Here is a 72,089-nt window from a genome sequence, read left to right as displayed (position 1 = left end):
CCGGATCTACTGTTTTATTTTAATAATAATAATATTTAACAAAACAAACAAAAAAACAAAAAATAAACAAACAAAAGAAACAGAAATAAAACAAAAGTCAAGGGGTTGGTACGGCGCCGAACTGGTCCGACCAACTACCCGATCAACCTCCCGACAAGCCACCAATCACGGACGGTAGGTATGATTTTTCAGTTGAAAAATGAGATTCGAATCCTAGAAAATCTGAGATTTGAATCCCAACAAGCTCTATAAATAGAGCTTGTAAACTAGACTAAAGGAAGAAACGAAAAAAAAAGAAAAGAAGAAGGCAGCTTCTGTAAAAAAAAATTCTGCAAAAACACACAAAAAAAAAAAAAACAACAGTCCCCTGGAACGGGGAACCCAGCGCCAGAAAGCCACCTGAAAAAAAAAAGAGAGAGATCAGCAGATTCAAAGAAAAAAAAAAAAAAAAAAGAAAAAAAGAGAGACCGAAACTTTGAGCCCCGATCTACGTCGATCAGGGCTGTTTCCGGTAAAAAGGACACCGAATCTGGAAAGATCGCGTCGAAGAGAACTTCCAGAAGAATTTTCACCTTTCTCGGTCATCGGAAACCACCGTCCAAGACTGCCGGCGGCGAGCCAGACGACGGCCGGCACGGTGCTCCGGCAACCGACCGACGACCTCTCCCCCAGAGCTCTCTCTCTCCCTCTCTCCCTTTTTTTTCTGAAACAGAAGCCAAATGAACCAAAAAAAAAATCTTCAGCTATATATAGTAAAGCAAAATCTCAAAACGACGTCGTTTAGACAAAGACCCAAAACGACGCCGTTTCAGCCAAGGAGGATCCGCGCGTCAACCCGCGACCCGACCCGGGGTCCGCGCACCCGACCCGCGACCCGCTGCCTTTATCATCTCTGACCGGTCTGACTGGACCGAACCGAACCGCCGGACCAAACCAACCAGATCGAACTGAACCGTCGGACCGAACCAACCAGACCGAACCGAACCGTCGAACCGAACCAGGAGTTGACCGGACCGTTGACCGGTCCGGTTCAGGTAAAAAAAAAAATTTTTTTTTTTTGAATTTTTCTTATTTTTTAAGTATTATTTTATTAATATTTATGCATATTAAAATATCTATATTTGTTAGACTAATTAATGAAATTGTGGTTAAATAATTTTTTATATAATTATGTTATTTTTTAGAATAAACTTTAAAAACAATAACATAAAAAATAAATTTAATAATAATACTAAAGTAGTAAAAAAATGAAAGAAAAAGGAAATTTTTATCCGACGATGAGATTCAAAGGTATTCCGAGTAGTGATGCCTACGAAATCTCTAGGTGAGAAGATTTTTTTAAAATACTACCAGCGTATTGGAGTATTTATAAAAAAATTTTCAATACAGTAAAGATTTTCTTTTTTAAAAAAATAATAAATAAAAATTGATTAATAAATTGAAATATAACTAATAAAAAATAAGAGAAGAGGAAATTTTTATCCGATGATGAGATTCAAAGGTATTCCGAGTAGTGATGCCTACGAAATCTCTAGGTGAGAAGATTTTTTTTAAGTACTACCAGCGTATTGGAGTATTTATAAAAAATTTTCAATACAGTAAAGATTTTTTTTTTTAAATAATAAATAAAAATTGATTAATAAATAAAAAATATAAGTAATAAAAATAAGAAGAAAATAAATTTAATCCAATGATGAGATTCTAAAAGTATTCCGAGTAGAGATGCTTTAAGAAATCTCTAGGTGAGAAGATTTTTTGTAAAATATTACCAGCGTATTGAAATATTTATAGAAAATCTTCAATATGATTAAATTCCTTTTTTCTTCAAAATTTTAATTAAAATTAATAAAATTAATAAAATAATAAAATTTTTGAATGAGAATAAAATGTGTGCATAAACACGAAAATATTTTGCATGGCATGCATAACATAATTTCTTACGAAAAGTAAATTTAGACCTCCAAAGATGAGATTCTAAAAGTATTCCGAGTAGAGATGCTTTAAGGAATCTCTAGGTGAGAAAGAGTTCTTTTAATGTTACCAACGTACTGGAACATTTTAAGAATTATTTCAATAAAAAGGTTTTGATTTATTTTCTCGAGAATAATTTTTAATAAATAAAAATCAAGAAAATTATTGAAAATAAGACTGTTTGTATTAAAATCAAAGGATAACACGTTGTTAATTGGTACCGTTTTTAACGGGCGTTGTGGGGGTGCTAATCCTTCCTCACGCGTAACCGACTCCCGAACCCAGACTGTTTCGCAGACCGTAAAATTATCTTTTTAATAAATTTTAATTAATTTTAAGATTTCATTAAAAGGATATGTTTTAATAGGTGGCCAATCGCACCTAGCCAAAAAAGATTGGTGGCAACTCCGTTATTTTTTATTTCGTTTCCAAATTCGTCGGGCGGACACAAAACCGTTACGACAGCTTGGCGACTCCACTGGGGACGCATTTTGTTTTTGAGAGTCAAGCCAAAATTAACTACTTGTTATCCTTAAATTTTGATTTAAATAGTCTTAATCAAATTCTTAATTTTTTATTCTTCATTTTTAGTAAAACAAAACAAAACCAAACAAATCAAAAATAAAAAGCAAAAAAATTCACACACATTTCTCTTATTATGCCTCTTATGTTTTATTTTTTGTATATATATTGCTTTCAATAAATTAGGATATATTTGCACACAATGGCACGATGCATCTCATACATGAGCTCTATACCCGGGCTTCGTCCTTTATAGAAGGAAGTAAAGTACCTATTGCTCTCGTGAGGTGATAACCTCCGCAATGGCAAGCGAAATACTTCCACTCGAATTGAACCCTTTTCGTTAGTAGCCTGTAATGGGTGAGGATCGGGATGCCTTACTAGTCCAATATGGACGACAGTGAGGAACAATTTGGGAACCTTTAGACCCTGTCAATCCAAACCCAGCATATAATAAGCCTAGGAAACCAGCCTTATGTAGAGCTCCATCCACTTTCTTGTAAAAAATATCCAAGAATAAAAGTTGTGTATAATACAAAACAAAACAAAACAAACAAAAAAATCTCTAAAACAAAAAAAAATAAATTTTTTTTAAAATCACATCCTCACACTAACTCAATTTTGTTACATTAATCATATCATACAGTTTTGCATCGAGATATTTGCTCAAGGACATTTCTCCCAAGAAGTTTTCATGGATCCCATAGAACTACAGATTTGCTCATCCTCAGTCAGTGTGCCATGTGAGTCGTATAATGAAGTACATGTTTGGTCGAAAGAGGCTCAACAAAAGAACGGAGATTGTTTGCATACCAGTTATATGTCTGAGTTACCCGAAAAAGTGCATTTAGATCTCACACAGAATGATTTAAAAGAGTTAGCTGCTATCTGGGGTCAGTTAAGTGAAGGAAGAAAAGAAAGCTTTTGCAAAAAGTATGGGCAGATTGCATCTCTCATTTCAGTAGTGGTTGATGAACAGCTGGTCAAAGCAGCTATACAGTTTTGGGATCCATCCTATAGATGCTTCACTTTTAATCAGGAAGATTTGGTGCCAACCATCGAGGAGTATTCGATTTTGCTCGGGATAGAATTACAATGTCCAGATAAAGTATTTACCCGAAAGCCAAAATCAGGTTATCGTAAAAAGTTAGCCAAGCTTATGGAGGTTAAAGTAGAAACCATTGATTCCTTTGTGAAGTCTAAAGGTAAACATCTCGGCATTCGTTGGGACTTTCTTCGAAATTTCATTCAGGAGCATTTGGATAATGATCAAGGTATGGATGTGTTTGCTCTAGCATTGTATGGCATGGTAATCTTTCCAAAGACTTTGGGTTACATTGAGATAACTGTGGTAGACTTTTTCGAGCAAATTAAAACCCAAACAATTAATCCCGCTCCAGCAGTCCTAGCCGAAACCATCAGGTCATTGAATTTTTGTCGACGAAATGGGAAAGGTCGATTCATAGGATGTGCATCTCTATTATACGTATGGGTCAGAAGTCATTTCAAATGTGGGAAAAGTGCATTTTCGAAACCATATCTTCGAAATAAAGCACCACTCGAAGAGTTTTGCAAAAGCTAATGGCCGACATTAAAGACTAAGGAAGAATGGGTCCTTTTCTTACGAAGGATTACTGGGGATGAAATCGAATGGATGGTGCCTTGAATGCCTCGTGTGCCCTTGTTGTATCGTGGAGGAAATGAGCCATGGATTCCGTTATTAGGGCTATGGGGTGTTGTAAGTTATGCTCCATTGATGGCACTTAGGCAATTTGGTGCAAAACAGTTTGTTCCTGCTACTCATGGCCTGGTCCAAGTAGAATTCATTTATGGGGAATCAAATCCATCAAGAACTTCGGAGCAGTTGATCCAAGCATGGAAGAGAACACAAAGAATGAGGTTAGGGCCTCTCATCGATAAAGTCACTTCTGATTATCAGATTTGGAAAGCAATGCGGCCTAGAGACATAGTACTCCCTCCTGATGATAGCTCATATCAATTGGTTAATCTTTCAGAAGAGGTGCAATTATCAGAAGTTGAGCTTGTTAAGAAAGAATTAGAAGCTGAAAAAGAAGAAATAAGAAGAGAAAATTTGAGACTTCGTGAAAAAGTAGGGCAATTAAGATATGAAGCGGAGATACAAGGGAGCATATTAGAAAAAGTCATAAAAGAGCGAGATTTGGCTAATAGTGACTTGAAAGATCTACATCAAGAAAATAAGAGGTTACTGGTTACCAAGTCTTACCTTGGCTGACAACGTGAAATGGATAAGCTCCGAGAGGGAATAAACCAATGGAAGGGCAAAGCTCAAGAAAAGCAAGAGGAGACCACCAGAATTTCTCAAGAATGTCAGAATTGGAAGGGATTATACTCTACAACCTCAGCAAGATTGGTGGAATGCCAAAATGAAAAGAAAAGATTAAAAGTCATGCTCGCAGAAGAAAGAAAAAAGCACTTCGAAGTATTGAATGAAAAAGAATCGCTTCACCAGGTGATCCAAGGGTTAGAGCTACAACTGCAAGACCACAAAAGTCATATTTCAGCAATGATAGATGAGTGGCATAGAAGGGAAAAAGATTGGATCTTCACATGTGATTCAGAAAGGGATGCTCATATGAGATGGAAGGCAGAAAGTTTAGGGAGGCAACAGTACATAAAGCACTTGACTAATCAAGTTTGCAAGGCAGTGAGGAAAGCATGGGAGATGGTTGAAAAGGTAGAAGCATTAAGAAGAGAAGTCAATCCCATAGGAGAATATGGACAGTGCCTAGTGAACTTTCTAGATGAGGTGAAGGACCATTATGAGCAAGTCAAATGCTTTTATGGATATAACTCTAGGATGATAAATCCTATGTAATAAAAGTTGTATGAGATCAATAAAAATTTCTAATGTTGAAATTCGTTCAAGAACAAATATCTCTCACTTGCATTCATGCATCATATACATCATTTTTCATAAAGTAAAATTTTTAACACATAGCATTCTAATTTTTTTTTTCTTTTCTTTTTCAAAATAAAAAAATTTTGTGGTAATAAAGGTTCAAGAATAGCTCGCCCATCAAAAATTTCGGCCTAACCTACTCGTCATTCATACAATACCAGGACACAGACAAGAATCATGGAGCAAGAACAGGCCAGTCGATTTGAGAGAATTGAAAAAGCTCAAGAAGAACTAAAAGGAGATCTTAGTATAATAATGGATATGCTCAAGAAACTTGACAAAGAAAAAACAGTGAAAGAAAATCCTAGCTTTCAAGAACAATCGCCAGATATGGTAGATCCTGTCTATCCTCCAGGGTTTGAGCCACGACTGAACCAACCTTCACAAGGAACTAGAGTACCAATTTTTACTCCTGGTGGATATCCTAATCCTTATCCAGGAATGACATCCACACCTGCTCCAGGACAATTTCAGAATTTTGTTAATCCCATTATGATGGAAAAACCACCTGAGCCAATCTTAGTTCCTGATTTAGATGATCCCAAGGAAAGAGAAAAGCTAGGGATGCAGACACCTGAAAAAGTAGAAGATACCAGTGCCCGGGAGAAGATGAAGATATTGGAGGAAAGGCTTAGGGCTGTAGAGGGAATGAATTTTTATGGCTCCACAGATGCAGCTGATCTTTGTTTAGTTCCAGATGTGGTAATTCCACCTAAATTCAAGGTCCCTGAATTTGAAAAATATGATGGTACAAAATGCCCAATGACCCATATCACCATGTATTGTCGAAAGATGGCAGCATATGCTCGAGATGATAAGTTGTTAATGCACATATTTCAAGATAGTCTTACGGGTTCTGCAGCTAGGTGGTATGTCCAGCTAGATAGGACTCATATTCGTTCTTGGTAAGAGCTTACAAAGGCATTCCTTACACAATATCGGCATGTCACGGATATGGTTCCAGATCGTCTGTCTCTTCAAAGCATGGAAAAGAAAGTAACTGAAAACTTCAAGGAGTATGCACAAAGGTGGAGAGATGTGGCTGCACAAGTCCAACCTCCTCTCACTGAAAAAGAAACAACTATTTTATTTGTGAACACCTTGAAAGCACCATATTATGAGAGATTGATAGGCAATGCAACCAAGAACTTTACAGATATGGTGATATCAAGAGAGATCATTGAAAGTGCCATAAAAAATGGTAAGCTTGATGTGGGAGAGACAAATGGAGCAAGAAAGAGTGGAGCTCCTAGAAAGAAAGAGAATGAGGCCCAAGCAGTAAATTTTGTGGGGCAACAATTCAGAGGTTTCACACCCTACTCTGTACCAGTCTACCAAACCCATTACCCTTCTGTAAACCATGTTACATCCACCCCCCATTCATATCAACCATACCAGTCATTACCACAACCAGCTTATTCACCCCGTTTTCAGCCATCCTTTCGAACACCCACCTATTCCTATAATCGTCCTGTTATACCTACAAGACCAGACTGGAGACCTAATAGTGGTCCAAGAGCCCCAAGAAATACCCAAGAAAAACTCACTTTCGATCCCATTCCCATGACATATACAGATTTGTATCCTCGACTTGTTGAGAAACATCTGCTTGCTCCTGTTATCTTTGAACCTATGAAACCTCCGTTTCCCAAATGGTATGACCCCAATGCACATTGTGATTATCATTATGGGAATCCAGGTCATTCCACTGAGAACTGTACTGCTTTGAAGCGTAAAGTGCAGGGGTTAATCAATGAAGGAGTATTAAATTTTGATACCAGCCAACAAGGGACTCCAAATGTCAATGGGAACCCTCTACCGAATCATACCAGACCATCAATAAATGCTTTGATTGATGGGCAAACAAGCTATGTGAAAAGAAGAATAGAAGAGGTGAAAACTCCTATGGCTAAGGTGTTCGAAGTATTGGTCAAAACTGACATGTTGAAGCCAATAGAACCTCAAAATTACTCTGAAATAATAAACTCAACTGAAAGCTGCAATTATCACAGAGGTGTTCTGGGGCATTCTATCCAGAATTGTCATCAATTTCGTCAGGAGGTGCAAAAATTGATAGATGAAGGTCGAATGGAGTTTTATCAAGAAAGAGGAGAGTTGGTGAAAACTGAAGTGTCTACCATTGATTCAAAGAATAAGTTTGTACGTAGACCGGTAACTATCTATTATGATGAAAAGCCAACATCAAAGCTAGAAAAACCCGTCTCTCGACCAGTGGTGACAATTAAAGTTCCTGGCCCTTTTCCATATCAGAATGATAAAACAGTACCTTGAAAGTATGATTATGATGTCGTAGTTAACCCAGATACTGCCAACATAACGGGTGTAGGAGGCATAACTCGAAGTGGGAGGTGTTATACCCCAGAAGCTCTAGAAAAAGCTAGAAAGGAGAAAGCCAAAGTAGGAGAAGAAAATGAAAATCAGAGTGGTCTTGACACAACCCTAGAAAAAGAATGGCAGAAGCCAGTATCTGAAAGTGAAGCAGGTGAATTTTTGAAGTTAATAAAACATAGCGAGTATAGCGTGGTAGAACAGCTGAACAAGATGCCAGCTAGAATTTCGCTATTGTCATTATTGCTCAGTTCAGAGTCACACCGTAATGCTTTGCTGAAAGTGCTAAATCAAGCATATGTGTCTCACAATGCTTCTGTTGAATATGTGGAACAGCTTGTTGGCAATCTGACGATTTCAAACTATATCTCTTTCAGTGATGAAGAGATTCCTCCTGAAGGTAGAGGAAGTACCAAGGCTCTTCACATTACTGTGAAATGTAAAAGTCATATAATGGCTAAGGTTTTGATTGATAATGGTTCATCCATCAATGTTATGCCTGTGACTACTTTAACAAAACTTCCTGTTGATGGATCTTATATGAAACCTAGTCATATGATAGTGAGAGCCTTTGATGGAACCAGAAGAGAGGTGCTAGGAGATATAGAAGTGCCATTGCAAATTGGCCCATGCATTTTCAATGTGAAATTTCAAGTTATGGATATCTCTCCTTCATACAGTTGCTTATTGGGTAGGCCGTGGATCCATATGGCAGGTGCTGTTCCATCCTCATTACATCAAAAAGTCAAATTCATTGTTGAAGGGAAGCTAACATGTGTGGCAGGGGAAGAAGATTTATTGGTAACTCAATCGATAAATACTCCTTATGTGGAATCAGCAGATGAAGCTTTAGAATGCTCTTATAGATCTTTCGAGATTGCCAATGCAACATATATAGCTGGAGGATCTAAATTGTATTCGCCATACTTATCTACGACTACTAAAATGGTAGTCAAACAGCTTACCAAGATGGGATGGCGACCTGAAGCCGGACTTGGGAAGAACCTGCAAGGAATCACGAAGCCATCGACTATAAATGAAAAGAGAGATAGATTTGGCTTGGGATATAAGCCAACAAGAGGGGACAGAACAAGAATGGTGAATGAGAAAAGAGATAAGAGGATAGCTAATCTTAAGGGATATGAGCTGGAGTCAGAGCCTATAGTCATTCCACACCTCTATGATTCTTTTCACTCAGGAGGATACATTTATTCAGATTTACCGAGAGCCTCAAGTGCAGGATTCATGGAAAAATTTTCAGAGCTGGCCATTCAAATGGTGGATGATGGGGAAAAGAAGAGTCGAAGTGAAGAGTTGTTCGTGTACCCTTGTCCTTCAGATTTTGAGCTGGATAATTGGAAAGTTATGGAGCTGCCTGTTGTTTTTAAAACTTTGGAAAAGTAATGTGAAACTTTAAATCCCTAATTACTTTTTATTAGGAGATCTTTTATGGTGTGTTTATGTTTGTCATTTTAATAAAAGACTTAGAAGATGCATCCATATTTTTTCTATTGTTTTTATCTTCATTTTACCTTTCATTCTTTTCTTTCCTACATTTTCTTGTCATTCCATCTTTGTGTGCCAATATTTTTTTCATCTTACCCTTTGCAGGGTCCCAAACAATGAACATGAAGATAATCATGGCAATAATCTCAGATTTGATTTTGAAAACTTAATTCATGTTGATGAACTTGATAATGAGGAAGATTCAGATAACTACACATTGCCTCTTGATTTGTTAAAATTAATAGAACATGAAGATAAGCCAATTGAACCCCACCAAGAAATTACTGAATCAGTAAATTTGGGAGGTGGTGAGAACAAAAGAGAGGTCAAAGTTGGTACATCTCTTTTACCAGCTGAAAGACAGAAGCTAGAAGAACTACTCCGAGAATATGTAGATGTGTTCGCATGGACTTATCAAGATATGCCAGGACTCAGCACTGATATTGTAGAGCACAAGTTACCTTTAAAATCAGGATGTAAGCCGATGCAGCAAAAGCTAAGGCGCATGAAACCAGAGATGCTGCTGAAAATTAAAGAAGAAGTGAAGAAACAATTCGATGCTGGATTTTTGGAAGTGGTAAAATATCCTGAATGGATAGCCAACATAGTGCCAGTTCCTAAGAAGGATGGAAAAGTGAGAATGTGTGTCGATTATCGAGATCTGAATAGAGCAAGCCCTAAGGATAACTTTCCTTTATCTCACATCGATACTCTAGTGGATAATACTGCTAGGCACTCCACGTTTTCTTTTATGGATGGTTTCTCAGGCTATAATCAGATCAAGATGGCTCGAGATGATATGGAGAAAACTACATTTGTGACCATGTGGGGAACATTCTGTTACAAAGTCATGCCTTTTGGGTTGAAAAATGCTGGTGCTACTTATCAAAGAGCAATGGTGACTCTTTTTCATGACATGATGCATAAAGAGATAGAAGTGTATGTGGATGATATGATTGCAAAATCTCGTGAAGGAGAGGATCATATCGTCAATCTCAAAAAGCTGTTCGACAGGTTGAGGAGATTTCAGTTGAAGTTGAATCCTGCCAAATGTACATTTGGAGCCAAATCAGGAAAACTATTGGGCTTTGTAGTCAGTGAAAAAGGAATCGAAGTGGACCCGGATAAGATACAAGCCATCCAAAACTTATCTCCTCCTCATACCTCAAAAGAAGTGCGAGGTTTCTTAGGGAGATTAAATTATATTGCTCGCTTCATCTCTCAACTCACTTATAAGTGTGATCCTATTTTCAAGCTTCTCAGAAAACATGATCCTGGAGAATGGAATGACGAATGCCAAGAAGCTTTTGATAAGATCAAAGAATACTTGTCAAATCCACCTGTGTTGGTGTCACCAATGCCAGGAAAACCTTTGATTTTGTACTTGACAGTGCATGAAAATTCAATGGGATGTGTGCTAGGGCAAAGAGATGAAACTGACAGAAAAGAACGAGCAATTTACTACTTGAGCAAGAAGTTCACTGATTATGAGTCAAAGTATTCACCATTAGAGAAGATGTGTTGTGCATTAACCTGGACAGCTCGAAGGCTGAGACAATACATGCTTTATCACACTATTTGGCTCATAGCAAAGCTGGATCCTATTAAGTATATCTTCGAAAAGCCCTCATTGACAGGAAGAATAGCACGGTGGCAAGTTATGCTTTCAGAATATGATATCATTTACGTGACTCAAAAAGCTATTAAAGGGAGTGCAATAGCTGAATTCCTTGCTGATCGTGCAGTCGAAGATTATGAGCCAATGAAATTAGATTTTCCTGATGAGGATGTGATGGCCATTGAAAAAAATGAACCTGTTGAAAAATCATGGAGGATGTATTTTGATGGAGCTGCTAATGCTTTGGGTCATGGTATTGGGGCAATTTTGATATCTCCTGATGGACATTATTACCCCATCACAGCCAGATTAAATTTTAATTGCACAAACAATGTGGCTGAATATGAGGCCTGTGTTATGGGTCTACAAGCAGCAATTGAAAAGAAGATCAAAGTGTTAGATGTGTTTGGAGATTCAGCTTTAGTCATCTATCAGTTACGAGGTGAATGGGAAACAAGAGACTCTAAGTTGATTCGATACCATAAATACATCTCTGAGTTGGTTAAGCAATTTAAAGAAGTTCAGTTTGAGCATCTACCCAGAGAGGAAAACCAAATTGCTGATGCACTGGCTACTTTAGCTGCAATGATCAAAATAGATGCAAATACTGAAATCCAACCCATCAAGCTGGATGTGAAAGATATACCAGCACATTGCTCAGGTGTTGAAAAAGAAATTGATGGAAGGCCATGGTATCATGACATCATGCAATACATTAAAAGCCAGCAATACCCAGAACATGCAACAGAAAATGATAAGAGAACTATCAGAAGATTAGCTATGAGCTTCTTCATTGATGGAGATATCCTTTACAAAAGAAGTCGAGATCAAGTGCTCTTAAGATGTGTAAATGCAGCTGAAGCAAAGAAGATTATTGAAGAAGTGCATGATGGAATTTGTGGGGCACATGCAAATGGTCATATGATGGCTAGACAAATAATGAGGGCTGGCTATTATTGGTTGACAATGGAGAGTGACTGTATTGATTATGCTAGGAGATGTCATAAATGTCAGATTTATGCTGACAAGATTCATGCTCCACCATCAACATTACACGTTCTAGCTCCTCCCTGGCCATTCTCAATGTGGGGTATGGATGTCATTGGTCCCATTACTCCAAAAGCTTCGAATGGGCATAGATTCATTTTTGTGATGATTGATTACTTCACCAAATGGGTAGAAGCTGCATCATATGCTAGTGTGACCCGATCTGTGGTATGTAAGTTCATAAAAAGAGAGATAATGTGTAGATATGGGCTTCCGGAGACAATTATTTCTGATAATGCCAAAAACTTGAACAACAAAATGATGAATGAAATATGCACTCAGTTCAAGATCCGCCATCGTAATTCGGCACCATATCGTCCAAAAATGAATAGGGCAGTGGAGGCTGCGAATAAGAATATCAAGAGAATCCTGGAGAAAATGACTGAAACTTACAAAGATTGGCATGAGAAGTTGCCTTTTGCCTTGCATGCTTATAGAACATCAGTCAGAACATCTACTGGGGCCACACCGTTCTCTTTAGTATATGGAATGGAAGCTGTGCTACCGATCGAAGTGGAAATTCCCTCACTGAGAGTCCTGATGGAGGTAGAGTTAGAGGAAGCAGAATGGGTTCGAAATCGCTACGAGCAGTTAAACCTCATTGAAGAGAAAAGACTGTCAGCACTTTGTCACGGTCAATTATATCAAAAGAGGATGATGAGAGCACATGACAAGAAAACTCGTCCCCGTTGCTTTAGGGAAGGAGACTTAGTGCTAAAAAGATTCTTTCCAAATCAACATGATAATCGAGGGAAATGGACACCAAATTGGGAAGGCCCGTATGTGGTGAAAAAGGCCTTTTCTGGTGGGGCATTGATTTTGGCAGAAATGGATGGAGGTGATCTGCCTACCCCAATAAATTCAGATGTTGTGAAGAAATATTTTGCTTAAAAAAAAAAGAAAAAAAAAAGAAAAAAATGATGACTTATCTAAGTTGAAAACCTGAAAAGGCGGCTTAGATGTGAAGCAAAAGCATCATCAAGAAAAGATCCCACAATGCAGGGGCAAGTGTAGTTTGACGAACTTTGAATAATCAAGAAAGTCATCTGATTTAGTTTTAGAGAAAGAATCTGAGAATATTTTGTTCATGATTATCTTGTGATCATTCTTTTGACACCTTTATTTCAACTCAAACACTTTGACATACACTTGGTATCAGCCATAGAAAATACATTATCCTTCATTTGAAAATAATGCCTATCCTTTCCTTTATCCTTATTCGATATTTTTTGTCCATCAGAGAAATGTGATTGCATTTTATTTGTCTTGAACTTAAAATGATGAAAAGAAAAACAAACATGAAAGATCTCAGCATTACTTTTAAAGTTGACAAAGGCAAATGAAAAAGGATGAGAAAAGCATGACAAGTCATTGATGTTGTAGACTTTTGAAAAAAAAATATTGTGGTCAGATGTTGAAGACAGATTGGTCATATAAGAATTCAGATAAAAGAAGCCGAAAGCGAGAGATTTCGAGAACCTTTTTACTACAATGAACGATTTTGATTGCATTACATGCATTGCATCATGAGCACTCAGTACATGCATCCATGAGAAGTTGTAACCCAGATAGAAATTTTCCATTTCTTAATGAAAAAACAAGATTTTGGTAAAGACAATGATCAAACAAAGGAATTCAAAAGAGGAAATTTACTTGTTCAAAAATGAGAACTCAAATTTGAAAACAGAAGATGAAATTTTAAAGTTGTTGAGCCTCTGCTGAGAGGAGCTTTTTCCAAGATGAGATTTTAAAGTTGTTGAGCCTCTGCTGAGAGGAGCTTTTCCAAGATAAAATTTTAAAGTTGTTGAGCCTCTGCTGAGAGGAGCTTTTTCCAAGATGAGATTTTAAAGTTGTTGAGCCTCTGCTGAGAGGAGCTTTTTCAAGATGAATTTTAAAGTTGTTGAGCCTCTGCTGAGAGGAGCTTTTTCAGATGAAATTTTAAAGTTGTGGAGCCTCTGCTGAGAGGAGCTTTTCCAAGATGAATTTTAAAGTTGTTGAGCCTCTGCTGAGAGGAGCTTTTCCAAGATGAATTTTAAAGTTGTTGAGCCTCTGCTGAGAGGAGCTTTTTCAGATGAGATTTTAAAGTTGTTGAGCCTCTGCTGAGAGGAGCTTTTTCAGATGAAATTTTAAAGTTGTGGAGCCTCTGCTGAGAGGAGCTTTTCCAAGATAGATTTTAAAGTTGTTGAGCCTCTGCTGAGAGGAGCTTTTCCAAGATGAATTTTAAAGTTGTTGAGCCTCTGCTGAGAGGAGCTTTTTCAGATGAAATTTTAAAGTTGTGGAGCCTCTGCTGAGAGGAGCTTTTCCAAGATGAATTTTAAAGTTGTTGAGCCTCTGCTGAGAGGAGCTTTTCCAAGATGAAATTTAAAGTTGTTGAGCCTCTGCTGAGAGGAGCTTTTCCAAGAGATTTTTAAAGTTGTTGAGCCTCTGCTGAGAGGAGCTTTTCCAAGATGAATTTTAAAGTTGTTGAGCCTCTGCTGAGAGGAGCTTTTTCAAGAAAGATTTTTAAAAGTTGTTGAGCCTCTGCTGAGAGGAGCTTTTCCAAGATGAATTTTAAAGTTGTTGAGCCTCTGCTGGGAGGAGCTTTTTCCAAGAGAGATTTTTAAAATTGTTGAGCCTCTGCTGAGAGGAGCTTTTCCAAGATAAATTTTAAAGTTGTTGAGCCTCTGCTGAGAGGAGCTTTTCCAAGATGAATTTTAAAGTTGTTGAGCCTCTGCTGAGAGGAGCTTTTTTCAAGAGAGATTTTTAAAAGTTGTTGAGCCTCTGCTGAGAGGAGCTTTTTCAGATAAGATTTTTTTAAAGTTGTTGAGCCTCTGCTGAGAGGAGCTTTTTCAAGATGAAAATTTTAAAGTTGTGGAGCCTTTGTTGAGAGGAGTTTTTTCAAATAAGATTTTCAGATGAGATTTTAAAGTTGTTGAGCCTCTGCTGAGAACAGAGGAGCTTTTACAAGATGAAAATTTTAAAGTTGTGGAGCCTCTGTTGAGAGGAGCTTTTTCAAATAAGATTTTCAGATGAGATTTTAAAGTTGTTGAACCTCTGCTGAGAGGAGCCCTTTCAAAAATAAAAAAAAAAAAAAAAAATCAAATCATGATTTATCTTCGGACAAAATCGTTGTCTTTGTCTTTGCCCTATTCCTGATTCTCAGTAATGTGCAAAGAGGGGCAGCTGTAGACACCGGTTTTGTCCGGATCTACTGTTTTATTTTAATAATAATAATATTTAACAAAACAAACAAAAAAACAAAAAATAAACAAACAAAAGAAACAGAAATAAAACAAAAGTCAAGGGGTTGGTACGGCGCCGAACTGGTCCGACCAACTACCCGATCAACCTCCCGACAAGCCACCAATCACGGACGGTAGGTATGATTTTTCAGTTGAAAAATGAGATTCGAATCCTAGAAAATCTGAGATTTGAATCCCAACAAGCTCTATAAATAGAGCTTGTAAACTAGACTAAAGGAAGAAACGAAAAAAAAAGAAAAGAAGAAGGCAGCTTCTGTAAAAAAAAATTCTGCAAAAACACACAAAAAAAAAAAAACAACAGTCCCCTGGAACGGGGAACCCAGCGCCAGAAAGCCACCTGAAAAAAAAAAGAGAGAGATCAGCAGATTCAAAGAAAAAAAAGAAAAAAGAAAAAAAGAGAGACCGAAACTTTGAGCCCCGATCTACGTCGATCAGGGCTGTTTCCGGTAAAAAGGACACCGAATCTGGAAAGATCGCGTCGAAGAGAACTTCCAGAAGAATTTTCACCTTTCTCGGTCATCGGAAACCACCGTCCAAGACTGCCGGCGGCGAGCCAGACGACGGCCGGCACGGTGCTCCGGCAACCGACCGACGACCTCTCCCCCAGAGCTCTCTCTCTCCCTCTCTCCCTTTTTTTTCTGAAACAGAAGCCAAATGAACCAAAAAAAAAATCTTCAGCTATATATAGTAAAGCAAAATCTCAAAACGACGTCGTTTAGATAAAGACCCAAAACGACGCCGTTTCAGCCAAGGAGGATCCGCGCGTCAACCCGCGACCCGACCCGGGGTCCGCGCACCCGACCCGCGACCCGCTGCCTTTATCATCTCTGACCGGTCTGACTGGACCGAACCGAACCGCCGGACCAAACCAACCAGATCGAACTGAACCGCCGGACCGAACCAACCAGACCGAACCGAACCGTCGAACCGAACCAGGAGTTGACCGGACCGTTGACCGGTCCGGTTCAGGTAAAAAAAAAATTTTTTTTTTTTGAATTTTTCTTATTTTTTAAGTATTATTTTATTAATATTTATGCATATTAAAATATCTATATTTGTTAGACTAATTAATGAAATTGTGGTTAAATAATTTTTTATATAATTATGTTATTTTTTAGAATAAACTTTAAAAACAATAACATAAAAAATAAATTTAATAATAATACTAAAGTAGTAAAAAAATGAAAGAAAAAGGAAATTTTTATCCGACGATGAGATTCAAAGGTATTCCGAGTAGTGATGCCTACGAAATCTCTAGGTGAGAAGATTTTTTTAAAATACTACCAGCGTATTGGAGTATTTATAAAAAAATTTTCAATACAGTAAAGATTTTCTTTTTTAAAAAAATAATAAATAAAAATTGATTAATAAATTGAAATATAACTAATAAAAAATAAGAGAAGAGGAAATTTTTATCCGATGATGAGATTCAAAGGTATTCCGAGTAGTGATGCCTACGAAATCTCTAGGTGAGAAGATTTTTTTTAAGTACTACCAGCGTATTGGAGTATTTATAAAAAATTTTCAATACAGTAAAGATTTTTTTTTTTAAATAATAAATAAAAATTGATTAATAAATAAAAAATATAAGTAATAAAAATAAGAAGAAAATAAATTTAATCCAATGATGAGATTCTAAAAGTATTCCGAGTAGAGATGCTTTAAGAAATCTCTAGGTGAGAAGATTTTTTGTAAAATATTACCAGCGTATTGGAATATTTATAGAAAATCTTCAATATGATTAAATTCCTTTTTTCTTCAAAATTTTAATTAAAATTAATAAAATTAATAAAATAATAAAATTTTTGAATGAGAATAAAATGTGTGCATAAACACGAAAATATTTTGCATGGCATGCATAACATAATTTCTTACGAAAAGTAAATTTAGACCTCCAAAGATGAGATTCTAAAAGTATTCCGAGTAGAGATGCTTTAAGGAATCTCTAGGTGAGAAAGAGTTCTTTTAATGTTACCAACGTACTGGAACATTTTAAGAATTATTTCAATAAAAAGGTTTTGATTTATTTTCTCGAGAATAATTTTTAATAAATAAAAATCAAGAAAATTATTGAAAATAAGACTGTTTGTATTAAAATCAAAGGATAACACGTTGTTAATTGGTACCGTTTTTAACGGGCGTTGTGGGGGTGCTAATCCTTCCTCACGCGTAACCGACTCCCGAACCCAGACTGTTTCGCAGACCGTAAAATTATCTTTTTAATAAATTTTAATTAATTTTAAGATTTCATTAAAAGGATATGTTTTAATAGGTGGCCAATCGCACCTAGCCAAAAAAGATTGGTGGCGACTCCGTTATTTTTTATTTCGTTTCCAAATTCGTCGGGCGGACACAAAACCGTTACGACAATTTGGGTTAAATTTAAAAAAATTCTTACCATTTGAATTTTTAGGAATTTCATCATTGGAATAATTGTTAATTCATTTTCAAAAATTTTATTAAATTTATTTAGATTTTTTATTTAAATTTGAAAATAAATATTAATTATTATTATTGAAACTTTATCTAAAATTTTTCATCATTTGGATCAAATTTAGAAAAAAAAAATCTCACCTAAAAGTTTTCTAAAAATTAACCCTTTTTAATTTCTAAACTTTCATCATTGGATAATTATTATTTATTCTCAAAATCTTATTAAAATTTTATTTTATATTTATTATAATTAAAATGTAACTTCCCTAACAATTTTTCTAAAATTAAAAAAAATCAAATGAAATATATCACAAATAAATAATAATAATTAAATAAACAAAACTCATAAATAAATAAATAAATAAAATGAAGAAGAAGAAAATGAAAATAATACCAAAACACCATGGCTCGGCTCGATGGCTAAAGCAAAGCTTGACTGCAAACATGAAACTGATTGGAAAAGCTTGGGAAACAATTCGACTTGACTTAAATGTGGGTTGCTGGATTTGGAGATTGATTGCCGGAATTTGAGTAATTACGATAGAATTTCATGCCCAATTGCTATGAAACTCTTGCTTTTACTTTTTCTTACATTTTTCTTTTCAATTGCTATCTAATTGTTGTGTTATTTTGTTCTGTGATTTAAAGGTCTATTTATAGGGCACAATAAGAAGGATTTCATATTGATTCCAACTTTAAAAATTAGGATTATCATGAAAAAATAAAATTTATCTTTGAAACGTTTAATTTTAAATTTAGTCATGATAAAACTACATTATCACCAACTACTCTATTCTTTTTTTTGCAATTATCTTCTTTTTTTTTAAATAATCAAATAAATTTTTTAAAAAGTTAGATAAATATAAAAAAATACAATTAAAGATAAACAACAAATAAATAAGATAAAATAAGTAATAAAATAAAATAAAATAAATTATAGATAAACAAAGTAAAAACATAAATTTGATAATTAGGCTTAGATTAAATTTGAACCCCATTGATTTCAAGACTTTTGATTTAGATCTCGGATTAAATTGTGTGTCTATAAACATCACGATGTCTCTTCTTGCGATGGGGTTGTGGTTCCTTGAACAATTGTTTAGTCACGCAAAAATAGAAAAGATAGCTTCATGGGCATGGAGCTCATGGTGAAATACTCGATAAATGGTTGCACGGCGAGTTGAAAAGCCTTCTTGATCATGGTAGGACTGTTGCTTATCTGATGTAAGGTTTGTTTTTAATTACTCAATTATAGTATTTCTTCTGGCGATTGTTATTTCAGTTTTCTATAGCATTATTTGGTTTTATACTACTTTATGAAATGGGCGTCATTTCTTCTTTTTTTTGAAAATTGCATGATAACACGTAATTTCTTTGTTTATGGATGGTACGTTTTGCAGAGGTGGTCGTGTGGCATCATGATGGCATACGCACAAAGAAACAGAATTCGATTATAGATTATAACTCTTGCACAAAGTACCTTGTTGAAAAAGAGATTGTGCCAGAAAATAAGCTTGCTGGTTGTGGATATAGTGCACGAGGACCCCAGGTTGCCCCAGCCATCAATTGCTGTCCTGGGTTATTTCGTGCTGCAGTTTTGATGGTATGATAAATATCTTTACCTGCTTTTGGGTTTGCTCAATTATACTTGCTGCGTAGTCTTAATTCGCTTGCACTGGTCAGGCACATTTGCTTTTCAGCATTCTTACAGGGAAAAATCTATATGCTATTATTATTCCTTTTCTTTTCCTGAAATTGTGAGAAAGGAAGTACTAAAACAGAAAGTAATATTTACCATTATATGCCTGTAAGTATATGTTACTAGGTACTTTATAATTTCATATGCGTATAGGCTGGTTTTGTTAATTTTTTATTCTAGGTAAACTCATTTCATCTTTTTATCTGTCTCAGGTTCCATTTCTGGATGCAACCAACAGTCTTCTCTATCCCATTTTACCTCTTACTGCTGTTGATTGTGAAGAGTTTGGGTACCCCCGGGATATTGATGATTTTCATGCCATAAGGGAATTTTCTCCTTAAGATAATATTCAGAAGGATGCTCTGTATCCAATATCTTTCAACACACCGTAAGTAGCTCTTCTTGTTAACTGTGCTTTGTTTGGTTATCTGAGCTTTATGATTGTGGGAAATTGATCAGAATAAAAATGCCTGTCAGTCAAGAAAAAGATGTGTCATCTAGAGAAAAAGGAGTTCATTAATGTTACTGATATTTAAGGAACACGTGAGCTTAACTAGGGATAATGAAATTCCAAATCGGTGGAATAGAAACGTATAGCAGCATGTAGATCACTTTGGACTTCGGAAAGTCATTACTTAACCAAGTTCATTTATGTGTGTATGGTGTAAAATGTTCCCGGCTTGGTGGCAATTCTATCTTGGTTTTTTGCTTTTAAACAGAGATTAAAGGGGAAACATATAACCAACAAATAATACTGTTGTAAGCCTTCTAGATATTGGTGATATCTCTCGTGTTTTAAGTGGGTCATTAATGCCTTTAAGTTTGACATCGCCCCAGATTTGGGGTATGGGAAGCGGCAAAATGGATCGCTCTGGTTCGAGAACAAACTATTTATGACCCACACACCCTATACTACTTAATTTAATGACAGATATTGTGGAGGAAAATAGATAAGATTATCCTGATCGTCCTTACCTCCTTGTATCGGATCCAGGTTTAAAATGGTGGGGCTTTTTGTCAATGGTTTTATTCTGATTTGGTTGCTTTGGTGTAATATAGATTTGTAACCTGCTTTCTCTAGGTTATGGTAGTGGCCTACTCAAGTGGTTCATCGAGCCAAAGCAGCCAATTGAATAAAGACGGAGAACTTTAGATGATGCACGAATCAGAAATTCAATTTTCTGGCCACGTGTTGCGTCCACCAATTGAGATTGTTATTATTATTTATATAAGTTAGGTTACTGTAAATGTCATTGTACCTTATATTAATAATGAAGTGCAAATTTTTAGTGGGGAGATATGTTCTTCCTCTTCAGATAATGGCCTTTAACAACTCAGAAGCTTTTAGATGTTTTAGTACATTTTTGTATTTGGTTTATTTGTTATAATAATAATAATCTGGAAGATGAAATGCAAAATATTCCATATTCGACAGTTTTAACTGGTGCCCAACTGCATCTCCAATTAGATGAAGTAACCATCACCAACGACCTTGTACAAGTCCCCGTAGATGACAGGTTGCCTACAAAAGCTTCCAAATACGATGACGCCCTTGCTCAATTGATAAGTTTTTTGTGATTTTGTTTCATTTCTGGGAAAACGTAGGCCTTAAATCATGATTTCAGGTTTGAAAAGATGTTTTTAGTGCTATTCTTTTTTAAACCCTACCAACTTTATTAAAAAGAAAACCCACTAAAGTTTTTTTTTTTTTTTTTCTGGAACCTGGGAATTAAAAAAAAAAAAAAAAACCAGTAAAAAGAGAAACAGGATGATATGTAACTTCAGTCTTACATGGGAAACCAAAACTCAATGGCCGTGGCCCAACCATTTGATAATTGCCAGTTGGAAAAGGAAATCCAACACGCTCTTGAAGTAGTCCACCTTTGAATTCTTTGACAAATTTATCCAGTGTCATGATGTGGCTTTGCATCATCTTTTTCTTGTTCAACGTCAAACTACTACTGCTTACCAATTCCACTCCATTCTCTCTCTAAAAAGGATTATATCTAATTAATTCTATTATGTCTATCCAAAATAATATTTATTTACATCTTAGCAACAGACAGAAAAATATGTTGATTTAAGAGATTATCATATTATTCAGATCCTGTGTGACCTTTTAAAACTTATAATCTTCTCTGAAAATTGCCCTCTCATGTTTCATCCACCAGCATCTACCCTAGATTTCCTAACACTGTCAGCCCTCTAATTCGAAACCAAGACATAATTTAGTATAGCCAACACTAATTTCTAACTATAAACTAAGTCTAGAGGAAAGACAATCCTGAAACTTCCGGACTTCCAAGTCCAAATCACTTTAAAGCTTGTCTGTCCTGACTTGAATCAAACGCAAAATAGTTCAATAACAACAAATAGACAAACCAGAATCTTAGTGCTTGTATTTGAACTGCAGAAGGTAAAATTAGCTGCTTCTTTTTACAGAGAAGAAAAATGAACTGTGTATAAATAAACCAACAGCAGACTGCTAAGCGGTAAGAATTGTGCCCATATACTTCTGCTTTGAGGTCATGGTAACTTCCCAAATGGTACATATTACTAAAACCAACTCTACAAGAACCCAAAAAGAGAAGAAAATTTAAAGCAACAACAAACATGAATTAACAAATTCACCCGCTTGTATCCGAGAGTCTTGAGGAAGAGCAACCCTCCTTATACTGTGACCTTCAAATACTCTCCATGGTCTTCTGAATCTTCCACTCAGACTCTCGGATTATTTTGCAAATGATCTTGAATTGCTCAATTTCAGAAGTTATGTCTCTGATTCTTCCTCTACAACGGTTGGAAGTGTATCCTCTCTGATGAATGTTGGGTTAAGGAACTTTGCCACAAAAGCCCACAACTTATAGACATCCTCAAAATTAGTCAGGAAGCTGAGAGAAGCTGTGACAACCTCAACTCTTATGAACCCACTTTTCCCATCATGTCGCCCATTTTCTATTGGTCTGCACAGGGTAGCATCTTCAAGGTTCAAAGCCCCTCGCTGTTGTCGTGGACTGTCTAATATTCGAATGTGACTGAGGAAACCAATACCGAGAGACATACCTTCTCCTTCAGCCAACTTCTGTACAACCTCTGGATTAATGAAGCCCTTGTTTCTATCCCTCACATTGAAAGCCACAGCTGCACCCCTCTCATATTTTATTTTTGGGCCATATATACAAACAAGATTCACTCTGCTATCTCCATCTGAACTGGGTAATTTGAGCTGCAGTAATGAGGTTACAAGCCAATTAATCAAAAACCTTAATCTAAGAGTGGTTTTATTGAGCCCCAACATATTAACATGATCAAGATGCCGACATATTATCTCAGGCTCCCTCCTGTCCCAATCTTGCCCATTACCATATTCTCCATCACTGGCATAGTCTTCATCATCAAGGCTGGTCCCAGACACTTCTCCCGGCTCCAAAGTATGACTAAGGTGCTCTTTACGGCTATCCTCCATGCTAAAGGACACCCTTCTTCCCCTGCTTGGATGTTCATCTTCTAACCCAAAAAATCTGCCACCATTATATCTATTCCCTTCCCTCCTCCCCAACAACCTAAATTCACCTTCAGTTTCTCTTCTTATGGCACTCTCTTTAATCTCCGAGGAAACTTCAGAAATTGAGCCATTTGCTAGGCCATTTTTCGGAAAGACAGAAGAGTTATTGAGACGAGCTCCATTAATAGCAGAACTAGATACAGACCCCACAGACAGTGGTTTGGTGGTACCCTGCTCTTCCTCTATTTCCAGAACATGCAAATGATTTGAAGCCTTCTTATGATTTTGTGAAGTGATATTTGTTCCAGCAAATTGTTCTTCTTCAGAAATCTCCTTCACACAGTCCAGTTCCTGTGAAACTGACAAGACAGCAGCATCAAAGGATAACACATGATGATCATCATGCCCCAGGTTAACATCTTTATCATCATATATTGGGCTGCCATATATCTTTGATGTTGGCTTTGGAGAGAGCTGCTTGTGGTTCTTCCTGCCACTAAACCAAAAAGGTGGCAAAGGGGAGGCAATTTTCTGTTTGTTCAACTGACCTGCACTATCAGACCCCACTGGACTCTGACCCAAATCAATCCAGAATGAGTTGTCTGATGACTCATCTTCACTGAAGACGGGGCTTTTCATCACTTCTCCTACAGAAATGCTCTCAGTTTCTTCAAATATGGTGCTTGCTCCATCTCTGTCAGAACTATTATCTTGATCCATTTCAGTCTCAAATACATCCCTAACCTGGGCAGATGTGTAGGCACCAGAAAAGGCAGGCAACTGAGTCCCTGGACGGTTTTCAGATGGCTTCTCACCATTCGCACCAACTTCATTGTCCTCAATTCCACCCAATCCATCAAGACCATCTACAGAATCACTCAGATAGAGAGGATACTCAGGGGTAATCTTCACCATTCCAGAACCAGTAGATCCAGACTGGTTCTGAAGGCTTCCCATGACAGACTTTTTTATAAGAAGGCACCCAAAGCCAGTTGGATCATATCCAAACACCCTGTAGAATGATGTGATAATGAAATCTGGCCGAAACAAGGACAGGCCAAGTGAATCCATGTCTTTGGGACCCAATGACCCAGCATCAAGCAAGACATGCCAATTGTTCTGCTGCGCCAATGCCATCCACTGATATGAGTACTTAGCCCCTGTTACTCTAGACTGCACTGGAAAAACAAAAAGACCAGTGGCGGAATCCTTCTTCCTCCTCTTTTTATTTGAAATCTGCTTTCTCAAGTCAGTAGAACAAAGTTTAAGAGTTGGCCATTTAAACCAAGCACTATAAACTTTTGCACCCTTCTCCCTAGCACTCTGTGCCATCCAATTCACAGATTGACTATCGTAATCAAACATGGTCAATAATTTCTTATTCGTGTGAAAAGGATATGAGTCAGCCAGTAACTTAAACGCAGACCCCCTACTTACAGTAAACACAAGGCCATACTCATGTTCAGGAATGTTCAAATAATCCATTATCCTACTCTTAATGTCATATTCTACAGTGCCTTTCTCGGCACCACCGTAAAGTGCATGGTTACTCAAATTTGCAGTTATCTCAGACAAGCTAAATGTAGAAGACTCCCAGTAATGCACAGTTTGAACATAAGAGAAAAGCCCAAATCCACAATAATCAAGGCATACCTTTGGTGACAAATGTGCATACTCATCTGACCTCAACTTATCAATCTTCTCTGATGACTGGTATTTTGGGTACATTTTGAGGAACTTACTGAAAGCTTCATGGACATCAGGGATTGAATCTTCACTCTCAAATATACGTTCCGCAGCAAGAGCAGTAGCTCGCAAGAATTCACGCTGGGCATGGAGTCTTGCAAGGGATCTTGATCGTCCCAAGCTCTCATCTTGATTGGCTAGTGAATCAGGTTCCAATTCCATGTCTTGAGACTTGAATAAAGACCCATCCTCAGATGCTTCTTCAAGAGCTTCCCTGAGCTTGTTCTCATGTAGCTTCCGGAGAATGTTCTTCTTGATTTCAGCAGCTGATTCAGACCCATCTCTTCTCCTGCTCTTCTTGTCTAAGATCAGAGCAGCGCAGTGAGATATGGGTTTCCACAGAGAAAGATGCATCAAAGGGGAAAACTTGAGACAAAACCCAGGAAGAAACTGGCTCAAGATTCACCACCAAAAAAAAAAAAGAAAGGTTTTAACACATCTAACAAAAACCCACTTTTTTACCTAAGTGGGTTCAATTTTCAAACCCTAGGGCTCAAAGCAAAAGGGAGGAATCTTGTACCAGATAAAGAAAGCCCTCAATTCACCTTATAAAGGATTCAATTTATAGAGAAACAGCCCATAACGAACCAAAAATTTATTGGGGAAAGAAAGCCAGAAACAAATCTCAGGCTCCAATATGAGAAACAAAGCATCTCAGCATCAGTTCAAAAAAAATTCAGGTGCAAAACCCACAGAAAAGAACCCAAATTTGGAAAAGTCAAAAGCCCATTTTTTTTAAAGAAAGTACAAGGAAGACAAAAAACTTGGAAGGGAACCAATGAAGAGACTAATGAGTCAAAGGCTGAACAACTGAAGCCCTGGAACCTCAAAACCAAGATCCCAAAAGGTAACAAGGAAAACTGCCCCTAACCCCAAACAAGACACTTGAAAAAACAAGAGCCAAAATGGTTTAACAGAAACAAAACATAGCATACAAAGATCCCTCCTTCAACCCCAAAAACCACACCTCCATTAATCAACTAAAACCCAGCTAATAAAAAAACCCCAACTGGACCTTTCTGTCTTTTATCTTTCCCTTTCTCTATTTCTCTCTCTTAATTGCAACACAAATAAAAGCAACCTAACTGCACATTTACTTGGGGTTACCAGTAAATCCAAAAACATACAACCAGAATTGATAACCTAACTGCACATTTACTTGGGTTTACCAGTAAATCCAACCGTATTCCACTGTTTCTCTCTCTTTCACTTTCTCTCTCCAAGATCTTTCACACACCAAAAAAAATGAAAAAGCCCTCCGCTTACCACACAGTGAGAGAATGACATTGATTTCACATATCAAATGTAAGTGCTTGTTACTACTGTGCCCAATACTTAAATTTATTTTTCTTTTATAGATTAATAAAAGCTTTATATCTAATTTTTTATTGACTACCCAATTTCAAGTTTTTATTTGTGGGTTGTGGTGGGTGTGGGGCCAATAAAAAACCTTTTCCTCGTATAGTCTTTGTTAAAAGTCAAAAAATCAGCTGGCTTGTAAAAGCTGTTTTCTGTCCAACTAGACAGCAAAAAAGTCTACCCCTTCCAATCCTCCTTCCCTGAATCGAGATTGTTATTACCCCTTCATATTTTTAATTTTCAGTTGTTGTCAGTCTTGCCATTTTCTATTGTAAAAATATTTATCTTTATCTGCTAAAACTATGTTTGACTTACATCTTTTAAACAAAAATAATTTTTATTAATTATATAATAATTTAAGCCAAATAAAATTTAAAAAACTTTATTCAAATTTAATCACAGTCAAAATAAAATATATCAGATGAAATAAATAATTTGACTCTTAAACAAATTTACTACACAAGTATCTCTAAAAAGAAAATTACTTTCTTTTTTTTTTTTGTGGTAAATTGGCGTCTTTCATGCATGCATAAAAACTGAGTGGCCAACGAACTTTTGGCTACGCACATGAAACATTTGATATTTGGAAAGATTGTTTAAATTTTGTAGTCAATAGGATTGTATGAAATCAGACTAAGGTAGAGTAGAGTAAAATAAAGACTTAAAGAAAATGAGTGTTTCATATTGTATTTTATTTAAATTATCTAAAATGAGATCATCAAATAAGATAGACATTTGATTCAGCCACAACTATTGTCAACTGTGTGCCAATTGTAACCCTATTTAATAAATGGGAAATTCTTATTCTCCAAGTTTTTGCATTGTTAAAAAACTCATGATGATATGGACAATCTTGATGCTTCAATTATTTAGATTTTTTTTTTTTTTGGGAGGAGATATATTGCTTTCTTACCCCTTCAAACTTTGATGGTTCCAACCCAGAAGAAAAAATAGAATCGAAAAGAAAATCCTTGCTTTGCTGTGATGAATGTTATTTGAATTTTGATTACGGACCAGGTCAGGGCTCAAGACTAAAAATTACAGCTTCCTTTTCTTCAAGATAAAGTAGACGAGTTACTGTCCGATAACTCCATTGACTTATTTAAATGCTTCTCATTTTCTTGATTTTGATTACTTAACATTGTCAATCATAGTAAACTTCATCGTTGCTCAACCAACTTTGATCAAAATCTCATTTAGATAAATTAAATTTTAAATTTATTCACTTAAATGGACTTTTATCAAAATTCAGCAAGCAACAGTGAATTTTGTCATATTCAACTATGGTGCTATTTCTAAAACTCATATAGTTCAATAAATTTCTTTGATATTAAGTTTCATCCAAAATGCTCTAATATTCTCCTATAACAGAATATTGTGTGTTTTTCAGCTGGATTTGCCAACTCTTTGGCATTAATTAATATATTTTGCCAAGATTTTGTACCCAAAACTATTTGGCAAGATGTATGAACATCATACATACAGCATTCAAGGAAACGTTATTAAATATGTTAGTTGATGTTGGGCTCCTGTCCCTGTTACTAGGAAAAAGATTTCACATTTACATTTGAAAAACAATGTTTAATTATATAAATGGGGAGATTGATGTATTAGCAATTACCACTCTATTTGTGAATAAATTTTTTTTTAAGTTGAAAAGGTCAAATTAAGAATTTGAAATTGATTTATGCAATTATTTTTAAAAAATATATTTAATAAATTTAAATTTTAAATGTTAAAACATATATTCCTTTTTACTATTCTAAATTAAGATTTTTTATAAAAAAAAACGTCAGAAAAAAAAATTTGTTAATGCAAATTAGTATGGTTGTGCTTAAGCTTACCTTTAACAACGGTATAAAAAACTATAATAATAGATTCAATACCATTGTGAAAAAGCTGCCCGAATATATCATTTTACTTTTATTTGTAATTTTTTATTTTTGACAAAAAATAATAAAAAAATCATAGCAAGGACTTGACATGGGCAAAAAATTTCAGAAAATTTGCTCTCTCTTTGCAACCAATGTCAACCAACGCCAAATCCTTGCATACATTGGTGCAGGTAATGGGGTTTTGTGCATTGGTCCGGCTATTGAGGAGAGGGAATCCAAAGGCAATGGCTTATGTGTTTTGTACTTTTGCGTATTTATAAGATTTTTTTTTTCCACCCAATCTTTTAAATGAGTGGAGGGTATTTTTTATTATATATTTTTAACATAACTTAAGTAATTAGTTAATTAATTTTTAACAAAAAAACCATTTCCTTCAAAAGTAAAAGGCCGACTAGCCAGATTACAGTTTACTTTTTTTTTTTCAAAAATTAATTTCAAAATAATAATTTTTATCGATCATTTAAATAAATATAAAATTTTCAAAAATAAAAATAAAAAGACAAAAGTTTGTAGCCCAAGGACATTTTTCGAGGCCAAAGATTTCGTCTTGCTATATTAGATTAGTGCTTAAAATCCATCCATAGGCCAATGATGGTGTAGCAGACTGCAACCCAACAATAAAAAAATTTTATGCTTAGAAGGGTCAGCCATGGTCTCTGCCGCTTCTCCACAACGTTTCACTGATCAATTTTGTTTACTTTTGCAAAGTTATTTTGCTCTTGATAATATGTTCTTGCATGTTTTTTTTAACAGAATTATGGTTGGAAATTGTGAACATTCCATTCAATTCAATTCAATTCCCCGCGGCAACCTTATGAAATGGTTTACAAATTGGTCACAAACCATTGAAAATTTAAGGATCCTAAACTTTTTTTTTTTTTTTAGCTTTAAGGATCTTAAACTTCAAATAAAAAATATTGATATTCTTTTATAAAAGAGATTATGTTTAGAATAAAAGAGAAAAAATTATATAAATTTAATTTCAGATTTATTTAAAGGTTTTTTAATAAATAATTAAATAATTAAATTAAATTAAACTTTAATTTTGATATTTTTAATTAATAATGTTCTATATCATTTGTCACTTTTTTAATGAATAAAAAATAATCATCTATGTTAATTTTAATACCATTTGTCTTTGAGTTTCTACATATTTTAATTTCTAGAAGACAAATTGAATGGATTTTGCCATAATCAATAATAAAATGTCCACATCAAAGATAGCTTCATTTTGAAAATAGATTTAAAGAAAACAGACAAAATTCAAGTCAACCATTAGATGGATGGACGGACTTAGCATATGGGATTGAAATTATGATTTTATTAATTAGAATTTCTTCAATTCAATTGATAATAAGGAAAATCATGTATTTATTTTTTAATGCGATTTTGTTGGAAAATCAAAAGAGTATAAAAGAAAAATAATTCCTCAGCATTAAATGGAGAGCACGTGCATTAATTTAGTTGTGAATATTACTTGTCAAAGCCAGCCTATCATGATTAGGACTCATAATTAGTCAGCCATCTTTTGAAAGTGCCAAACTACCCCTGGTTAAACCTCCACAATAGATTCCAATCAAAGGAGCCGACGCAATGATCCTTCCTCTCTTAACAATAGTCATTTGCAAAGGGCTAATCAATAAGAGGAATATAAAATCATTAGTATAAAGAATCATCTTTTATAGTCACATCGTCAAGGATAAATGTTCACGAGTCATGACGCATTCTTTATCATTTGCTTGTTTAATATGGAGTTTTTTTTTTTTTAATAAGGCTAAAAATTTCTGCAGGCTTTACTTAAATTTAATTCATTCTCAGATCATTTTAAAAAAATATATTGTTTCTTATTAGTTTAGTGTATTCATGATTGTATTTGCAACGAAAGTTTGAAACAAATATTTGCAATGGAGTTATATTTGTTGCTATCAAGCCAAATCAAAGGTTACAAAATTTAACACTGGTGTAAGTCCAAACAGCCCTTTGCTTACATTTGCAGTTACTTTTGTGGAAGTGGAAAGGGTGTTCCTCTTAATAGTTCACTAGGCTTCAAAATTTACATGGCTTGAGGGATTGCATTCTTACTGTCACTCACTTAGCATCCTGTCCATGCATGTTATCATTGTTCTTCAGTAGACAATAGACATCATCAGCTTTTTTAAAAGTTGGGTCGGGAGAGGCTTCATTTGATTGCAATGAGTGGGAGATGATCACTTTTTTTTGGGCTACCTTGTCCTTTTATTAATGGGTGTTATTAATTCACATTGCTTTTTCTTTTCTTCTTTTTTCTATGTCCATCCATTCTTTTGCGAGTTCTGTTGCAAAGGTCTTAATTTTTGGTGGACCATGCAACTGAAAATGGATTTGTGCTAATTCAATTTTAATCTCATTGAAGGTTGCCAGCCTCGCTGATCTTTTTGTTCAAGGTCTTGGTTTTGACATTTAATGTACAATTGCAAGTCAGCTTGGTAAAAGTTTTTGTCAGAATTAATGAGACGGTGATGTTTAGATATAGGCAAAATAAATGATCTTCAGCCTCCTTGAAACAACATTTAAGCCCAATCTGACTTTGGGCCAAAACATGCTTTAAAGTATCGTCTTGGGCTACTTTTTCTTTTTGACAGATACTTGGGTTCTGAGTTTTAGCAATCTGAACTAGATCATTAATTATCATTACTGCATGCCATTCCATTCAGGAGATGCTAAATATTTTAGATGAAGTTTGTAAATTTTTCTTTAAAAAATTGATTTTAATAAAAATTTTTATAAAAAATTTAAATTGTTAGATTGATAAGGTTTAATGTGAAAAGTAAAAAAATTATTAAATTTATTTATAATTTAAATTTGATCAATACTTAACAATAAAAATTTTTACCAAAAATATTTTTTAAAAATATAAATAAATTTTTTTTCAAATTTTACACACTTAATTTATGTGACAAAATTTTAAATTTTTTAATTTTAATATAATTATTTTTAATTAAAAATTTCACCTAAAATATTTTATCTAAGTTTTCCCCTTCCATTGATGCCAAATGTTCAAATAATATTTCAGTCTTCAACCCAAGAAAAATATTATTTTTCTTTTTGGCACTTGCAAGTTGAAACCGTGCTGGCTAACACATGTAAATGTCAAGGTTGTAAACTTATCCACAAGAAAAATCCGCCATACATATTTTAATATCATATAAATCTGAAACAGAATATGGATAATAGGGCAGTTCAAGAATATAACAAGCGCAATTACATGTAGGCAACAACATGCTCAAGCTACTGCTCAGTCATTAAAGATGTAACAACGGTAAATCTCAAATTTTACATCTCAAAAATAACTTCATGAAAGATTAGACCATGAAAAAGATGCTTGGCAAGGACCCAAAATGTTGCAGAGCATACTTTAACCTACGAAACACTTCTGACACGAGCAAGCCGACTGTGGCTTGAATGGGGAACTGCTTCAATTAGTTTTGCTGCTACGCGTAAGCCCTCTACTTCCACTGCGTCAATAAAAGCACGAGGAACTCAACCCTAGTCGACAAAAAGGACTAAAGTTTCTTCAAGTGCTTTGTTTCGGGGCCTCAATCTTCTGGCTATGCAGTCCATATCAGTTCCAGGAGTACTATGCTTCAGATTGGACTCAGACTCCTTCCCTGTTGAAGTGTTTTCGACTATCTGCTTAGCATCTGATACACTCTCATTTGCCTTTGCTAACCCCTGATCATCATTATCTTTGCCTTGTTTACGCTTTTGCTTCAACCTCTCAGCAATATTGTCTGGGCTATGTTCCATAGGAGACGCAGGCCTCTTTGTAAACTCTAGGCCACTCTCCAATGCAATATAAGCCTTACCTCTGATGCAATCAGCATCATGCATTTCCCTCTCCTTTACTAGTTTCTTTTCCGAGACTACATGGCTTACAGTCTGTATAACATCCAAAGCTTGGTCATTAACCCCCATCATCTCATCATCATGGCTGCTATCTTTTCCACGCCTTTGTCTTAGTCTTCCAGCAATATTGTCAGGGCCTGGTTCAATGGAAAATGCATGCTTCTTTCCAGGTCTTCTTTCCAATTTCACAAGGCTACCATTAGGTTCTTTGTGTGTGAAATGCAATTCCTTCTCATGTTCACATTTGAACTCATCATCTCTATTGTTTCCAGAATCTGACTCTGAAAATTCCAGCTGCCCATGGACATCAAGTTTTATCTCTGTAGATCCCCCTTTTCCAAACTCTGCTTCGGGCTTTGAGTAGAGCAATGATTTCCTTGCAGAATTATGGATAATGGTTGGATTTGGTTCTGGGTTCACATTTTCTTTTTTCTCACTGTTCGAGCCATCCTCTCCAGATTGAGGCTTTGATCTTACAGGCTGATTATCATTGATCTCAGATGATTCTTCTGATGGCAATTCTAGAGCCGGAAAGGACAGTGACCTCTTAGCAGAAACTTGATCAATATTATCTGGATCATTTGCAATATTGGTTTGCACAAGTCGGGCTTGAATGAGATAATGTGCAACTGACTTGAAGCCCATTTGTGACATCTGGAAGATAGGTAAAGAAGATTAGATCTAATTTCACCTAATAAGTCTGAGCAAGGACGAACAATTGATAGACTTACCTTCCTATAAAGAGAGCCAGTTGGAGCCCATCCTTTTGCTTGCCGGCACAAACTACAGTTGCAAATTCCACGACACACGGGGCAAACCCAATTTGGATTCTCTATGGCTTCAAGCACATGCTCTCCATATCTGAAAATTTTAGAATAAAAATTAAGAACGAAAACACCAATAGAATGCAATAAATATTTAGAACTAAAAATTTTGAAGATCTACAAGATAATAGTCAAGCTGAAAGCTTGAAACATCAATATTTAATAACATGAGCATGCAGAATTGGAAAGGAAAGATTCCGAAGGCCAGCATATCAAGCATAACAGTAGAACAAGTCTCCACTAGCTAATTATAGATGGCATGAGCAGAATGATACTCGAAGAATTTATGACAGAAGAGACTATGAGGTCATGCTACCCATATTCCTATACCTTGCTGTAACTTCTAAAAGATATAATATTGCAACAATTTGAGGTGCAATATTTAGAGTCAGAACATCTCTTTCAAACTGGCTAGAATACTAAGATAGTCTCAATCATTTCAGACAGCTTCTCTTTCTGAACACAACTAGCAGCCATAGCAAGAAAAAAAGACAAAAAAGGAACAACTTGAACCAACAGTTTGGTATCAACCAGGGAAGGTGGCAATGGCATGAACTACAACATAAGAAGGGCATGTAGAAACAGTGGTGGATCTAAGTAGAGAATCCATGGACACCCCCCAAAAACAGAAAATATGAAAAATTTTCCTTGAACATCCCCAAAATTTTCCCATGGACATCCTTTTTGTCTATAAAATTGGTAAATCAGTGGACAGGTTTTTATATATATTATAAGTGGACACCACCTAAAAAAAATCCTAGATCTGCCATTGTTTAGAAACAAAATTATGCGCTTGAATTGTAATGGAATATAGAACTATCGGTGTAACAGAATTTCTGATTGCTTTAGTTGCTAGAATGCCCTGTTTTATGAGTGTTAAAATTAAGAAATTACTAAACTGTAGGACAAGAAGAATTGCAGAGGTTAGGGAAGCATGTATATATATTTAACAAAAATTCGCACCTCATATATAAACAATCTCCACAGAATTGTCCTTGGACCATGTTACATTTGCTACAGTGGGTACGACGACCAAGAGTTTTCTGCCTGCAACACAGCATTTTCATCTTGTGACTACGTGAAATCAATTTAACGGATTAAAGTTATGGTATAAAATTTTGATAAATAATATAAGAACTTACCATCAAGCAATAAATAACTGGGTGGTAACCAATGTGGAAGCAAATGAGAAAAAAAAGGTAAAGGGCACTTTTAAAATTAAAAGACTATCACAATTCAAATGCTTCTAAAATTAACAAAGTAACAGTTATATACAGAAATGCTAGCATACAATTTGAAACTAGTTAATCTAAAGTGACTACCACAATATTTCTTACATCAACACTGTTAGCAATTGGTAGCAGTGTGACTTAGGGGAGAACAAATGAAAACTCACTGATAATACTACAGTCATTATAAACTTAATGACACGACTTCAAATCAACATATCACTGCTTCCACCGGCTGTCCAGGTTGCCAGCTTAGAGGACGATCAATCAAGTCATCCTGCCTCTCACCACAATCACATAGCGATGTAGTCCTTACATTGGAAATGTAAGAGCAGTTGAAAGGGAGATTTCCTTTAAACTTTCAAGTTCTTGAAAAGAATAAATACATTGAACAAGTAACATAAACGCAAAAAAAAAAGAAAAAAAAAACCGAAAATTTCTTTCTTCCAATGTAATTGACCCTTTTTAGCTTTTTAGGATATTTATGAGCTGCAAACTAAAGCTACAAATGTTGGTAGCTAAGAATTGTATAATTGAATCACGTTGGGCAACAATATCACACTTCCATGAAAAGTTCACACAATTATATCATCATATATTAATATTATTAGCTTAGATATAATGCAGATGGAATAGGAAAGATTCCCAGACCGGCATTGATGGCAAGTCTTTCCCTTGAAGGAATCATAAATCCGTCTCCCGTCACTTCCATATCCATCCACAAATAGTGTCCAGCTCTTTTTAGTGTTATCCAGGATTTAAATAACAGTCGCAATCCCGTTTTCGATCGCGTAGCATTTATCGTGTTTTCGGATATAACGAAGATAATTACGATTACTGCGGTCATCACAGTCGTGAATTTTTTTTTTTTGCACAATTTATTATAAAATGTAATTATTATAATTATAATTATAAAAACTCTTATTCAATGATTTTAAAAATAGTTTATGACACTCTATGTTTTTTTATTTTTTAAAAAAATTATTCACAATTTTATTTAGATTATAAAAAGCATTCATATTTGGTTTATTCATAAAATTTTTCTTGGCCAAGTTCATATTCAATAGTAATTCTAGACAAATCAAATATTAACAAAACATAATATGTTAAATACCAAGCATTTAATTTAATAACATTACAAACTTAAAAATATAATAAATTCAAATTCCATCAACTACAATTATTGATACATATTTCAAATTTACCACATGGTAGAATGACGAGGAGGATCAGATTCTCTATCTTCACTTTGAAAGCCAAGTTGACTCCATCTCCATCCCCGAGGCCTTTGTTCTTGATACATTTGAGATTGAGGATATATTTGAGGATGATACATTTGTGGTGGAGGGTACATTTGTGGTAACTGATACATTTGAGGTGGAGGATATATTTGAGGAGGTGGAGGATACATTTGAGGTGGATAATAACCATATGGAGGTGGATAACCATGAGGAGGTCAAAAATTATGTTGTTCTGGTGGATAGTAATGTCTTTGAGTACTAGCAGATGATTCACTATACTTAAAGTTACTAGAATTTGATCTCTCACCTGAAGATGAAGAACCTTTAGAAATTTCATAGTAGTGCTTCTTCGCTTTTCCTTTTGATCGAGTTGTACCTGCACTTTGACCTTAACTAGATTCAGCAAATGGATTTTCTCCGTATTCTGCCATATTAATGAAAAGTTCACCAATAGCAACAAGCCTAAATTCTGCTCCAAGTGGGCTGTAAGGTCGATTTGTATCCATATTATCATCAAAATTCGCACCATCACTATCACCATCTCCATCACCATCATCATCTGGACTTAAACCACCACCATCATCACTCTGACTTGGTGTTGGACTTGAACTTGAATAGGACACATTCCTTTCTTAAAATTGACGTGATCGTTCAACATTCATTTCATTATCAGAATTATCTGCAAGTAACCAATCAGAGTTTTGATCATCTAATAGAGGATTTTTTTTCTCTTGCAGCCATTCTATTAGTGGATCATCATTTTCAAAAATATGGTCAAGGCTAATAGGATTAAAACTATTATTTATTTCATCAATGCTCATTCTTTTCTGATGTCTCATCCTCAACCTCATGTTATAATAGGTATATACAAGTTTCTAGAGTCTTTCAAACTTCAATCTGTTTCTTGCTTTGGTGTGAATATAGCTAAATGTGCTTCAATTACGTTCACAATTTGATGCAGATGTTGTTTGACTAAGCACTTTGATTGTTAGTTTTTGTAATTCAGGAACACAAGTGCCATATATCATCCACCACTCAGCTGTATAAAATTATTGAAATTAAATTTCAATGGGCTATACAATTGAATAATATAAATAAATTATAATTATTTAACTTACTATTTACCTGAATTCATTTGCTTCCAAGCTCTTTGTACTTGTAGACTACCAAATGTTTCATGCTTGTCTCGAAATAATAACAACTACATCGATTAAAAATACAATAATAAATGAATAAATAAAAATAATTTAATTTTTAATACTTAAAATAAATGTTAAAGTTATAAAATAGTATTAAATACTAACCTGATTAATCATTCTGATTTGAGTATCTATCGAAGGTTCTAATCTTTCAATAACTGCTTTTATACCTTCTAATGTTTTCTTAAATACATTTGCAGAATGTTTCACTCCAAATTGAAATTGTGGATTTAGATAGTAACCTAAAAATAATTTATAACAATATTATATTAAAGTAATAAAAAATAAATATATAAGCAATTTAAGTATAAAAAATAAACATATTTTTTAAATACCATCTATATTCTTGATTTACTTATTAGCTGAATGCAAGTCAGAGTGCATGAAACTCCATCTATTGTCAATAATCTTTTCATATTCAGCAGAATAACGATAAGTTTGTTGAATTGCTTGTTTAGCTCTATCCACAGCCTCGTAAATAAAGACCATTGTTGGTTTTTCATCACCATCCACAAGGCGTAACACTTTTACCAATGGCTTATAAACTTTTATTATATCGCCTGCTTTTTTCCAAAAATCTTTTCCCAAAATGATTTTTTTGACTTCGTAAGCATGTCCTGATTTTTGTTGTCCCCATTTTGAATCTTTAAATTCCTATATATTCATCAATAAATTTTTAGAGTAATATATTTAAATTAATATTTTAAAACAATAATATCATAAAAAGATGCTAGATTTAAATAGTTGTACTAATTTTTAAGTACAAACCTTTGAATTGAACATCTCTTTCAAACTTTGCTTTTGCCTCATTATTTCTTCTAATTGTATGAAATGAGTGACAAATCGACTAAGAGAAGGACAAAGTATTTGCTTCCCTTGTGTATATTTCTTCATCAAATTAACAGTCCAAATGTGATTGTATATAAAACAAGTCACTTTCTTTGCATCATCCAAAACCTTTGTCATATTTTTTTCCTCTCAATATCTTTAAGGCATAAGTCCAAACAATAAGCTGAACATGCTGTCCAATACAAATATTTTCTCTTCTTCATTAGTCTTTTTCTTGCGGCCTTAAGTGCTGCCTCGTTATCAGTGACTATTTGAACAATATATTTTTCTCTAATTTCTTTCATAACTTCATCTAATAATAAAGTTTGTATCTCTATTACGAATACTTGAGACATCTACAGATTTCCAAAAAATGATCCCTTTACTACAGTAAACAAAGAAATTAATGATATGCATTTGATTCAAACTAATCTAACCATCACACATCAAAGTGACACCCAATTCATTTCAATAAGCTTTTAATCCATTAACCCATTCATGAACTTGTTGATACTCAGACTCTAAATACACATCTGAGACCTCATAAGGTGTTGAAAGTCTTACATGTTGGCCAACTTCTGCTGTCACAGAAATCAAATTATGCAACCATGAGGAATTTGCTAATTGAAAAGGAAGTCGATCATATATAAAAAATTTTGATACTGAAGTCGATCATATATCAAAAATTTTGATACTGATTCACCCATTTTTTTTTAAATGTCTTTGGAAATGAATTACTTACTTTTGGTTGTCTTGAACTTTTACTTCTAACCAATTCAGGAATAGCTCCCCTTAATGAAAATTCAGACTCATTTAGAGTTGATTTTCCTTGTTTTTTCTTCAAAATATTCAGCAACTGAACCATGAGAGCTTTGTCCTTCTTCATATATGTTACTCCAACCACTAGTTCTTTATCTGAATTCTTGTCTTCTGTGTCACTCATGTTGTGATTAGATACTATCTCACATGGCTTGTCTAGTAGCAATGTCTTCATCAATAAATCTTTCATAATCATCTTCCTCTCTTAACTGTGATAAAAATTTATTTTTTCTCCTTTTGTTGTCAGTTTTTTTTTATTTACTTTCTTGAAAGAGTTTCATCATACTTTCTCTTACTATACCTATTAATAATATAGTTGAAAAAAAAAATTAGTTGCACATTCTTATGTAATTTTATAATTTTTATTAAGAAATTAACAATAATATTTTCAAAGAAATTAACAAAACATAACATACCAGTAAGTAACGTTGGGGCATGGTGTAACATTGTCAGTTTTATGAGCAATGTGTTCTTTGAAACGTGTTATTCCTCATTTTACAACTTTACCATAAAGTTTACATGAAACATTTCCTCTTGTATTTGGCATAGGTGTTCCAAAATACCAACCTATATCATCATTTGACGCACCCTCTACTATTTTGCTCAAAAACTCTTCACGTGGTGGCATACTTACTATTTTTATATAAAAACAAAATAAACTTATATTTAGAAATATTAATATTACTTATTACATCATTAAAATTTATTTTACACTAAATTTTTTAATTTTCAGTTTTTAATCTTAAGAATATTATTAAATAGCTTAATCTATTTGATACACTAATTGATATTAATTTTTTTATCACAAATAACTTCAAATAATTATATAATAAATACAATCTCCAATAATTACACAAAAATAATAAGAATTAATCTAATATCAAAAGAATTGACAATAATATAAATATCAAAACAACAAAAAAAATTATTAAATTTCATATACAAAATTATAAATTAATATCTAACACAATCAAAATATAATATTTAATTTAAATTAATTTTCGTCTAACTTATATAAAAAAATTATCAATAATTTTCATCTACAATCTCTATGTATATTATATTAAATTATTAATCTCTTAATTTTTTTTAATTATAAATCTTCAATCCCTCTAATTAGATTTTATCTAAAAAAATTTCAAAAATTAAAAGTTTTCAAACTTATATTTTAATAAAATTTTCAAACCTATATTTTTTATTTTTTAGTTTTTAATCTTAATAAGAGCAATAGATCATAAAATGATAAATTTGTTAAGTAACTTAATTTTTTTGATACACTAATTGATATAAATTTTTTTATCACAAATAACTTTTAATAATTATATAATAAACATAATCTTCAATAATTACACAAAAATAACAAGAATTAATCTAATATCAAAAGAATTGACAATAATATAAATATCAAAACAACAAAAAAATATTAAAATTCAGATACAAAATTATAAATTAATATATAACACAATCAAAATATAATATTTAATTTTAATTATTTTTCATCTAACTTATACAAAAAAATTTATCAAAAAATTTCATTTAAAATCTCTATATATTATATTAAATTATTAATATCTTTTTTTTAATTATAAATTTTTAAAACCACTAATTAAATTTTATCTAAAAAATTTTTAAAAATTAATTACAAAATTAAATAAAAGAATTCAATCTCACCCTCCAAACACCCTACCACACCCAATTCCTCTCCTCCTTCCCCCCAACATCCCACCACATCCCATCCCTCCCCACCTTCCCCCCAACACCCCACCACACCCAATCCTTCCCACCCTATCCAATCTCTCCCCAGTGCCTAATATCTCAAATTTGTTTAATTCTTTCTAGCAAACGACAGATTCTTCTAGAAACGCTAATTTCTTCTGTTCATCTTCTTCTTCGTGTTACCTTCTTTGGCTTTCCAAAAATTTCTTCTTCTCTTTTCTTTTTTTTTTTCATCTCTCATTTTCTCTCACATCCATTTATCATTATCACTTGCTGACTTGCCTAGTATCTACAGATATCTCGTTCGTCTTTCAAATTCTCACAAGACACAACATGTCATTTTACAAAAAAAAAAGTAATTTAACTTTCTTTTCTTACCTTATTTGATCTTGAATGTTGATTGAAAACTTGAGACTGATTTGAATTTGAATGTCGAAAATACCGATTGAATGTTTAAAAGTTAAAACTTGAAATAATTGATCTATTTTTTACCTCGTTTTAAAATTTATTTTGATAATAAAGATCTGAAATTGTGAACTTTATTTTTTGCTTTAGCTTTTACTTTTATTTTTGTAAGTTTGTTGTTTTATTCTGTAGATTTAAAATTTTATTTTTTTCTTAGAATTATTAGATCCGTGAGTAGAAAAATGAAATAGTGACAATAATAGTCCGTTGTTGCTGCTATTATCCGTTACACTGTTATTTTGCGACCGTTATTTTTTATTTTTGCTGTGAATGAATTTTTCAACCGTTTTTTATCTACTAACGGTGGCAGAAGACAGCGCTACCATAATTTTACAGCTACTATTCCGCTATAAAACCGTTATTTGAATTCATGGTGTTACCCACAAGCTTCTCGTGTTCTTCTGTATACACCTCTGATTCCTTTACACTTCTGAGTAGGTCACTGGAGTAGCATTTTGCAACCTAAACAACCCCCAAAACCCAAAGAACAAACAAATCCATCAACATTAGTTGGTTTTGAACTTGGATTATTATCCAAAATTCAAGTTTATTCCTTTCCCTTCGCTTTCTTAATTCATTAAAAAAAAAAAAAGCTCTAATTCCTTGCTTTCTGCTTTTCATGGGACCTTTTTAGTGTCTTCTTCTACATAAGTCCAGTGGCTATTAAAAAAACCATATGGATATTACAAAGCAAGGGTTAGAATAAAATCACCTGGAGGAGCGGCGGATGGGGGCAGATGGCAGCGAGGAAGGGGGTAGTGGGGTAACTGGTGGCTTACTGCCAATACCGGGACGCCCACGCCTTGAAGAGAGATGAGACTTGGAGTTGAGGAGGGAGTTGGAGAGGTCTTTGAGACCAAGCTGTTGCATCCTTTGATGGTTTTCTTTGATCCTTTCTTCTCTTGACTGCTCATAAAGTGAGATTTTTGGGGTTTGGGTTTTGATCTCATTGTTAAGTTGGAGATAATATTGATGATCAGAGTTGTTTGGCGAGGTTTCTAGGGCTTGTTTGTTGTTTCCTATTGCCGGCATTGTTCTCTGCTTCTCTATCTTTCTTTCGTCCTTTTGGAGTCTTTTCAAGGTCTCTGTTTTCTCGTGTCTGTGTCTCAACGGTCGAGTTTCGAGCCAACCATGGGAAGTAGGGGAGACAAAAAGGGGAGTGAGAGTTGCCCATTTGGGCACTACCAGATAAAATAAAAATGCTGTACTATTTTTACCGATAAATAAAAAAGAAAACAATGGTTTCACGTTATTAGAGTAAGCCCATTTGAAGCTGATGGGGCCTAATTTGAGCCTGTTCTTGTTGAATATTCGGGCTTGTTTTGTGGATCTATACCATCCACTCAACAATGGAATAAATAGGCCTAGATGTTGGACTTCTCTATCTAAAAGGTTGAGTCAAGCAGAGATTTAGGCAACCAAAAAGCCTACCCTTGAAATCTTAAAAGGGAATAGCCCAATTTGGCCTTTTGGACCCTCAAAGTCAAGCTAAAATAAAAGTAAGTAGGCTTTAAAAAAAAAAAAATGGGAACAAGTTGACATAAAGCTGAAATTGGAACCAGCTGCACACCCCTATTTCTCATAGTCTTTCACTTACAATTTTTTTTATTATAATTTTGTAATTAATTAATTATAATAAAAATTATTTAGAGATTCTTCGTTTAAAAGCGTAAATTTTACATAAATTTTTTATCCTATAAAATATTAAAATTTAATTGATTAATTATATAATAATAATTATAAGTGATATATTTTTTATTTTTATTTGAATGGTTTGATGATCTAATCCACAAGGACACATTAGATTTGACTGCAAATTAGTATAGATTTTTCCAAATTGTGTAGAACACTTTTTTTCTCACTAGTTTATATCTCAATTTCTTGAATTATTACCAAACAATCACCAAGGCTCTGCCTCAACATTCACAGTTCAGCCTACTGATTTCAATGAAAGGAAAATTTTAATCAAGACTTTGAACTTGACCATATAATATATAATCTGGGCTGCTACTTACGTGTACCTGAAGAAAGGCCAAAAGTTCATTACACGTTAAGAAATTTACAAGGTGTTGATCAACTACCTTGCATCAAACGGTCCTTCCCTTCTCAGAAAGGGGTCAAACCAAATGCAACTCCATGTAAACCCAACTTTACAAGTTTTATCAAGTGGGGTTAATTCTCTTTGCTACTCCCAGCTAACAGAAAACTGCTTATATACTCACAATTTGATCGACGACCGTGTTTCAATTAGGGCTTAAGAAAGATCAGCTTCAATTCTGGAATAAGATAGCCAGCAGCTGCCATGGCCTGGGTGAGATCTTGGAGTGTTGCCTTGGTTCTTTTGTGCATCAGTTTGAGCTATTTGGTTAATGCTGCTGATGATAAAAATGAAAGCGTTGGAGCTTCTTTCATCTTTGGTGATTCTCTGGTGGATGCTGGTAATAACAACTATTTACCAACCTTGTCCAAGGCCAATATTCCGCCAAATGGAATTGATTTTAAAGCATCCGGAGGACAACCTACTGGCCGCTATACCAATGGCAGAACCATAGGTGACATTGTAGGTAAGCTCTATCTCCTTTTTTTGCCTGTAATTCTACTTTATGTGTATCTCATGTTCTATTTATTTGATAATTGGGTATTATACAAGTGTTACATATATATAGTAACAGTAACATATATAATTAAATTGATAAATAGATAGACTCTTCAATACTTTGAGTAGTTTGAATTTAAATCTTTACTATTCTTTTTGAGTATTCATTACTTATCTATGCAAGTGAAATTCTTAACAGGAGAAGAATTGGGAGTACCAAACTATGCAGTTCCATACCTTGCTCCAAATTCTACAGGAAAAGCAATACTTTATGGTGTAAATTATGCATCAGGAGGAGGAGGAATTATGAATGCAACCGGAAGAATATTTGTCTGTTTTCTCTCAATTTTTTTACCCCTTCTAACTTTATCCATATTTCCACACAAATGTATATGGAATCTAAACTTAAATCTAATTTTTCAGGTTAATAGGCTAGGATTGGATATCCAAATCGACTTCTTCAACAACACAAGGAAACAGTTTGATAAATTGTTGGGTCCATCCAAGGCCAAAGATTATATTACGAGGAGATCCATCTTCTCAATTACAATAGGAGCGAATGATTTTCTGAACAATTATCTTCTCCCTGTTCTTTCCATAGGAGCCAGGATTTCTGAGAGTCCTGATGGTTTCATTGATGACATGATCAATCACTTAAGGAACCAATTAACAGTATGTAGATAAAAGCATATGCGAAATAACCCATATAATTGCATTTTGATACTGGTGAATTTGTTGATTATTAGCTAATAAAAATTGTTGTTTTAATGGTGGCAGAGACTTTACCAACTAGATGCTCGGAAGTTTGTCATAGGAAATGTTGGTCCGATAGGCTGCATTCCTTATCAGAAAACCATCAACCAATTGAATGAAAACGAATGTGTTGATTTGGCGAATAAGTTAGCATTGCAGTACAATGGCCGATTAAAGGATTTGCTTACTGAACTGAATGGAAAGCTCCCTGGTGCCAAATTTGTTCATGCCAATGTGTATGATTTAGTGATGGAGCTCATCACAAATTATGAGAAATACGGTATCGACATCGATATTTCGAGTCTTTCTATATTTATATTTTTGGTAAAAGGAGAGCCTAATCATTGAGGAATGAATCTCAATCTTGTGAAACTTCACTTTTGTGAACCATTTGAGTTAGACCCGTGTTCAAGTCTTTCAGTATATGCTTGATATATATGCCTGTATTACCCAAATATTTAACATTGGGAGCTTTTTACACAGGTTTTACAACATCAAGCAAAGCTTGTTGTGGGAATGGAGGACAATTTGCAGGGATAATTCCATGTGGACCAACATCAAGTATGTGCAAGGATCGTGACAAGCATGTTTTCTGGGATCCTTACCACCCAAGTGAAGCTGCCAATCTTATAATCGCTAGGCAACTTCTCGACGGAAGTACAAAATATGTTTCTCCAGTGAATCTTAAACAGCTCCTAAATCTCTAGCTGTGATTTTCCTTCATCTTTTGTCATACTATACATATATTTACAATCTAATTTCCCTTTCAGACTTAAAATCAAATTTCTTGTTAATCAAGAGAGTTGTTATTGTTTCTATTATTTGCTAATACTTCAACAACACAAGTTTCTTTTGTAGCTTTATAATTATTTTAAAGAACTTCCTTTCTTTATATTTTCCTCCTTTTTTTCTTATTCATCATCCATCTACTTCCATGCGAGCAATTTTATGTAAAATTCACCATTCATATATTTATGTCAAATATATATAAAATATATAATTTATTATATCAAATTTGTATCATAAATTCGTATAGAGTCAAATATGACTCATGTTTTTTTAATTTTTATTAAATTTATATATAATTTTTAAAATTTTAAATTATATTCTTTTATATTATTTTTGCCTCTTATTAACATATCAAAATTATGGATCTAACTTTAAGCTTCAATAAATGCGAAAATGATTCGACAATTTTTTCCAAGTGCTAATTACAGTTGAAGGTGGATGATCCGCTTTTCAGCAAAGATTTTTATTCACAAAATCACCAAGGACCGCCTGTCTGCGGAGAAACGGTATACCTACCTTCTTGAATAAATGCAAAGGCATAACCGGCTAGGCAAACAAACAACTAGCTGGCTTGAACTTGATTTTGTGTCTCCTCTGTTAATCATATTAATGTTGATTGACAAATAAGCCATCTGTGAGCTGTCCTCCATACAAATTTGAACAATTATCTGCCGACTAAAGTCCTTTTAAACTTTCCTAAACAGAATAGAAACCAATCTTCCTAGACATTCCCATCCTTCCATTCTCATCTTTGTTTTTGGTTGACTTTTTCTTCCACCGGTAACTGTTCTTTTTCCTCTGTTCAAACCATTATTGTGCAAGAATGTAAGCGTGTTTTATTATATAATTTACTGTCTGTTTTATTTCAAAGAAAAAAAAAAACCTTCCAAGATATGTTGTAAAACTACATGGCCATGGTATTTCTTTCAAAGATGTTTTCTTTTGGGGTACTGTTTCCAAAGATATTAACACGGAAACTAGATATATAGGATGAAGTTAACTTGTGAAATTAGATAAAAAGTGAAAACAATGTTTTATGTACATGCGTAGGAATAGGATGATTGGATTTATCCGAATTTAGAACATAAACATTCCAACTAAAAGAGAGCTAATTTAATTGATACTATTTGTTTGTAACTTGTTAAAAGTTTAAAGCTTTTGCTAATGAGTGAATACGATGAATTTCAATGCATTTAGAGAAAATATTAGCATTTAATGTGGTAATTTGTTTAAAAGTAATGTTATAATGGTTTTCGGATTGTTAGACAAATTTAAAAATAAATGAAATTATTATTATTATTTTTTGTTAGGTATGATTAGTTATATAATGAAATTTATTTTTTTAATAAAATATTAAAATTTATTAAAAAGATAATTTTAAAGTTTGTGAAATAATTTGGATTTGGAAGTCACTTACGCGTAACAAATGATTAGTATTCCTACAACGCCCATTTAAAATAGTACCAATTAATTATATGTTATCCATTAATTTTGATAGAAATTATCTTTAATTTTGATGTTAAAAATAATTTTCTTAATTTTCTTTTTTTTTTTTTTATCATTTTCATCATTCTTCTTATTTATTGTTTCTTATTTTATTTTTATTATTTTATTTAAAAAATAAATTAGAATTTAAAATAACTTTAAAAATATTCTTATATGTTGATAATATTAAAAAAAAAAATTTTACCTAAAAATTTCTTAAGTATTACTACTCAGAATATTTTGAAATTTCATCATTGGATAAAAAATTTTTTTGCCTCATTTTTATTATTTTTATTTTTAATTTTTAGTTTTTTTTAGCTTTAGCTTTTTTTTTATAGAGAAAAGGAAAATTTTTATTATATTGAAGATTTTTTATAAATATTTCAATACATTGGTAGTATTTAAAAAAATTTTCTTACTTAAAAATTTCTTAAACATCACTACTTGAAATACCATAAAATCTCATCATCGAATAAAAGCTTCTTTTTTCTCATTTTTATTATTTTATCTTTATCATTTTTTAATTTTTTTTCCAAATTTAAAAATGACCTAAAGTTTAGAAATTATTTTAATTATTATTATATATTTTTTAAAAAGGTAATGTACATTTATTTTTGGAAATTTGAAAATTAAAAATGGGTAAACAAGAAAATAAATAACAAAATAATGAAAAAACTAAATATAAAAAATCAAAAAAATAAAATTACCTAAACTGGTCAGTTTAGAAACGATTTGATAGCTTTAACCTAGTTCTTTTCAGCTAGGTCAGCTTTAAATTGAAAGGGAAATAGTGGCTCAACTATAGTTCGATTTGACTTGGTACTGGTTTAGTTGGACCAGTCTAAGCTAATTGGTGTGAGCCAAAACAAATCAGGTGAACGGGTTTTGGGTTAACGTGCAAATTTAAAGGTGTCAAACAACGTCGATTGGTCCGTTTTTTCAATATAAAACTCATTTTTTTTTACTTCACTTTACACCTTACTCATTAAAAAAAAAAAAAACTCTTTATCCACAAATAAAGTCCATCATCTAAGTTAAAAAACCAACCCAAGATCCAACCGGTGCGTTGCCGTGCACTGTTTGTTGCTATCCTCTGGTGATCGTTGTAGAAAATTTTCTAAAAACACCCAATAACTCCTTGTTTTCTCCCTCTTCTCAGTTCTAGCCTTATTTTTTGCTAAAACTCATCCAAAAGCCCTAATTCTGAGCGTAAATGTTGTGATTTTCACTCATTTAAACACCCATTTTCATCGCTTCGTTCATCCCCATTCTTAATTGTGTTTTTCACCTTGTTTTAGACAACCTATATTTCACAAGTCCCAACCTAAAACTCCTTAAAATCTTTCAAAACCAAAAGCCCCAGTCTTGATTTTTGTGAAATTTTTTTTTTGTTATTCTGCTATTGGTATTGTGGTTCTTCATTCCAAGAGATGTGATCTTTTTTTATTGTGTGTAATTTTTTTGTTGTTTTTTGGTGGTTTGGCAAAAAAGGTGTTTGGTTGAGGTTTTTTTTGGTGGGTTTTTTTTTTATGTATATTTTTAAAAAGGAAAGCTCGATTATGATAGGGTTTAGGTATGGTAGGCTGCGATGGTGTTTTTTTGGAGCTTTAGGTTCTTGGTAATGATGAGGGAAAAGGACTTGTTGATGTTTGATTGTAATATTACTAGTGGATGGTGGGTGAAAGCAGTATGGGGTTTTTTTTTTTTTTGGCAACGTCCTTAGTGTATAAAATTGGCCTCCCTTTTTTGTTCATTTTCAATTGGTGTTTTATGGGCGTTTTCTAATTTTAAATTCAGTTAAAGATTCGATTGATGGGGTAAAAGATTAGGTAAAATAAAGATGGTTGGTAGCTGAATTTTAGCTACCATAGTGGTCGTAAAGGGCAACTTTATAAGGTAGGGTGGCTTAGTAAGGGTAAAGGCCTAAATGATGCCATGTAAAACACCAGGTTATAGTTTTTTTTTTTTTTGTTAATTTTTAATTAAGAAAAAATTTAAAATTAGGCTCATTTCAATGTGAACAATAGGCTTTTAAGCCCAAATGGCTTACTCCAAGCTTTTAGGTTCGAATGACCCACATAATAGGGTCATATAGTCAAATCCAATCATGACTTAAATAGTTTAAAATGGACTTAAATTGAGCATAAAAATCACAATTGATTTTAATTAACTCAAACAAAATTAGGTGCTTACACTACTCTTTTTGTGTATTGCTGAGAATAAAAAATATAACAAAGATATAGATAACAATTTTGTTCGGGCCTATTGACTTAAAATTTTTTTTTTGAAATTTTGATTTCCTTTTTTTTCTTGGATTTTTTATTTTTTAGATTTTTTTGGTTTTTTTATTTTTTTTAAAAAATTCCTTTAATTAAGAGTTCTACAACTTTTGAAAATAAATTAAAATAAAAACTCTTTTAACAAGAGGCTTAACAACTTTAAAATAAATTACGATAACTTCGAGATTATGCCCGAAGGTCTTACAAATCTCAAAATTGAGACAGATTTTGCTCAAAAGACTTACGAATCTTATCATAAGAACTTAGAGATTATGTTTAGAGGTCTTACAAATCTCGACACAAATAGATTTTGCTTGGAATACTTATGAATCTTGTTTAAAGGATTTAAAGACTAGGCCCTAAAGTCTTACAAATCCCAACATCTTTAAATGTTCCGCTAAAAAGAGGCCTTGAAACTTTGAAAATTAAAAAAAAAAATTGCTTGGAACACTTATGAATTTTACTCGAAGTACTTAGAGATTATGCTCAGAGATTTTATAAATCTTGATATTTATGGTACTCCTTTAAAAAAAAGGCCTTAAAATTTAAAAATTAAAAAAAATTATACCTGGAGGATTTACGAATTTTGCCTAAAGGACTTTAGAGATTAGGCCTGGATGTCTTACAAATCTTGATATCTTTAAATGCTTTTCTAAAAAAGGTTTTGAAACTTTGAAAATTTAAAAAACTTATGTTTAAAAGACTTATGAATCTTGCTCGAAAGACTTAGAGACTAGGCTTGGAGGTCTTATAAATCTCAACATCTTTGAATACTCTTCTAAAAAGAGGCTTGAAACTTTAAAAATTAAAAAACTTTTATTCAGAAGACTTTTGAATCATTTTCTGAAAATTTACTTTTTGAGAAAAATGAAACATTTAATTTTTAAGATTTCTTGAATTTTAGGTATCACCACTGAAAAGAACTCGAATATCACTACTAAGTAAATAAGCAAATGTAATCAAACATGATTGCTTAGATATCACCATTAAGACAACTTTAATGATATGAAAACATGAATACTTGAATATCACCATCGAATAATTTTGAAGAAACTTTGATCACAATATTTTTCTTAACTGGTGTCAATTTTATTGGCCTTAAAATTTAGGTGCCAATCAAACTGGATTTGAAATATGGGTGCTAGCAAATCTTGGTTTGAGTGTCAATTAATCTGGGCTTAAAGTGTTAGCTAAACTAGGCTTAAAGTATGAGTGCCAGCTAATCTATGTTTGGATGCCAGCTAATTTGAGTTTGAAAAATCTCTGTGCCATCTAATCTAGGCTTGGGGTTCATTGGTGCCAATTAAATTCAACTTAAATTTTATCAGTGCCAGCTAAACTAGGTTTACATTTTATATTGTATCGTATCTCATCTTTTTCATTTATTTTTTTTAACAACCTTTCCACTTTTTTGCAAATCTTTTTTTCTTTTGACCCTTCAAACATTTTTAGTGTTTTGGTCTCTTATCAAACTATTTTCTCTTTTTCTTATTTCTCTCTCATCTTTTTCATGATAGACTTTTTTTTTTATCTATTTTTGCCCCTTTTTTCTATTTTTCTATTTTTTTTCTCTTGATAAACTTCCTTTTTCTTTTTCTTTTTTTATCTTGACAAACTTTTTTCTTGATAATTTTTTTTTCAAAACTAAAAAAAATCTCTTTTTTTTTTTATTCAATGTCTGCAAAATTGATAAACGCAATATGATGCACATATATAATCTCAAAATAAATGATAAAAATTTGCATGTCTCTATACTAATGTAAATGATCATAGATGAGAAAGTCTTTTTCAATGATTGCAATACAAATGACTTTTCACGATGCAAATGTACCTGACAAAGATATGAATGTAAAACTTATCCTTATAATACAGATGTCAATATTTTTTCCATGTAGATACCCCTACAATGATGCAAATGTAAAAATTTTTTCATGAAATAAATATATCTAAAAAAGAAGCAATAACAAAATTTTTACATACAATGCCCCTTACCAATATAAATGTGAATGTTCATATATGATACAGATGCCCTAAAGGTATAAATGCAAATTTACAAATTCAATTGTTTTCTTTAATGATGCAAATGCTTATTAGAGTTACAAAATTTAGTTTAAAAATTGCACATGCCCGTGCAAAAAATTTTCATGATGAATATGCCATAGTATGGATGCAAACACCAATATTTAAAATGGTAATACATTTGTGTGTCAAAAGATATAGATGCTAAAACTACCATTCTTCCAAAATTTTTTCTTTCTCAATTCTACTTATTTTCTATTGCCCATAACATTACATCTTCAACTTTTTTTTCCAAAAGATCTCAACTTACCCTTCTTCTATTCTTCTTTCTGTTTTCATCGTATTTTTTCACCAATTTCTGCTTATTTTTCTTTTCAAACAAACTTTCTTAATTTTTCTTTCATTTTTCAACACATTTTCCTTTTTATTTTCATTTTCAACATATAATATGCAATATGCATTTTGGACTATTTTGTTTGGACTTTTTTGCGAATCCAAAAAGATAAAATTCCATGTTTCTCTTAATTTTTTTTTGTTTTTTCTTAATTCTTCAATGAAAACATTTTTTTTCTTGAATCCAAATTAGTCTGAAAGTTTTTACAATTCAATAATTTTCTTTTACACCCAAAAATGGCTTTTTTATTTTTCACAAGAATGCATGATTGACCATTTAAAAAATTTCAAAATAATCAACAAAATTGTCCCTCATAATTAAATTTCTATAGTCATGAACAATGACATGTCCAAACAAATATGATTTTAAAGTTTCTTAAAAATTGATGTTCTTTATTAGAAATGAAAAAGGTGATAATGGATTGAACATTTAGCATTTCAAGGTTTCAGTTCATTTAAGAAAGGTTCACCACTTGAAGGAACTAAAGAGATGTATACTTTTTCATCTAGGCTTACAAATAAAATATAAATTTTTCAAAAAGCATGAATTCTTTAAAAACCAAACATGTTTAACATTATTTTTTAGCCAAACATGTTTGACATTATTTTTTTAGTCTCCAAATGTGGCATCTTGATAGATGTCAATATTAACTGTGATGGGTTAAAAATTTTAGAAGGTCATTTAAAAAAAAGAGAAAAAAGCTCAAATTTTTAAAATTATTCCTTTAATGGATTTTAAACTTCCAGAGTATTAACATTATTGGATTTTTCAAAAATCTTAGTGGCTTTATATTGGTTTCTCTTGCTTCTTATGCATATGATTAGCTTTTTAGTGTTCAAACTTACTCTAGACTGTCCTTTTTGGAGTTTTCACCCTAAAGCCATATTCTTCTTTCATTTTTGGTTTTTCTTGATTATTTCATCACACACTTAATAATCCAAGTTTTATCTAGAATAGGTTAATGGTTTAAACTAGTTAGACGATGAAAAAAGACAAAAAAAACTTATAAGTTATATGGTGATTCCACGAAGGAAAGCTTTTCAATTTAAGCATTTATACTTGATCAAAATGGACTTTTTAAAATACGTAATGTAGGCCAAGTTTAAGGTTCAAAAGGTAAGGATAAATAGGACCAAAACATGTTTAAGGATAATTAAACCAAGGATCATTTCACATCATATACAGGATTCCTTTTGAGACTTATTTCCATTCATTTTTCACACTTGCCATTCAATCATTTTTCACATTTTTAAAAATTTATTTATGCTTTTTTCTTTTTTTTTCTTTCTATTTTTTTTTTTTACTTTTCTATATACACACCCACTTTCGATTTTATGAGTTCAAATTTTTTTTTAAGAACTCATTTTATTGAACATTTGTCCTCTGGTGTATATGTTTTCTTTTTTGTACTTGGAGTAAGACTTCACTGTGCATGATTCTTAACTATGTTCCTTTTTTACCTCCTGATATGAAATGTGATCTATAATCAATATTCATTAAGAAATAATTCATTAAACTTAAAGGGATAGCAAGTAGATAATTTTTTTATTTGTGAAAGGATAATAGAAGATGACCATTTATCATTTCAAACACAACCACTTAAATTGAAGAGTAATTTTTTTTAGAAAAATGAGTTTAAATCAAAGGCTTTTTAAAATTTTGTTTCTTATTTTTTTGGTTTTTTTATCTTTTCTTTTCATTTTAAGTTCATTTTTTTCTTGGTTTCTTTTAAAGAACTTTGTATTTTTTTTCTTCAGGTTTTTCAAGATTTTGTTTGGATTTTTTTGAATTTTTTAAGTGCATTATATCACAATCATTTTTTTGTTTCTTTTTTTTTCTTACATGCCTTCAAAACTGATACATAATTCACTTTGCTAGTAACATAATTTATAGAATATGCCTCTATTTCAACGTGCCATCCTTAATGAACTCATTTAGGGTATAAGATTATTCATATCATTTCATAAAAAAGAAGGTTATGGCACAAATCAAATTGTCTTAAGGGTTATTAATGATTTTAGTTTTCTAGTCGAGCTGTCCTAAGACATCAAATAGGGTAGGGTGAAGATTTGGCCTAGTGTGTTTAAGGTTATTTGATGAGATTTAGGCATTTTGGTTTTGATGCATTGGAGATTACAACATAATATTGACATATCAAATTACTATAATCTAGATTTTTTAAAAAAAATCATGTTTGCTTAGTTTTCTAGAAATGCAATTTTTTTTTTAAATCAACTATCTCATTATTCATTGCCTAGGAATAGAATCAAGTGAAGATAAGGTTTACAAATTCAAGTTCACACCTTTTAAAGGGTTATGGTTGGTGAATGAAATTATTCGAGAAAATTAAAACATGAAAGTGGTCAGAAAAATGGGTGAGGGTATTGGATGAGTTTATTTTTTCATAGTAGTTACTAATTCCTTTGAGATTCTTGTCACTTTAAAAAACATATATTTCCCTTTGAAAATGCTATTTTTTTAATTTTTTTCATGATCTTGAAAATTACTTATATGGGACTTTATTCTTAGACAATTTTATATCAATTTTTTTGAATTTTTCTCAAATAAGAGTTAGAAAAAATATATAAAAATTTACAAATCCAATCTAATCAATCAATATGTTATCATTTACAAAGTCAAAAAATTAAAAATCATTCCTTTTGTATAAATAATAATCTAACTCTTAAGAATTTCCCAAAACAAATTTATGTACAAAGCTAGAAAGGTCAAACATTATCTGTGATCATCAATTATGTTTTTCATGTCCACAATGTTATCTTTCATCTTGGGCTTATTCACTATAAGATTTTTAATCGTATTCTATATTCAACTTTTTGACACTTTTGCCAAACTCATGTGAAAAGAAAGAGTAATTTGAAAAAAACTATGCTCCATCAAACTTTCTTTCATCATGATCTTTTATTGCAAAAATTTTAGGATTTTTTTTTGTTTTTATGTTTTCACCCATAGAAAGCACTTTTTATGATGGGATGTCATGAGAATACATGAATTGCATGATATTTCCATGATTAATTTATGAATACATAATTTGAAAAAAAATTGTGCTCTATTAAACTTTCCTTTATCACGATATTTTCTTACAAGAACTTTAAGATTTTTTTTTTTTTAATGTTTTCACCCATAGGGAGCACTGTTTATGATGGGATGTTATGAAAATACATGAATGGCATGATATTTTCATGATTAATTTGTGAATGTATGTATAATAAAAATGAGGCAGACTTCCCTGAAATGCAATGCATGCACCATTCAAGTTTGATGAGAATCATATTTTTTATCTACGTATGTGCACCATGTAATAAACATACTTGCATGAAATGAAATATATCTACCATGTGATTGTAATGGTAAATATCAATTAAGACCATTAAATAAAAAATAAGGATGACATATGATTAATTTTTGGCCTAACTATCTAAAAAATGGATCCACAACGAAATCGTCAAACTGTCATAACAGTTTTGAGATTGCTAGATGAATTTAAAAACAAACTAACTTGTCACCAATTTTTTTTAGCTAGGTGTTATTGGTCACCTATTAAAACCTATCTTTTTAATAAAATTTTAAAATTAATTAAAATTTATTAAAAAAAGATAATTTTAAGATTAGCGAAACAATTTGGATTAGAGAGTCGGTTATGTGTGGGAAAGAATTAGCACATCCATAGTATTCGTTTAAAACGGTATCAATTAATTATGTGTTATTCATTAATCTTGGCAAAAATGGTCTTTAATTTTGATGTTAAAAATAATTTCCTTGATTTCCCTTTTTCATTTTTTTATTTTTTTATTTAGAAAAATAAATTTGAACCTTGTTATTGAAATAAATATAAAAACATTTCAATATGCCGGTAACATTAAAAGAATTTTTCTCATCTAAATATTTTTTAGGCATCGCTACTCAAAATATCTTGAAATCTCTTCATCGAATAAAAATTTCTTTTGCCTCATTTTTATTATTTAGTTTTTTTTAGCTTTAGTCTTTTTTATAGAGAAAAAGAAAATTTTTATTGTATTAAAGATTTTTTATAAATACTTCAATACACTAGTAGTATTTAAAAAAAATCTTATTACCTAGAGATTTCTTCTTAGAAAACCATAGAATCTCGTCATCAGATAAATTTTTTTTTCTTATTTTATTTTTATAATTTTTTTTTCCAAATTTAAAAATGACCAAAAGTTTAGAAATTATTTTAATTTATTATTATTTATTATTATTTTAAAAAGGTAATTTACATTTATTTTGGAAATTTGAAAATTAAAACATGTGTAAACAAGAAAATAAATAAAATAATAATAATAATAATAATAATAATAATAATAATAAGAATCAAAATATGAAATTACTTAAATCAGCTGGTCTGGGAGTGGTTCAATAGCTTTAACTCGATTTGGTTCGGTTAGGTCGACTTCAAACTAAAAGGGAAATAATGGTTCAGTTGTAGTTTGGTTCAGTTAGACCGATCTGAGCTAATTAGTATAAGCCAAAACGGGTAAGGTGTGCAGGTTTTAGGTTGACTTGTGGGTTGACACGTGAATCTAGAATGTGTCAAATGACGTAGTTTTGTCTTTTTTTTTTTTAACTATAAAACATAGTTTTTTTTTTTTTATGTTTCATTTTACACCTTACTCATAAAAAAACACTATTTACCCACAAACAAGGTTCAATAGCCAAGTTCAAAAACCAACCTAGAATTTGATCGGTGGCCGCTGTGCACCGTTTTCTCGCTGATCGCCAACCGTTGATGATCGTTACTGAAAATTTTCTTAAAACACCCACCGACTCCTTTTTCCTTCTTCTCAGTTCTAGCCTTATTTTTTGCTAAAACTTGTCATAAAGCCCTAGATTTGAGCCTAAATGTCGTGACTTTCACTCTTTTAAACACCCATTTTCACCACTTCGTTCATCCCCATTCTTAATTGTGTTCTTCACCTTGTTGTAGATAACATATACTCTATAAGTCTTAACCCAAAACCCTTTGAAATCCCTCAAAATCAAAAGCTTTATTTTTTACTTTTATGAAAATTTTTTTATGGCTCATCTTTCCAAAGGATGTGATCTTTTTTTTTTTTATTGGGTGTAATTTTTTTGTTGTTTTTTTGGTGGTTTTGGTTGTTTGGTAGAATGGGTGTTCAGTTAGGGTTTTTTTAGTGGTTTTTTTTTTGTTTTTTTATATGTTTTTAAAGGGGAAAGTTCAATTATGACAAGTGTTGGGTATGGTAGGCTGCGATGATTTTTTTTTTTTTTTATGCTTTGGGTTCTTAGCAATGGTGAGGGAAAAGATATTATTGACATTTGATTGTAGTGTTGTGTGTTGCTAGTGGATGGTGGGTGAAGGTAGTATGGGCTTTATTTTCAACGTCCTTTGAAATTGGCCTCCCTTTTCTATTCATTTTCAATAGGTGTTTTATGGGCATCTTCTAATTTTAGATTCAATAAAAGATTCAATAAATAAGGTGGATGATTGGGTAAAATGGGGTGGTTGGCAATTGAAATTCAACTACCATGGTGGCCGTAGGGGCGACTTTGTAAGGTAAGGTGCCTAGGTTGGGGCAAAAACCTAGGTGGTGTTGTGTAAGGTAGTAGGCTATAGTTTTTTTTAGTTACTTTTTAATTAAGAAAAAATTTAAAATTGGGCTCCTTTCAATTTAGGCAATGGGCCTTCGAGCTCTAATGACCAACTCTAAGCTTTTAGGCCCAAATGACCCACATAATAGACTTATATATCAAATACAATCATGATTTAAATGGTTTAAAATGGACTCAGACCTGGCATAACAGTCGTAATTGATTTTAATTAATTTGGATAAAATTAAATGTTTACAAATAAAAAATTTTTATGGGACGAATCGATTCAAGTCAGGTTTGAATAATTTTTTAAAAGTCCTGTTTAAGGTTTAATTCAATTTGTGGAGATCAAAAAGTTCAAAATTTTAAAAAAATTATTAAAATATTATTAAATTTTAATATTTTAAATATATTTTAAATTAAAATAAAAAATAATAAAAATATTTTAAATTAGGTCAAGTGAGTAACTCGACTCCCGAGAATAACAAAATTAAGAATGTCATATCCACTAAGATCATGAGATTCAAAATTTTTATCAATTAAACACGAAAAAAAAATTCACTTGCACGGGTGAGATGTTTGTCATCATGAATAGGGCTTTCACATGTGCTTTCCATTTAGAAGCCATCAATTATTACATTGTTATCATCATAGTCATATAAATTTTGTGGTGCATATAGCATGAAAAGATATATGCAAAAGCTCCTTGATTATCCTATGACTTCTGAAAAAATTACCTCCAAAAGGCATATTATAAGATGCAATCTTTCTTTATTTTATTTTATACAAGAAGGAGCGCATTGGCTCAAACCTTATTATGATCTCTACTCAAATTCCACTCTTCCCGTTCCACAATCTAAGCACAAGTGAAAATGATATTTGTCCTCTTATATTCTGCTTGATTATCATTTGACAATTAAAATGAGAAAGCATTAACAAAGTAATAGCTTCTTATTCACTACATCATTCGGTGGCAAAAAAAAAAAAAAAAAAGCAGTAGTTAGTGTCACATCTCAAATATTAAAAATTTAGAGTACAACAATATTATATACTCATAAGAGGAATCTTATTAGCATGTAAAGTTACAAATATTGAATTAAGCAAAAATCAAATCCTTAAAAATTTCTCACGTAAAACTTTACAAAACCTCAAATTTCCAAAATATAAAAGATATACGAGTATACAACCTCTTCAAAGATACATGTTCCACTAATTAACGATCTTTCAAAAATTAAAATAAAATACCCAGATCCAAAGGCTATATAGAAGACAAATGACATGCATATACTAATACATAATATGTAAATAATTAAAATATTAAAAAATATCATTTGGAATTAATTAACTCAAATGATAATTGATACGGGTGGGATAAAATATTGGTTGAGATCTTATATTCGAACCGAAATATCCAAATAATAAAATTATAAAGACAGATATAAGGGTGAGATATAGACTTAAAGCTATAATCTTAATGAGATAAAAGTAATCATGTAAATTCTGGTGGGAATGACAATTTAATAAATCCATATATACTAATAAAGATTAAATATTAATCGGCTGTTAATTTAATTGATTTCAAGATTAAGAGTTTGAATTCAAATAGCTTAAAAAAATTTGTAAAATAGAAATAAAAAGTAACTGGATGGATGTATCTAAATACAAGGACGTCAATTATCAAGCTAAAGTGATCTTATTAATCAATTCTGGATTGAAGGTTTTTCTGCTCTTGACTCATTAGCAAAGCCAAAACAGACAAAAGTATATAAGAATGACATCCAAATGAATTAAAGTTCCGTGTGGAGGGAATCCTAAACTCTAAGAAAAAGCCAAAAAGAACAAGTTTGATATTTGAAACAAGGAAGAGGAAAGTGAAGAAACAAATGGAAGCAAATGTCAGTTATTATGGGCGACCGAATAAACACAACTGAGAAGGATCGGAGGCTGAGGATTTTGTTATTTGACAGCGACACATCATGTTGTTCCGGAGACACTTGGATGGCTACTGAGCCATGCGCATGCCACTGGCTAACAACCCTTAAACCCCAATCCTAACCCCACATTCACCGACATCACCGGTCCTTCACTGACTCCTCGCACTGTTGGTCTGCTTCTTCTTGACCCCACCCTCTTTACCTTCCTTTGGTTCATATCGTTGATAAGGTTCGAGTGAGTTCACTGTTGAGAGCAGACTTGCTGTGGTTTCAGAGGCCTTGTGTTTGTCGTTTTGCACATTTATCATGTATCAATATTTGTTAGAGCATGAGGTTAGGAAAAATTAAGAAATTGAGTAAAATTTTCAAGGTTTTTTTTTTCTTTTTAAAGATTTTATTCATTTTCATTACTTATTAATTAACGTGTAAAACGGCTACATAAAAATTTTGAAAATATAATAAAATTTGATGATTGATTGCGTTTACGAAATCAATTTATTAAACATTAATTTTTTATAAAAAAATTTTTATAGCAAGATTTTATGAAAATAATATGAAATTTATTATATAATTGAAGAAAAATTTAACATAAATAATTATATCTTGAATTATTCGATTTTTCATAATCAAGATCTATTTATAATAAAATAAATATGTTTTTATATATACATGATCATGCAAATAAATATTTATTTATAAAGATATAAGTGATCAAAAATATATTTGTTTAAACAAACATAATTTTTAATATGTAATTATATTTTTTAAAACTACATATCTTTTAAGGTCATGTATAATTCGCGTGATATATTATTATTGAAAATATTTTAACAATATTTCCATGCTTTTTCGAGTCTATGATTCGTGTGAGCTTCAGATTTCGTAGTTGGCTCGCACGAAGTGGGGTTAGCCGGTTAGGTATGTGTTAAATATTGACATTTGTTTGATTTGAAAGGAATAAACAAAGGAGATTTATAAAAAATAAAAAAGAGCATGAGCCTTGAAGGTGCATCATAGGAGCTTTAGTTTTTTTTTATACAATACTAATTGGGAGTACAATCTCTACGAAAAAGACGTCGAAATGATTTGCAGTTCAGTTTCCTCTAAAAATGGGTACTTGATTGTTTAAATGTATTTATCAAATTTTATAATTAGTTTATGCAATTTTATAATTTATTAATACTAAACTTTTAATTTTAGTAATTAAAATTAAACTTTTAACGATTTCAAATATAAAAATGGATTTAAAATTCGAATTTAGAAATGAAACAGTATTGATAATTTCGATTGAGTAATAATCTTATTCAATTGGCAAATCATGATTAAAATTTTATGTACGGATATTTAGAAAACGAATTATTAGATCATTAAATTAGGATTGACTTAAGTAAAATTATCATTGACCACTAAATTAAATATGATGAAATTAGTTATCGTTAATGTTATCATTTATGTTTAGAAAGAATGTTTGTTTGCCATATGGTTAAAAGGTTAGATTCTTTTGAGTGCTTAAGAGTTGAGTCCTGTCAAGGATCAGGCAAACGGCCAAAATTCTAAACCATAAACAATATTTAAATAAATTTTTTATTAAAAATTTAATTTTAATAATTAAAATTTAAATTTAAATATTATCAAATATAAAAAAAATTTTCATTGGATAGTGTGGCGGTATATAAAAAGAGTTCGCGTTATCCGAACGGTCCTGGTGGATATTAATTTGTTAGCCCTTTTGATGATTAAATTTTTAAACGATGCCAACTTATATCTATCACCATTGCACCAGGTTCAGAAGACAGCGTTCACTTGACAATTGAAGAGGTAGTAGAGGAGGCATCCTCTGCTTTGAAATGGCAGCCCTTGATTCCTGCTGGGGCTAGAAACAGGAGGAAATCAGGCGGTTAAAATGTGAAAGAGACCAAAGGGTGTGTGCCCAGAAGAGGAACACTTTTGTTTGGTAATGAAGAAATGACAACAGTAGAGCGAGAAATCCGGTGAGAAGATTAGGCAGGGGTACGGAGGAGGAATCTGATGAGGACATGACGCGTCCGAAATCAGAGGGGGGACCCAATAATTGCACCCCACGCTGCCCGACACTTATGATTCTGTCTGTACCGTCCCACTTCCATCAATCCCCCTCAATCTCTGTCCTCTTCTTTCACGCTATATATCTACTCCTATGACTCCCTCTCCTTTTTTTTTTTTTTTTTTTGGGATTTTTATTTTTCTTCTTTGATTCAAATTCTTTTGGCCCCCAATGCTTTAGCCAGACACTGTTCGGAATTGGCAATGGTAGCTGACCCTTCAGCATGCTTGTCCGGCCCCCTCTATTATTAGGACAATGACAATGGCAATGGCACAGTTTGCACCCAAAGCAATGGAGTTTTTGGAGTTGAATTGGATATTCCAAATTGGAAAAGTCATTTTGAAAAAGACACTGTATTTATTAAGTTCTGAAGTGTAGTTTTCTTCGTCTGCTGGAATGTCCCCTCAAAGTTTGATTTTTCTAGCATAGGGGAGAAAATTGTTGTTACCTAAAAATAGAACCCTATATTTTATACTATGCACCCTTATTATTGCTTCAACAAATAATGCAAAGCTTGGTTATGGTTATCCAAAAAAGAAAAAGAAAATACATAGAATGATAGAAATTTCCTTACAATCTTAATAAATGCCTTGTAATTTGGATTATTTGAATGTTGTAGCTACCTTCACTATACTTACAGTACTTTAACAATTCAATTATGTATTTAGTACTGCTTCTGCCATCATCAGAATTGGAATTAGTATTCTTTGAACTTTGTCATCTTCCATTACTGATTGCTTCACATGTGGAACATCATTACAGAAACCAAAATACTTGCACCAATAGGACCCTTATTTGACTGCTTATCCGTTTGATGATTAGCATTTCTTCTGTCATTGAACCTAAAAGGCCACAAGGAAAAAAAATCCAAAAAGAACTTAAAAGTTGACAACACCAAGCCGCATTCCAAGCTAATAGAGCCGGCCCTCAACAGAGCCCATTCTGTAGCTGACTGATCTAATTGTCGTGCCTAACAGAACACTGTCAAGCCTGCTCTCTCTCTCCTGCTCATATAACCTTCGGAACATGTTGCACTGTCCAACAGATTCTCTTCCTATCCTTATTCTCTCTCCCCATAAAACTCCCCTTCACTCTCCCACACAGCAAGCAAATCCGAAACTACCCACCAGAAAAAAATAAAAAGACAAACTTTCTAAGCCAACGCAACAATAACAAAAATAGAGACTTGAAGCTGTAACTTAAGCCACTTTCTTTTGTCTGAAAATGAGATCAGATTCCGGAGATCAAAACAGACGTTTAACCAAGGCCCTTAACCCAGGAGCTCCCCCACCAGAACAAGAACAGCTACCTTGTCCACGCTGTGACTCCACCAACACTAAGTTTTGCTACTACAACAACTATAACTTTTCTCAGCCTCGCCATTTCTGTAAGTCCTGTCGCCGTTACTGGACTCATGGTGGCACTCTCAGGGACATCCCTGTTGGCGGTGGCACCAGGAAAAATGCTAAGCGTTCACGCACCACCACCAGCACCCATGGCACCTCCATTTCTGCTACCAATTCTGCCACCACCACCACAAGTCATACTCATAATAGCTTCCCATTACCTGCCACCCCGGTTTTGTTGCCAATCTCAGCCAATCAGGGAACTTTTGGTATTGGTGGGGATTCGAAGGGCAATGGGGGTGGAAGCATTTGTGGAAGTTTTACTTCATTGTTGAATACTCAAGGGCCTGGTTTTCGAGCTCTTGGTGGATTTGGGGTCGGTATTGCTCCAGCACTTGAAGATGTTGGGTTTGGGCTTGGGAGAGGAATGTGGGCTTTTTCAGGAATGGCAGATGGAGCTGCTGCTGTTGGTGGTAATGGTGGGGCTGCTACAGGAATGGGAAACACATGGCAGTTTGAAGGTGGAGAAACTGGGTTTGTTGGCGGGGATTGCTTTTCTTGGCCTGATCTTGCTATTTCAACCCCAGGAAATGGGCTCAAGTGAATCTGCTCTTTTGAGCTCATTGTCTTTTTCATGTTGTTTTTTTTTTCTTAAATGGAAACTTTTTTTTTTAGTACAAGGTGAATTAGTGAGTGGGTGAGATTAAACTATTAGCTATATTAAGGTAGAGATAGGACTATGACCTTTTGTTTTTGTTCTTTTGGTGACTCAATGCCATGTGATTTGGTTTGTTTTGTCTACCATTTTTGTGTAGGGACGTGGCTCAAAATGATGAGTGTGTAGTTTTTGGTGTTGATATGCTAAAACTTTACGTGCTTTTTCCAACTACCAGCATTTTTCTCACAATTTTTATCGGAGCCAGCAAAAAATTTAGATAGCAGTGTGTTTAAGATGATGGCTAATGGCTTTTATTTATTTTTTATTGATTTTGTTTAACCAGATGGACTGCCAGTAATGTCCACTAAAAAATTTATCAAGTACAAATTACCAGCAGACATGCCCATTTTGAAGTTTGAAGAATTTGTGGGAAGAATGTGTAAGAATTGGCCGTAATCCTAGAAACAACTGAAGCACATTGCAATTACTTTCACTCCTATGGTAATTATAGAACTGTGAACTCAAATTTGATTTTGATTCCAAATACTACATATTTAGCTTCACCATTTATATTAACTCCGACCTATGATTTTTATTAGGCTTTCTACTTGACCTATTAACCACTCTGGGCCTACAAAATTTTTTCTGGAAGAGAAAGATCTCTGTTAGTTTCTCCAGATTGTAATGGCTTGATTGTTAGTTTTCACTTTTCAGCCTGTTCTATGGTTTTGTGGTTAGTCCTCAAACATCTTTCTAGTCTTTTTTTTTTTTTAATGTATATTTACTACTACTATTAACTAAATCACCTTCCCATCCCCTCCCTGAAAAAAAAAAAGTGTTTGATGGCGAAGTCAACATACTGATGTGACGCTCTTGAATTTGGATGAATTTAAGTGATCTGGCTCCCTTTCAGTTTTCATGCCACATCCTTCTTTGAAAATTGACGAGCATCCAAAACGATGGCTTTCAACCTGGAATGCTACTGTTGTTTTGGCTTACAAGCAGTTACTAATCTCTACTTACTAGTAGATGTGCTATTTCTTTTGTTTTTATTTCGTGTCATCAAGAATCAATCTATTTTTATCATTCCTTTACCAAATTGAATTTCAGAATTGGAAGAGCGGGCCATCAAAAGGTAACGTTTTCGGAAGCTGCATTTGACAGAAATTTAGAATGGAAGTTCTCTGTTTTCTATATCTAAAAGTAGAGCTAGCTGCTGATATTTACTGAGGATTCTCTTTAAATTTAAGCAGCGGAAAGAACCTGGTGGATGTCCAGAATTGGCTATGTATTGTTCCTCCAATCATCTAAGTAGAATAAATATACATTAATTGGAATTGCTAGAAATTTTCTTTATTTCTTGAACATGAAAATGTTAAACTAAATGTAGATAGACATTTCGACAGAAGCACACAATTGGCTGCAAGAATTTAATTTTATGGTGGTTAAAAGTCAGTAGAAAATCTAGATTTCATGTTGTAAATGCAACCCCAAAAATTGCAAATTTTCGTCTGTAGTTATTACACTTCCTCTCAATGGACCTTTTGCTTTTGCACTCACGAGTTACAGCTTTACTGCTTTTAATGTTCCAACTTAAAAGTTCTGTCGGTATGAATTTACTGGTCTAGACTCTGGAGTATACTTTGTGATCTGATGCAGAAGGCTAAAACTCGTTGGAGCTAGTGAACTATGGAAGGGAATGCAACCGACCGATTTGATGCTACCAAGGGGGCTGAAGCCAACATTAAACCATACAATGCCCCGTGTAATAGCAGCTGGAAATGAGGTACTCCCTGTTGGTTTAGCAGCCAAAATGCTTCCAGCTATGAACAACCTTTAAAAGCTGCCTTGGCAGCTGCCAACCTTAAACATTCCTGTTACCTCAACAGTATTAGGAACATCTTTTCGTCTTTCAATAACACAATTTGGCCTGAGAGTGAAGTTCCTGTAAGAATATAAATACCTACTTTACTTAATGTACATCCTTCCCTAGTCGGAAGTATACTTTGGATCCTTCTTAAGGCGCCTGATGACTTTTCAAACATGAACTTTTAAAAAGTTGCAAAGAATTAGAAATAAAAATCGTCACCTAGATGTGGTCATATGTTCCCAACATAATTGGGTAGGTGTCCCAACTCTTACACATATGGTAGTGATATGATTTTAGTAGTCAATCATACATCTGATCATATATATAAAGTATCATATATATAAAGCATATATATCTCTTAATTTATGAACTTAACTCATCCATGACATTTAATATTTACACACATATCAGTTAAGTCATAAGAGTATGAATGTTGTTGAAGTCAGCTACAACCACCCTCGGAAAACCTTTGTTTTAAGTAAATTGCTAGTTGATCATTAGCACTATCATCCCATCCCCATGTCCAACTACAGAATTAATGTTCGTTGGACTACAATTAAAAATGCTTCTACTGGTTGAGAACTAAAACTGATAAGCTATTTTACCTGTTATAGAGCAAATGCACCTATTCTTCACCTCCTTTAGAAACTTGGGAGAAAACTCAAATATCATGATTCAATGATGTATTCCACCCCCTGCACACCAGCCTGAAGCCAGCAGAACATAGTCCAGTGTGCAAGAGATGGAATATAACATAAATCCATGTCAAACCACCAAAGTCTTTGTCAATTTTGTGGCAAGGGATGCCAATTTATAGTGGTGCAAAATGGAGTTGACACAAAGGTCGTTCATGCATCAAAAGTGAAAATACCGTATCAGCCTCAGGATTCAGAAAATCCCGCTTCTTGGTGGAACTTGGAAAATGCTTTGTGAGGTGGAAATCACCAACAACTAGCCCCCTTGCCTGACATCATCCATTGAAGGTGGGATGATCAAAATCTTTTTGAATCTTTGCTCCATTTTATTCATGCGTTTATTGAGTGCAAAAAACTTGAGTATCAAAGGCATCTTAAATTCTTAATGGAGGGATTGTTTATCGCTGCAGCCAATAATTAATTGTTTAATGATCTTTCCACTTTGTTTAGAAAAGGCAATCTTACTTTTCATTTTTCAACCTCCATGCAAGGTATAAGAACTTTTTTAATATTTTAACCAATAACTTACTAATATTGTTGAGAATTCTAAACTCAACTTCCTCGAGGAATAGTGCAAATGGAGCTCCCATCTATGCTCTCCCTCCTCCATTCTAAATCTTGCATTGCCACATCAAATGGAAAATTCATTTTCCCGCAGGAATTGTGCAATTTTATATGAATTATATAATTAACCATATCTATACACTATATATTACAAGAAATATTTAGTTGTGTATGTCTATTGGGGTTTAATTGCCACATCAAATGGAAAAATATACAATTTTATATGAATTATATAGATTACTGATATATTCTAAGTTATATTTTTATTAGGATTTTTCTTTCTTTTGAATAATAAAAAGAAAAGAATATTTTAATATGAAACTTAATTAAAATGTTTATTCATTTTTTAAGAGGTAAATTCTTACAAAATTGAGATTCAATTTTAATACTTGTAAATTTTTTTTCTTTAATTTCACATAGACCTTAACTTCTTTTATAAAAAAAATTGATATGAAAAACTTTTTTTGGCCAATCACAAACTATATTACTTATTAGCTGGATAAAAAAAAAATTATATTACAAAAAATTTGACCTTAAGTAAAAAAAAAAAAAAAATTAAGAGAGATAATCCACATGTGGGATTCAAGTTTTTTTTTTTTTTTGTTTTATCATCTTTATTCATAGTAATTTTTTATAAAATTTATCTAATTAAAAAAAATGAAAGGTAAAAAAATAGAATGACACGTGCATCCTTTAATTGACTTGCTTTTCTTATAAAATTTATCTAATAAAAATTTTAAAATAAAATATCAAAAAAATAAAAAAAAAAGAAAGAAAGAAAAGAAAAGGCGAAAAAGGAGCTCATAGAGGGTGCTACATTGACACCTTATATTAAGTTTAAAATATTAATTTTTTAAATTAAGGTAAAATTTTTTTTATTAATATAATACATATATATGTATAAAATTAAATAAATAATAAAATATATACTTTTATATATCTCAAAATGGATTGGGACAAAACATCCTAAAAATGTTTCCTACTCAATCTCGTTTCTTTAAAAAAAACTCAACTCATCTAAACTCAATTTCAATTTAAGAAATCCCTCTTTATCAGATCGGGATGAATCAAAATCTATTGGATACATATTGATTTTATATCTCTATCAATTGGCATATTTCGTTACAAAATTTATTTAATAAAATAATACAAAAAAATGAAAGAAAAAAGGCAAATGGGTTGCCACGTGGATACCTCTATTGAGTTTTTTTACAAAATTACTTTAATTAAAAGGATATTTGAAAAACAAAAAAAGGAAAAGGAAAAAACAAAAAAGAGAAAAAAAGGAAAGAAAAGGAAAACAAAGTTCATTAGAAGTACTACGTGGGCATCTAAATTGACTGGGGACTCATTGGATATGAATTGTTTTGTTATTTTTATCTATCGACTCCTTTTATTACAAAATTTATCTAATTAAAAAAATAAAAAAATATGAAAGGAAAAAAACAAATTGGAATATTATATGGACACTAACCTTGGTTTTTCATCAAACTTTATCTAAATTAAAAAAATTAAAAAACAAAAAGTTGAAAAAAGCAAAAAAGTGAAAAAAAAAAAAAAGCAAAAAAAGAAAGAAATATAAGGTCACACATTAAGGTCTTGAATAAGAGTCAAAAGAAATGTTAAAATTAGTAAAATTTATATAATGGATGGATGGATGTATTAAATCTTAATCATGTATGAGTATCATATTTTTATTAAATTAAGACATTAAATAATTAATTTATGGGTAAATTACATAAAATCATCTTATGGTTTGAGGCGAATTTAAAGTGACTTTTGATGTTTAAAATGTGACATTTAATTATCATATGATTTGTTTTATTACTTATTTGCCCAAAACCATGACTTTTTTTGTTATTTTCAATTTTTTTTCCTTTTTCTTTTCCAACAATATACTCTTTTTTCTCTTACTTTCTCTCTCTAACATTCATACTCTCTCACTTCTCTTTAATTTTTCAACTAAAACCCAAAAAACTTAAGAAGCAAAAAAACTAGCCACCATGTTCTTCAAAATTCCTAGATTTTGATAATGCTCAGACAGATTTTGGGTTCTTAGTTTTGAATTTGACATGAAAAAAAAACAATGGGTGAAGGCATGTTTCCAAGCAGCTCTGGCATTTTATTTGGCAACAAAAAGCATTTATTCAGCTTTTTTTAGCTTACAAATTAGTTCAAATATCCCATCTAGCTTTAACAATTTACAAGACAACAAAAATAATTGCCAAATTACCAAGTCGCCCCATATCTCTGCGACAACCTTGTTGTAGAAAATAGCCCAAATGAATGCAACTGCAAGTAATAGTATAAACTTTCCCATGATGCAAAAAAGCTTGTATGGTAGGTCCTGACCAGTCCATTAAATCAACATCTTTTAGAGGAATGTAGCAGCAAAACACATCTTACGATCACTTCTCATCACAAACTGATCATTCAAGCATGGTTGGGATTAACGAGGGAGGATTTTTTAACCTGCTCATGCAAAAAAGCCTCAATGAAATGGCCTAACTTTTTAATGCTGTCATAAAAAGCTTAGAAATGAATGATATGGGAATTTTCACTAACATGTTCATTAACGGAGTTGACCAAAACCAAAGCTTGATGAAGAACATGAAATATGAAGATAGTGGCAGTTTTAGCTTGTTACAAGGGAGAACTCAAGCGATGGAAAGGAACCCACCAAGGCCAACAATATTTGGAGCGAGCTGTGGAGGAAGTAACATGACAACCCTTGATTTCATAAGGATTTAAAGGTTAAGGTCAGTCAATTTGCATGAACAACAACATTAGCAATAAAGATTAGAACTGACAGTAATAAGCCAACAAAGATTGCCAATGATAAATCTTTTTCCAACAACAGCTCTCATATGGGGATTCATTTTCTAATGTCACTAGCTGGGGTTACCAAAATATCCAAAACCTAGTGGTGGGTAATGGCCATTGAGTATAGTCTTAGGTTGCACATTGTCCTTGTCTATGTTTACGTTTCCACCATTTTGGTCTTTTGAGATAATAGAAAAAGATAGTAACTTTAAGCTCAAAGACTCAAACTTTATTTTTCTTTTGGTTTTCATCTTTCTTCATGAAACAAAAAATGAGACACACAGAAAGAAAGAATTTTGGGTTTTAACAAGAAAAGTAAAGAGAAGTGAGAGAGTTTGAATGATAGAGAAAGAAAGCCAAAGAAAAAAGGGTGAATCGTTGAAGAAATAATGAAAAAAGTCACACTTTTGTGCAAATAAGTTATAAAACAAATTATAAGGTAGTTAAATGTTACATATATATATAAATATCAAATTAAATAAATAATTTAAAGTATACTTTAATATATATATATATATATATTCTAGGCAAAATGGAACATCATGGATCTGTTTTCGACTATTTTGATTTTAGAAAAAAATTTTAATTCTGATCCTAATAAAAAAAGCACCAATTGGATTCAAATAAATCAAAATCCATTGGATATGGTTTTTTTTTTTTTTTTTGGTTATCTATACATCCATTAGCATTTTTTAACAAAATTAATTATCAATTTCTTTTATTGTAAATTATTTGATTAAAAAAACAAAAAAATAAAAAAGTCAAAAAAAGTGAAATAACTTACCACTTAGATTCATTTGTTTGTATATATTTTTTTAAAAATAATATAACAAAAAAAAAATAAAGAAAAAGAAAAGACAAAAAAAAAAAAGAAAAAAAATTGAGTTACTATGCTACATCAATAATGATGGGATTTCCTTACAAAATTTATATAGTGGATTTATATTTCTTGTTTTTATTATAATTTACTTTTACTTTTTTATATTTAATAATATTTTTTATTATTTTTTGTGTAGGGTTAATTTGTTGTTATTGATTAATTTTTGAAAATTTTCTTATACCGTAAAAGGAAAAAAAGGCCCAAAAAAGAAAAAATTAAAACCAGATGCCTTCTCAACACTTTTGTTAACATTTTTTTTACAAAATTATATAATTAAAAAGTATGAAAAAGGATAAAATTTTAAATCAATAATATAAAATTGATCTTACAAATAAAAATAAAAAAATAAAAAATATTTATTAAATATAAAAAAAGTGATAACGGTCATGATAGGATGATGGTCAGCATAAAACATAGTCAAACTATGATAAAAGACCAAAATAAAAAATTTCATTGGATCGTCATTTTCTAGTAACTTGTTACATCGAAGCCCAAGTGTAGTGTTAAATAGGCAAAAGTTGCTAGGTTGTTTTCCTAAAGCGACAAGCCACATTTTTGCCAAGGTAGGGTGTCATATAGGTAAGGTTCTCGTGTTTTAATAGATGAACATAAGTAAAGAAACTAGTCCATTGGGGTAAATTACATTTAGCTACATTGAATATAGGATTGTTAACTAGTAAGCTAGTAGAGATAAGAGAGATCATGGCTACAAGAGAAAATAATATTATGTGTCTCTAAGAAATTAAATGGGTCGGAGAAAAGACTAAAGAGATAGAAACTTAAGGTTCTAAGCTTTTACACACATGTAAAGATATGAGTAAAAATTAAATGGGGATAATTGTAGATAAAAATTTGAAAGATGATATGGTTGAGGTTAAAAAAAATAAAGACAAAATTTTAAATGTTAAACTTATATGAAGAGAGAAAACTATTAATGTCGTTAGTCCTTATGTCTCGCAAAATGTTTGAATCAAGCAAGTAAGCAAAAATTTTGGAAAGATTTAGGTGAGGTAGTACAAGCCATACCAAACGGGAAAAAGTTATTTATTGGAAAATACATGAATGGTTACGTGTGCAAAGATTATAGTGACTTTGAGATAATGTATACAGGATATGGCTTTGGAGAAAGAAATGATATCGAGGATAATATTCTATAATTTGTTACTGTATTTGACCTAATTTATATTAAACACATGTTTTAAAAAAAGAGAATCACATTTGATGACATTTAGAAGTAGGTTAAGTGCTAGTTAAAATAATTTTTTTACGAGGAAAGAGGATAAAAGTAGCTATAAAGATTGCAAGATTATATTGAGTGAGAGTGTGATAAAACAACATAAACTGTTAATTCTATATATCTTTCACCTTTGAAGGTTAAAGGGGATCCATTATAGTGATTAACTACGTATTAAGTGTGGAACTTGAAGATGGACAAAATGTTAGTTTTTAGGAATAGGCTAGTAAAAGAGGTTGATTGGAAACCTAATGAAGATGTAAAAGTAATATGAAAAAAAAATTTTAGTAGAATTCAAAAAGTTGCTAAAGAGATACTTGACGAATCTAGGGGTTGCACACCATCAAGAAAAGAATCTTGGTAGTGGAATGAAGATGTGAAAATTACAATTAAAGTTAAGTGGGAGTGTTATAGTAATTTAAAGAGCAACATGGACAAGGTAAGTTATTTGAAGTATAAGATAGCAAAAAATGAAACCAAAAAGGTTATTCGAGATTCAAAAATTAGGATCCATGAGGAATTATATAAAAAACTAAAGACAAGAGAAAGAGAAAAATAGTTATTCTAATTTGATAAGATGAGTGACAAGAAAAGTAAGGATCTTAATGGCATATGATGTATTAAAGGTGGTAACAAACTGGTTTTAGTAAAGGATAAAGAGATTAAGAAATGATGGAAAGATCATTTTGATATTCTCTTTAATGGCAGTTTTGAGCATGATGTAGGTGGGCTTAACATACATTTTAAAGATACAAATCATATGTTTAAACATAATATTAAAATATATAAGATTAAAAGGGCTTTGAAAATGATTAAAGCTAAGAAAGCTATAGGAACGGATGAAATTCTGATTGAGGTTTGGAAATACTTGGGTGAAATAGAGATAGGATAATTAACGGATTTTTTTAACAAAATTTGACGTATTTAAAAGATGTCAAAAGAATTGAGGAAGAGTATTGTAATGCCTTTTTATAAGAATAAAGATGATATACAAAATTGTTCGAACTATCGATGAGTAAAACTTATGAGTCATACTATAAAACTTTGAGAAAAGGTAATTAAATGTAGGTTACGATACGAGGTCATTATTTTCGAAAACCAAATTAGGTTTATGCTAGAATGCTTCATAATAGAGGTAATTTATCTTTTGAGACTTTTGTTGAAGGATTTTTGGACGAGAAAAAAAGATTTACATATGATATTTATCAACTTAGAGAAAATATATGATAGAGTTTCCTGAGAGGTGTTTTGATAAGCCTTAATGAAGAAAATAGTTTTTTTAAAGTTTATTAACATAATTAAAGATATGTTTCAAGGAGTTATAACGAATGTGAGAATGGTTGAGGCTAGATTGATAGTTTTTCCATTATCTTAAGATTGCATCAAGGCTCAGCACTAGTTATAGATGAGCTCATTGGACATATCCAAGATAGCGGCTATGGTGTATGTTATTTGCTGATAATATAGTCTTAGTTGTTGAAACTAGTGATAATTTTAATGCAAAATTATAATTATGGAGGCATATGTTGAAGTCTTGAGGTTTTAAGGGTGTGTTTGATATAAAAAATTATGATAAGATAAGGTAAGATTAAATAATGTCATATTATCTTGTATTTGATATGTGTAAAGATTAGGATGAGATAATTTTATTTATTGATCAAAATTATCCTTATTTAAAGTTTATACAATTTAAGTTATTGATATAATTTTTAAGGATATAATATGACATGTAAATTCAATCCCTTAGATTAAAAATAATGCTCTCTATTTTGGGATAATTTAATTATCCTATACCAGGAGAATGATTAATCCTCCTTGCAATCCTATTCTTTTCTTTAGATACAAATCAAACATGGAATATGATGATTATCATCTTATCTTATCCGTCATTTTATGTACCAAATATGGCCTAAATTGAGTAGATCTAAAATTAAATATATGGAATATAAGTTGGTAGTCATAGAGAAGTGAATGCTAATGTGATTAAGATGGATGGTGAGTAGCATCAAATAGTAGTTATTTTTTATATTTGGGATCAATTATTTAGAATGATACTGAG

General features: G+C 32.4%; 3 protein-coding genes, 2 long non-coding RNA genes and 3 pseudogenes across 7 annotated transcripts in view; 3 read left to right on the top strand and 5 right to left on the bottom strand.

Annotated features, from left to right (window-relative positions):
- LOC149516387 (uncharacterized) overlaps positions 1-861 on the bottom strand; it is an 867-nt gene extending 6 nt beyond the window's left edge. Inside the window, exons 1-2 of the long non-coding RNA XR_016345958.1 lie at positions 573-861; positions 1-399 (exon numbers count right to left, since the gene is read on the bottom strand). The exon at positions 1-399 is cut by the window's left edge and continues 6 nt beyond it. This is a non-coding gene — a long non-coding RNA (uncharacterized LOC149516387). The remainder of the gene's footprint in view (positions 400-572) is intronic.
- A 14,268-nt stretch (positions 862-15,129) lies between these two features.
- Positions 15,130-16,091, bottom strand: LOC149516386 (uncharacterized). Its single transcript, XR_016345957.1, has 2 exons — positions 15,704-16,091; positions 15,130-15,533 (listed from the first exon to the last, which is right to left on the bottom strand). It is a non-coding gene; the product is annotated as an uncharacterized LOC149516386 (long non-coding RNA).
- A 5,610-nt stretch (positions 16,092-21,701) lies between these two features.
- Positions 21,702-25,953, bottom strand: LOC111292186 (uncharacterized). The gene has a single exon (XM_022884437.2). It carries the CDS (start codon positions 24,931-24,933, stop codon positions 22,099-22,101), a length of 2,835 nt encoding a protein of 944 aa, XP_022740172.2. The 5' UTR covers positions 24,934-25,953; the 3' UTR covers positions 21,702-22,098.
- Positions 25,954-31,051: 5,098 nt separating this feature from the next.
- LOC111292701 (uncharacterized) lies at positions 31,052-33,579 on the bottom strand. Its single transcript, XM_089767281.1, has 3 exons — positions 33,506-33,579; positions 32,450-32,579; positions 31,052-32,372 (listed from the first exon to the last, which is right to left on the bottom strand). Exons 1-3 carry the CDS (start codon positions 33,544-33,546, stop codon positions 31,359-31,361), a joined length of 1,185 nt encoding a protein of 394 aa, XP_089623407.1. The 5' UTR covers positions 33,547-33,579; the 3' UTR covers positions 31,052-31,358.
- Positions 33,580-40,136: 6,557 nt separating this feature from the next.
- On the bottom strand, positions 40,137-41,349 carry LOC149516385 (uncharacterized; annotated as a pseudogene). Its single transcript, XR_016345956.1, has 2 exons — positions 40,752-41,349; positions 40,137-40,501 (listed from the first exon to the last, which is right to left on the bottom strand). The product of XR_016345956.1 is annotated as an uncharacterized LOC149516385 (transcript).
- An 874-nt stretch (positions 41,350-42,223) lies between these two features.
- LOC111292300 (GDSL esterase/lipase At2g23540-like) lies at positions 42,224-44,281 on the top strand. The gene is made up of 5 exons (XM_022884598.2): positions 42,224-42,603; positions 42,835-42,965; positions 43,059-43,307; positions 43,413-43,668; positions 43,872-44,281. Exons 1-5 carry the CDS (start codon positions 42,342-42,344, stop codon positions 44,093-44,095), a joined length of 1,122 nt encoding a protein of 373 aa, XP_022740333.2. The 5' UTR covers positions 42,224-42,341; the 3' UTR covers positions 44,096-44,281.
- A 16,177-nt stretch (positions 44,282-60,458) lies between these two features.
- Positions 60,459-64,614, top strand: LOC111292678 (dof zinc finger protein DOF3.4 pseudogene; annotated as a pseudogene). Its single transcript, XR_016345678.1, has one exon. The product of XR_016345678.1 is annotated as a dof zinc finger protein DOF3.4 pseudogene (transcript).
- A 2,565-nt stretch (positions 64,615-67,179) lies between these two features.
- Positions 67,180-68,037, top strand: LOC149516384 (uncharacterized; annotated as a pseudogene).
- Positions 68,038-72,089: the final 4,052 nt, after the last annotated feature.

The sequence above is a fragment of the Durio zibethinus genome, chromosome 10 (genome assembly GCF_047325235.1).
Source record: "Durio zibethinus cultivar Kanyao isolate XHJ-2024 chromosome 10, ASM4732523v1, whole genome shotgun sequence".
NCBI lineage: Eukaryota > Viridiplantae > Streptophyta > Magnoliopsida > Malvales > Malvaceae > Durio > Durio zibethinus.
The sequence above is the reverse complement of the archived record's forward strand: the minus strand, read 5'-3'. Positions and strand labels throughout refer to the sequence as shown.

Coding starts and splice junctions, on each gene's coding strand:
- LOC111292186 (XM_022884437.2), bottom strand. CDS start 24,933: ATGCATCTTTCTCTGTGGAAACCCATATCTCACTGCGCTGCTCTGATC.
- LOC111292701 (XM_089767281.1), bottom strand. CDS start 33,546: ATGGTCCAAGGACAATTCTGTGGAGATTGTTTATATATGAG. Junction 32,580..33,505: donor GGAGATTGTTTATATATGAG/GTGCGAATTTTT, acceptor TAAAATTTTCAG/ATATGGAGAGCATGTGCTTG. Junction 32,373..32,449: donor CTGGCTCTCTTTATAGGAAG/GTAAGTCTATCA, acceptor CCTATCTTCCAG/ATGTCACAAATGGGCTTCAA.
- LOC111292300 (XM_022884598.2), top strand. CDS start 42,342: ATGGCCTGGGTGAGATCTTGGAGTGTTGCCTTGGTTCTTTTGTGCATC. Junction 42,966..43,058: donor ATGCAACCGGAAGAATATTT/GTCTGTTTTCTC, acceptor CTAATTTTTCAG/GTTAATAGGCTAGGATTGGA. Junction 43,669..43,871: donor CACAAATTATGAGAAATACG/GTATCGACATCG, acceptor CTTTTTACACAG/GTTTTACAACATCAAGCAAA.